The sequence below is a fragment of the Macaca fascicularis genome, chromosome 8 (genome assembly GCF_037993035.2).
Source record: "Macaca fascicularis isolate 582-1 chromosome 8, T2T-MFA8v1.1".
NCBI classification, from domain to species: Eukaryota; Metazoa; Chordata; class Mammalia; order Primates; family Cercopithecidae; genus Macaca; species Macaca fascicularis.
The window spans coordinates 121,560,570-121,632,658 of record NC_088382.1 but is presented as its reverse complement, the minus strand read 5'-3'; positions in this window follow the sequence as shown (position 1 = coordinate 121,632,658).

Genomic DNA, 72,089 nt, shown 5'->3' with positions numbered 1-72,089 from the left:
AAGAAACTAAAAATCTTGACAAAAAAGTGGAAGAATTGATGGCTAGAATAATTAATGCAGAGAAGGTCATAAACAAAATGAAAGAGATGAAAACCATGACACGAGAAATACATGACAAATGCACAAGCTTCAGTAACCGACTCGATCAACTGGAAGAAAGAGTATCAGCGATTGAGGATCAAATGAATGAAATGAAGCGAGAAGAGAAACCAAAAGAAAAAAGAAGAAAAAGAAATGAACAAAGCCTGCAAGAAGTATGGGATTATGCAAAAAGACCAAATCTGCGTCTGATTGGGGTGCCTGAAAGTGAGGGGGAAAATGGAACCAAGTTGGAAAACACTCTTCAGGATATCATCCAGGAGAACTTCCCCAACCTAGTAGGGCAGGCCAACATTCAAATCCAGGAAATACAGAGAACGCCACAAAGATACTCCTCGAGAAGAGCAACTCCAAGACACATAATTGCCAGATTCACCAAAGTTGAAATGAAGGAAAAAATCTTAAGGGCAGCCAGAGAGAAAGGTCGGGTTACCCACAAAGGGAAGCCCATCAGACTAACAGCAGATCTCTCGGCAGAAACTCTCCAAGCCAGAAGAGAGTGGGGGCCAATATTCAACATTCTTAAAGAAAAGAATTTTAAACCCAGAATTTCATATCCAGCCAAACTAAGTTTCATAAGTGAAGGAGAAATAAAATCCTTTACAGATAAGCAAATGCTTAGAGATTTTGTCACCACTAGGCCTGCCTTACAAGAGACCCTGAAGGAAGCACTAAACATGGAAAGGAACAACCAGTACCAGCCACTGCAAAAACATGCCAAAATGTAAAGACCATCGAGGCTAGGAAGGAACTGCATCAACTAACGAGCAAAATAACCAGTTAATATCATAATGGCAGGATCAAGTTCACACATAACAATCTTAACCTTAAATGTAAATGGACTAAATGCTCCAATTAAAAGACACAGACTGGCAAACTGGATCAAGAGTCAAGACCCATCAGTCTGCTGTATTCAGGAGACCCATCTCACACGCAGAGACATACATAGGCTCAAAATAAAGGGATGGAGGAAGATCTACCAAGCAAATGGAGAACAAAAAAAAGCGGGGGTTGCAATACTAGTCTCTGATAAAACAGACTTTAAACCATCAAAGATCAAAAGAGACAAAGAAGGCCATTACATAATGGTTAAGGGATCAATTCAACAGGAAGAGCTAACTATCCTAAATATATATGCACCCAATACAGGAGCACCCAGATTCATAAAGCAAGTCCTTAGAGACTTACAAAGAGACTTAGACTCCCATACAATAATAATGGGAGACTTCAACACTCCACTGTCAACATTAGACAGATCAACGAGACAGAAAGTTAACAAGGATATCCAGGAATTGAACTCATCTCTGCAGCAAGCAGACCTAATAGACATCTATAGAACTCTCCACCCCAAATCAACAGAATATACATTCTTCTCAGCACCACATCGTACTTACTCCAAAATCGACCACGTAATTGGAAGTAAAGCACTCCTCAGCAAATGTACAAGAACAGAAATTATAACAAACTGTCTCTCAGACCACAGTGCAATCAAACTAGAACTCAGGACTAAGAAACTCAATCAAAACCGCTCAACTACATGGAAACTGAACAACCTGCTCCTGAATGACTACTGGGTACATAACAAAATGAAGGCAGAAATAAAGATGTTTTTTGAAACCAATGAGAACAAAGATACAACATACCAGAATCTCTGGGACATATTTAAAGCAGTGTGTAGAGGGAAATTTATAGCACTAAATGCCCACAAGAGAAAGCAGGAAAGATCTAAAATTGACACTCTAACATCGCAATTAAAAGAACTAGAGAAGCAAGAGCAAACACATTCGAAAGCTAGCAGAAGGCAAGAAATAACTAAGATCAGAGCAGAACTGAAGGAGATAGAGACACAAAAAACCCTCCAAAAAATCAATGAATCCAGGAGTTGGTTTTTTGAAAAGATCAACAAAATTGACAGACCACTAGCAAGACTAATAAAGAAGAAAAGAGAGAAGAATCAAATCGACGCAATTAAAAATGATAAAGGGGATATCACCACCGACCCCACAGAAATACAAACTACCATCAGAGAATACTATAAACACCTCTATGCAAATAAACTGGAAAATCTAGAAGAAATGGATAATTTCCTGGACACTTACACTCTTCCAAGACTAAACCAGGAGGAAGTTGAATCCCTGAATAGACCAATAGCAGGCTCTGAAATTGAGGCAATAATTAATAGCCTACCAACCAAAAAAAGTCCAGGACCAGATGGATTCACAGCTGAATTCTACCAGAGGTACAAGGAGGAGTTGGTACCATTCCTTCTGAAACTATTCCAATCAATAGAAAAAGAGGGAATCCTCCCTAACTCATTTTATGAGGCCAACATCATCCTGATACCAAAGCCTGGCAGAGACACAACAAAAAAAGAGAATTTTAGACCAATATCCCTGATGAACATCGATGCAAAAATCCTCAATAAAATACTGGCAAACCGGATTCAGCAACACATCAAAAAGCTCATCCACCATGATCAAGTGGGCTTCATCCCTGGGATGCAAGGCTGGTTCAACATTCGCAAATCAGTAAACATAATCCAGCATATAAACAGAACCAAAGACAAGAACCACATGATTATCTCAATTGATGCAGAAAAGGCTTTTGACAAAATTCAACAGCCCTTCATGCTAAAAACGCTCAATAAATTCGGTATTGATGGAACATACCTCAAAATAATAAGAGCTATTTATGACAAACCCACAGCCAATATCATACTGAATGGGCAAAAACTGGAAAAATTCCCTTTGAAAACTGGCACAAGACAGGGATGCCCTCTCTCACCACTCCTATTCAACATAGTGTTGGAAGTTCTGGCTAGGGCAATTAGGCAAGAGAAAGAAATCAAGGGTATTCAGTTAGGAAAAGAAGAAGTCAAACTGTCCCTGTTTGCAGATGACATGATTGTGTATTTAGAAAACCCCATTGTCTCAGCCCCAAATCTCCTTAAGCTGATAAGCAACTTCAGCAAAGTCTCAGGATACAAAATTAATGTGCAAAAATCACAAGCATTCTTATACACCAGTAACAGACAAACAGAGAGCCAAATCAGGAATGAACTTCCATTCAGAATTGCTTCAAAGAGAATCAAATACCTAGGAATCCAACTTACAAGGGATGTAAAGGACCTCTTCAAGGAGAACTACAAACCACTGCTCAGTGAAATCAAAGAGGACACAAACAAATGGAAGAACATACCATGCTCATGGATAGGAAGAATCAATATCGTGAAAATGGCCATACTGCCCAAGGTAATTTATAGATTCAATGCCATCCCCATCAAGCTCCCACTGAGTTTCTTCACAGAATTGGAAAAAAATGCTTTAAAGTTCATATGGAACCAAAAAAGAGCCCGCATCTCCAAGAAAATCCTAAGTCAAAAGAACAAAGCTGGAGGCATCACGCTACCTGACTTAAAACTATACTACAAGGCTACAGTAACCAAAACAGCATGGTACTGGTACCAAAACAGAGATATAGACCAATGGAACAGAACAGAGTCCTCAGAAATAATACCACACATCTACAGCCATCTGATCTTTGACAAACCTGAGAGAAACAAGAAATGGGGAAAGGATTCCCTATTTAATAAATGGTGCTGGGAAAATTGGCTAGCAATAAGTAGAAAGCTGAAACTGGATCCTTTCCTTACTCCTTATACAAAAATTAATTCAAGATGGATTAGAGACTTAAATGTTAGACCTAATACCATAAAAATCCTAGAGGAAAACCTAGGTAGTACCATTCAGGACATAGGCATGGGCAAAGACTTCATGTCTAAAACACCAAAAGCAACAGCAGCAAAAGCCAAAATTGACAAATGGGATCTCATTAAACTAAAGAGCTTCTGCACAGCAAAAGAAACTACCATCAGAGTGAACAGGCAACCTACAGAATGGGAGAAAATTTTTGCAATCTACTCGTCTGACAAAGGGCTAATATCCAGAACCTACAAAGAACTCAAACAAATTTACAAGAAAAAAACAAACAACCCCATCAAAAAGTGGGCAAAGGATATGAACAGACATTTCTCAAAAGAAGACATTCATACAGCCAACAGACACATGAAAAAATGCTCATCATCACTGGCCATCAGAGAAATGCAAATCAAAACCACAATGAGATACCATCTCACACCAGTTAGAATGGCGATCATTCAAAAGTCAGGAAACAACAGGTGCTGGAGAGGATGTGGAGAAATAGGAACACTTTTACACTGTTGGTGGGATTGTAAACTAGTTCAACCATTATGGAAAACAGTATGGCGATTCCTTAAGGATCTAGAACTAGAAATACCATATGACCCAGCCATCCCATTACTAGGTATATACCCAAAGGATTATAAATTATGCTGCTATAAAGACACATGCACACGTTTGTTTATTGCAGCACTATTCACAATAGCAAAGACTTGGAATCAACCCAAATGTCCATCAGTGACAGACTGGATTAGGAAAATGTGGCACATATACACCATGGAATACTATGCAGCCATAAAAAAGAATGAGTTTGTGTCCTTTGTAGGGACATGGATGCAGCCGGAAACCATCATTCTTAGCAAACTATCACAAGAACAGAAAACCAAACACCGCATGTTCTCACTCATAGGTAGGAACTGAACAATGAGATCACTTGGACTCAGGAAGGGGAACATCACACACGGGGCCTATCATGGGGAGGGGGGAGGGGGGAGGGATTGCATTGGGAGTTATACCTGATGTAAATGACCAGTTGATGGGTGCAGCACACCAACATGGCACAAGTATACATATGTAACAAACCTGCACGTTATGCACATGTACCCTACAACTTAAAGTATAATAATAATAAATAAATTAAAAAAAAATAAAAAAATAAAACATTTTACTTTTACACATGTTATAAACACACAGTACATTGATATTATTTTTGCCTTAACAAATAAACTACTTATAATAATTAAAACAAAACAAATTTATGTTTATATTTACGTTTATTTATTTGATTTGCAGCAATTTTAAGGTTTTTTTTTTTGTATGAGTACAGGCTTTTGTCTTGTATCTTTTTCCTTCTCTGCAAACATTTTTTTAAAAAGTTCTTTCAGAGCAGATCTGCTGGTAATAAATTTTAGATCACTCTTATTTTTGCTGAAAAATTTATCATTTTGCTCTCCTCTATGAACAATCTTTATGTTGATTATACAATTCTTGGTTGACTTTCTTTTGTTTTCTCATTTTTTTCTAGCTTTTACAGTTTCCGAACGGAAATCTGCTATGCTAAGTTTTTTTTTTTTTTTTTTTTTTTTTTTTTCCTATGAGACAGAGCCTTGCTGTGTCCCACTGGCTGCAGTGCAGTGGCACAATCTCAGCTCACCGCAACCTCTGCCTCTCTGGTTCAAGCAATTCTTGTGACTTAGCCTCCTGAGTAGCTGAAATTACAAGCCTGCACCACCATGGCCGGTTAGTTTTTGTATTTTTAGTAGAGACAGGGTTTAGCCATGTTGCTCAGGATGTTCTAGAACTGCTGGCTTCAAGTGATCTGCCTGCCATGACATCCCAAGTGCCGAAATTACAGGCATGAGCCACTGCACCTGGCCTTGCTATGTAATTCTTAGTTTGTTCCTCTGTAATGTCTTTTGTCTCTGACTGCCTTGAAGATACTATTTTCATTTTTGATTTTAGCAGTTTGCATATGATATGTACATGTAGGGGGCCGGGGGAGTGGAAAGGGAACCTGGTATGCTTCCTTTATATCTGTCATTAATTTTGGAAAATTCTTAGTTCTGTAAATGTTTTATTTCTCTTGTTTTCTCTATCTTTTCTTTCAGGAATTCCAAGTACCCCAAAATTAAATCATCTGATGCTTTCTCAATCTCTTGGCTACTGCATTTTTCTTTTTTCACTTTTCTTTCGGTACACTATGTGTGTTAGTTTAGAGAATTTCTATGGAACTGTCTCTAAATTCTCTAATTTTGCCTACATGTTTCAAATCCACTGATGAGCCACCAAAGGCAAAGATATTCATACTTGTTACTGTTTGTTTATTTTTATCCCTATCATTTTCTATTTAATCCATTCTTATACTCTCCATCTCTCTGTTGAAATTACCCTTTCAGTAATGGACGCTGTCCTGTTTTTCTACGGAAGATTTAATCATTGATCATAGTTGGTTTAAGTTTTCTGTTTGAGAGTGCCAAAATACGTGTCATGTTTGGATTTGCTTCTGTTTATTATTTTGTAATACTTTTACAATTACTTTGTAATACTTTTACAATTACTTTGTCTCTTGATAATGAGGTTTTTTTTTAATATTACTTGTTTATATGCCTTTTAATTTTTTAATTGAAACCCAGACATCTTGTGGAGGAAGACAATTTGTATACTTGAAAGTTAACGTGCTTTTCGTTTATTCTGAATTTCATTTTGGGGAGTTGAGTCAATCCATTCAGGAATTGAGCTGTGTTTGCAATTTGGCTTTTCTATGCGTACTCTTTCTGTACTATAGGCCACAAAATTTTAGTATCACCTGTGTTTAGATTGAGATCTGGGTTTTTACAAATGTTTAGTCTACCCCTTTTCCTGTACCACTGGAATTTTTTCACTCTGCTCTTGCCTCTTGTTCAGAAATATGTATTTTTTAAAGTTATTATTTGCACTTTTGTTAGTCTAGTGGTGTGTGAGTGAGAGTAGGATGTTATCTCTGTCTTTATGAATAATCTTCAGTTTTGAGCATGCATAATGTCTGTCCTTGAATCTTCCATTTGGGACCCTCTCAGTTATCCTGCCTCATGCCCAGCAGTAGGTCTGGGCCTTGCATATATTTACATTGCTCCTCCACTGAATTTTCTTTTCCCTTCCTTCAGCTGTAGTGCACCTTCACCAATGAACTAAGTAGTGTGACCAAATGTCCTGGCTTGACTGAGACTGAAGGTTTTCTCAGAAAATAGGACTTTTAGTTTTAAAATCATGACATCCCCAGGCAAACTATATAATTACTCTGGGACTAAAAATGTTTCCAGACATGAGAATTTTAGTGCTAAACAGCGAAAGTTGAAAACAAACCAGGTAAATTGGTGACCCAAGAAGTAAAGGAGATGTGTGTGTGTGTGTGTATATATATGCATATATATACACATACACATACACATGTGTGTGTGTGTGTGTACATACACATATATAATAAACATACATATTTCCTGTGTTTATTTGATGGGAAGAATCAGGTACCTTTAAAATGGTATGTTTCAACTGTCATTCTAAATTAGGTGTCTAATTTAATTTCTTCCTAAATTTTATACTGTAGATTATATTGCATATTTTCTATAACACCATGCTATATTGAGATTATGTATTAGTATTATTCCCAGTCTTCTACATCTCAAAGTTTTTAGGAATTTCTTTTAAATACCTGAAAATATAGAAGAAAACTAAAACTATAATTATAAAATAAGAAACTATTTGCTTTCTTTTACAGTGAAAGATTTCTTATAATTACAGTAAAATTTTTCTTATAATTTTTGAGTTTCATAAAGCATGTTCTACTCAAGGTTAGTAAATTAAAAAAACAAAACAAAAGACAAAGAGAAACTTTGTAGTAGCTATACTATGTATCCATTGGGTAGGGTAATATAAATTTAAAAAGATTCCTCAAACTTTAGCAGCATAAATCCAGCCTGTTTCTTTGTGTGAAATCGTCTGAATTGTAGGCAAAATATTTGAAATATTTCACTTTTCTAAGCATAACAAATTATGGTTAATTTCTGTGTGTTAGACTATCTCCACTCTTGGGAACTTCAAAAATTTGTTGATGCATTGCCTGTTAGAAAATTTTTATTTTCACACAATTAATTTGAGGTCAAAGTAACTCTTATTTTGCATGAAAAAACTGACATGTACTAAGACTGAGTTGCTTGCCCAAAGTCATAGCTACTTAATAAAGAAATGTACTAGCAATTGTTTTTCTACATTCACCCTGAGAATTTATCTGTATATCAAACTGCCTGTCATCTTATATCCTAAGAAGTTAATAAGATTTTTAAAATTTCCTTAACATGAGCAATTTGCATATTTTCTAACCTCAATTTTCTAACCTCTTTTACTTTGTGGAGATAGATCCCATGTTTTCACAAAAGAAAAAAAAAAGAAAGACTGGGAAGAAGTAATTTTAATCTTACTCTTCCTATCTTAATATTCAGTCTTTTGAGGGAATTGTTATATGTAGAACCTAAAAACTATCCTGAGTATTTTTAGGTTAGCTTGCTCTTTTATTTTGACTGAATATTCTTAAATTTCACTCCTAAATATATGTTGTTATTCACAAAGTGATAAAAAAGTTATCAATTTAAATTAAGCAACTTTGGTATAATACAAACCAATGAAATGTTATGATTGCACCATCTGCTAAGTAAATATCCATTTTATTTGATTTTTATGACAAAACAATGGTTGTAAAAGTTTTATTAACAAGCTATATTGCATTCAGAAATAGGTGCTTTGTCAAGACTATTGTATAAACTTATAAAGAAAAGTTAATGGGTCACATGTTTCTGCCTAGACTATAATATCAAGTTCTGGTCATTTCTCAATAACATATTTATTATTCATGTTACGTACAGGCTTTAAATCCAACATGGCATATTTATTAGAAGAATTAAAACAATGTACTATTCCTCATTTTACGCTGCACACAGAAAAGATCAGACAACAGTTACAATTTAATTCTCAGTATCTTGATTTGGGCCACCAATAATACATTTTATGGTTTAAAGGTATCTAATATTTCACCCACAATTGTCATTTATTTATATTAAACACAATTGGCTTCTAAAGACGGAGTTGAAGATACTGAAGGGATGAAAAGTCTCTCACAGGAAGGGGAAATTTTGGAAAAGCTGGCTTGGTCATCTTTTTTTTGGCTGCTTGTTCCCCAGATTTTCTGAGAATTATTGCCATCTCCATCTATATGATTATCATGAAAAGAATACTTTTGTAAAATATAATTGTACCCTTTCATACAAAGTTGACTGGTAAAATGGCAGCAAACTCGTCAAAGTTCTGTCAACCAGTTTTTTATGGGGTGTAGAACTTGAAAGATTGATCAATCTTTGAGCATTTGAATATAGCATGCTGTGTAAATTAGTGTTAAGGTTGACTGTTAATAAAATAAACTCAACTATGGGGACTTAGGTGAGTGAGTTGAAGCTTATAGTCACCTCACATTTTGAAGAAGTCTAGAGTTATGTATTCTACCGTTGGTTTTGTGATTCCATAGTAATCAGGGAACTGAGTTCCTTCTGTCTTTCTACTCTGCTATCCTTAGCGCTGATTTCCACTTTCTTGTTGATGGCATACTTCAAGGTGGCTGCTAGTGCTCCAGCCATCATTTCTGCCTTTCACTTAGTTGGAAGGAGAAATGAAGTAAAATCTCAAATGCTTATGACTTATTCCTGAAGGAATTTTACTATATTTGTTTGGCTACTACTTACAAAAAATAGGAAGCTAGGAAATGTAGTTTTTACTCCGTGAGGCATAATAATCATCTATAAATTGTGATTGTAGTATACATGATTTTGGAGAAAAAAAAAGTATTGGATCAGTAAGTAGAAACCTGTCATGAAAGTGAGAATTAGGAGACTGATCATGGCTGTGTTCTGTCATTGAACTAAAGAACAGAAAAAAAAAATTTCTAAAGAACAAAGAAAGGCAGATATATATATACCAGACATGAGTGAGAGAAAAACAATCCTGCAATGGAGTTCTCATTCTATAAATTGCTGTCTATTATTTTTGTCTTCTTCAATTTTCTACATTTCAAAGCCTGACGATAATATTTGTCAAATAAAGTTGTTTTTAAAATTAAAATATAACTTTTTTTTGAGACAGAGTCTGTCTCTGTTGCTCAGGTTGGAGTGCAGTGGCATGATTGTAGCTCACTGCAGCATCAACTTTCCAGGTTCAAGTGATCCTCCCGCCTCAGCTTCCCAAGTAGCTGGGACCACAGGTGTGCACCACCACACCCATCTAATTTTTTGTATTTTTTGTAGAGATGAAGTTTTGCCATGTTGCCCAGGCCTGGTGTCAAACTTCTGGGCTCAAATGATCTGCCACTTAGGCCTCCCGAAGTGCTAGGATTATAGTCTTGAGCCACCACATTCAGCCTTCACTGTTAAGAATTTGTAAATTATAATGCACTATAAAAAGGAAAGTTTTCACTGTTTTGATGGTAATGTGAGTTGACCCCAGAATGTGACAATGATTTGAGAATTCAAACGGTTTACAGCAAGACTGATTATAAATTATGAAAAAAAATAGTGCTGAGCACTATTTGATGGAATCCAGTGTGATGGAGGAGATAGCAATAAATAAATAAATAACAGAAGGAATAAAGTTCTGGACCCCGCAGGGTTCCAGAACTCTAGCTAATAAAGATTTGTCATCCCCAGTTATTGTTTTAAATCCTTCTCTAGAATCATTTCCAATAAAGTGTAATCCAAATTACTTTTTATGGAAACTGACAAATACAAGTACAGGTTTCTGATGACTTTGGAGATCATACCATTGGACTAGGAAAGAACTTCCAGGACTCTAATTAAAAAGCTGCATGAACATTACTTATGCAACATCGAGTAGAACAGGAGTTGGTTACATGGTTCTGAACTAATAGAGGATTAAAAAAAAATTTCAGTGATGTTTTTGTTTGAAACATTGCTGATTCTCCTTATGTTTTGTTTTCCAGAGTCAAAAAGACCCTCTTTTCTTTTGAGCCATTTCTAACTTGAAACAAATTAGATAAAATATTATTTTGTGAACAAAAAGTTGAAATATTTATCCTACTCTCTATCAGTTCCTCCAGAATTTGGAGGCTATTTGTGAATATTCTTTATTTATGACAATGTCATTATTTGCATACATTCAATAAGAGTCTATTTTCTTTTTAACATGACTCAAGTGGAGACACTGATTGTTTTACCAAGACTTTGGAATGGCATATTTTCAGATATGACTAGATCTTTTTGAGGAATTGGTTGACTTTATAGAGCTGATAAAAAGCCCTTTAAAGTGATTGACCTGCTACCTTCTCTACACAGTTTCTGTACAAAGTTTCTGTCCTTAAGTAAAGAGTGCAATGGGACTCCTTTTTTAATGAATGGTTCTGAGATAACTGGCTAGTCATATGCGGAAGATTGAAACTGGGCCCCTTCCTTATACCATATACAAAAGTCAACTCCAGATGGACTAAAGACTTAAATGTAAAACTTAACACTATGAAAATCCTGGAGGATAACCCACTAAATAACATTCTGGACATAGTTCCTGGCAAAGATTTCATGACAAAGTCATCAAAACCCATTACAGGCCGGGTGCAGTGGCTCATGCCTTTTATCCCAGCACTTTGGGAGGCCAAGGCAGGTGGATCACGAGGTCAAGAGTTTGAAACCAGCCTGACCAAAATGGTGAAACCCCGTCTCTACTAAAAATACAAAAATTACCCGGGCATAGTGGTGAATGCCTGTATTCCCAGCTACTCAGGAGGCTGAGGCAGGAGAATCACTTGAACCTGGGAGGCAGAGGTTGCAGTGAGCCGAGATTGCACCACTGCACACCAGCCTGGGCGACAGAGTGAGACTCCCTGTCAAAAAAAATTAACAATTACAACAAAAACTAAAATTAACAAATACAACCTAATTAACTAAAGAGCTTCTGCACAGAAAAATAAACTGTCAACAGAGTACAGACAACTTACACAACATGAGAAAATACTTGCAAACTGTGCAGCCAACAACAGTTTAATATATAGATTCTATTAAGAACTTAAATCAATAAGCAAAAAACCTCCACATTAAAAAGTGAGCAAAGTACATGAATAGACACTTTGCAAAAGACATACATGCAGCCAACAAGTACCTGAAAGAAATGTTCAACATCACTAATCAATAGAGAAACAAATTAAGACAACAATGATATACCATCTCACACTAGTCAGAATGGCTATTATTTGTCCAAAAATAACAGATGCTGGCAAATTTGCTGATAAAAGGACACTTTAACACTGTTGGTGGTAGTGTAAATTAGTTCAACCATTGTGGAGAGCAGTCTGGCAATTCCTCAGAGAGCTAAAAACAGAACTACCATTTGACCCACCAATCCCATTATTGGGTATATACTCAAAGGAATATAAATTGTTTTACCATAAAGACACATGCACTTGTATGTTCATTGCGGCACTATTCACAATAGCAAAGACAAGAAATCAACCTAAATACCCATCAATGGTAGACTGGATAAAGAAAATGTGGTGTAGATGCATCATGGAATTCTACACAACTGTAAGAAAGAATGAGATCATATCCTTTGTGGGAACATGGATGGAGCTGGAGGCCATTATCTTTAGCAAACAAATGCAGGAGTAGAAAAAATATATATACTGCATGTTCTCACTTTTAAGTGGGGACTAAACATTGATTACACGTGAACACAAAGAGAGGTAACAATAGACACTGGGGTCTACTTGAGTTTGGAGAGTTGGGGGAAAGTGCGGATTGAAAAACTACCTATCAGGTACTGTGCTTATTAGCTGGGTGATGAAGTAGTCTCTACACCAAACCCCTGTGGCATGCAATTTACCTACATAACAAACCTACACATGTATCCCTGAACTTAAAATACAAATTGAAAAAAGTGGCACTTTCTGACAGGCTTGGGAGCCTCAAGATAATTTGGGACCTCAAAAAGAGAGGAATGCACTCATTCATATAGGTATTACAGGCACAATATCATGACAGATCTTTGGTGTAGCTAGCCTGAAAGCATTTAAAGTCCAAGATTGCTTATTAAAAATCTCCAGCAAAGCAATTTCTTTTAAAGAGCCTATAGTGCACTATCCTTGCTGTACTTTATGTAAATAATTAGGTCAGGTATAATAAGACTACAACTTATTTTATACACAAATTGCTTCTATTGTGATTTGCTGTGGTAAAAATGAGAAATTGGAGGAGAAAAAAACTGTATTTCAAAAGAAAACTTAAACACATCTGTTAATAGATTCCAACTCTGACTATTGTTTTAGAGTTTGTATTATTTGCCTATTATCTGGATTAAATCCTAAATCATTTTCTGGTTCCTACATGTCTCTTCTTAAAAATCTGGAAATAATATATTAAAACCCTTGTTTTCATGGATCCCATCAGGAAAAAATGATTTTTGAAATATTAAGCTAAGAATTAAAATTTTGTATGTGTTGAGGTTTCTCTTCCCTTTTGTCAAGTCCTGTATACCTGCTGTTTGCTTCACAGTTTTTCTTTAAATCAACATTTTCTGCACATAAAATGATTACCCAATGTACAAAAGAGTTCTCTGACCCACCTGTCTGACCACAACCTGGGAAACATAAGTGTTTACAATTAAATATTTTAAAATATTATTTGTTAGACCCTCAACTGCAACACTAGTCAGCAAGAAGTAGCTAGAGTTGTCATTGCTCTTAATATTCATAATTGAGGAATGTACATAGGATAGGAAGAACTGAAATGATGCCCCAAAGAATTAAAGGCATCAATGAGTAACAAATTTTTAAATTTTCAGTATGGCAGATTAAAAACAAAAACAACAAATTATATGCAGAAGAGTGAAACTAGGCTCCTATGTTTCACCATATGCAAAAATCAAATCAAAATGGATTAAAGACTTAAACCTATAATCTCAAACTATGAAAGTGCTATAAGGAAATATTGGGGAAAATCTCTAAGACATTGATCTGGGCAAAAATATTGAGCAGTACCCCTTAAGCACAGGCAACCAAAGCAAAAATGGACAAATGGTATCACCTCAAGTTAAAAAGCTTCTGCACAGCAAAGGATACAATTAACAAAATGAAGAGACAACCCACAGAATGGGGGAAAGTATTTGCAAACTACTCACCTGACAAGGGATTAATAACCAGAATATATAAGGAGCTCAAACAACTCTATGGAGAAAAAAAAAAAAAAAAAAAGAAAGAAAAAAAAACCCTAATAATCTGGTTTAAAAATGAGCAAAATATTTGAATGGACATTTTTCAAAAGAAGACACACAAATGACAAACAGGCATATAAAGAGGTGCTCAACATAATTGATTGCCAGTGAAATGCAAATAAAACTACAATGAGATCTCACCCCAGTTAAAATGGCTTAAACCCAAAAGACAGGCAATAACGAATGCTAGTGAGGTATGGAGAAAAGGGAACACTTGTACACTGTTGGTGGGAATGTAAATTGGTATAACCACTATGGAAGACAGTTTGGAGGTTTCTTGAAATCTAAAAATACAGATATCATATAATCCAGCAATCCTACTGCTGAGTATATAACAAAATTAAATGGAATCAGTATATTGAAGAGTTATCTGTACTCCTATGGTTATTGCAGCACTGTTTACAATAGCTAAGATTTGGAAGCAACCCAAGTGTCCATCAATAGAGTGGATAAAGAAAATAAGGTACATATACATAATGGAATACTATTTAGCCATAAAAAATAATGAGATTGTGACATTTGCAACAGCATTAATGGAACTGGTAGTCATTATGTGAAATAAACCAGGCAGAGACAAACTGTGCATGTTCTCACTTATTTGCGGGGTCTAAAAATTAAAACAATTGAATGCATGAACATGGAGAGTAGAAGGATGGTTACCAGAGCCTTGGAAGGGTAGTGAGGTTGAGGAGAGATAAGGATGGTTAATGGGTGCAAAAAATAATTAGAAAGCAAGAATAAGACTTACGATTTGATAGCACAGCAGGGTGACTATAGTCAATAATAATTTAATCATACTTTTAAAAATAACTAAAAGAATGTAATTGGATTTTTTTTTAACTAAAGATGCTTGAGGGGATAGACACTCCATGCTCCATGATGTGATTATTTCACATCGCATGCATGTATCAAAACATCTCATGTACCCCATAAATATATACACCTGCTGTGTAACTACAAAATTAAAAATAAAAAAGAAACCACCTGCTGAAATGCTGAAACTCCCTTAGTTTATGAGGTAAAATAACTGGTTCAGATTCAGTTGGAACCAATATGGCTGCCTGGAGTCTGTGCAGAATAAGCATGCTGACATCACAGCCTGAAATTCTACTGCATGTTTCATATCAGATCCTGCTAAATTTACACATAACACCCCGTGAGGTAGCATGAAGGCATAATTGCCCTTGTCCAAAGACTTTCCTGACTTCCCCTTTCCTTCCACCAATCACTGATAAAAATATTGCCTTAAAGTCAGCATGGAGAGATAGATTTGACCTTTACTTCTGTCTTGTTGTGAGTTGACTGGCAATATTGAGCTTTTCTTTTCTGAAAGAAAAAAAAAAAAGAAAGTAATGTCACACATAGTCTGATTTTGTGTAAGAATATTTGCTCTGTCTCACACCAGGAGCCTCTGAAGACTTTCATCTCTAGATTCTCAGGACATTTCACTTGACCGCATTCCCTAAATGAAACTTTTTATTTGACCGTAAGCTCTAAAGGGCAAGGCAATCTTCCAGGACTCTTCATTCGCTTTTATTACTATATAAATTGGGGAGATTTATACTTAAAATTTAGTTCCACTGGGAAACCATGGTCCTTAGAAAATTTGATCATAATTGCATTCAGAAGTACTGCTATTTTCATTAGAATATTTATCTCGGATTCTCCCTGATTTTTCTGGAAGAGGTTTAGTGCTTTTCCGTAGGGCAAGAGATACGCTTCACCAGAGAGGGAAACACTAATGATTTTACAGAGATAAAAATTCTTAATGGAAAAGGAAAGTATGTTAATAATTTATGCTAATGATTTACAATAGATACATATCGAAGTCATTGAAATTTGGATTATTGAATAATCACAATAACAGTCTAATTAACATAATAAGGTATAAGTAAAACTGGAAAAATATGTATAGATTCCTAATATAAATTGAACTAGTCTTTGCAGTTACATACAGAATAATGGTATCACTGCGTTTATTTATTTATGTCTTATCTATTTATCTATTGTGCCCTTTAACTAAACAGATATTTGATAAATTTTAACTACATATACCATTAGGAACCCAGGAATGTATATGGCATCATCTTCTCTTTTCAAGAAAGTGGCAATCTATGAATCTGTGCTATTTGAGATAGCACAAATATGTGATACATATTAGTGTCATTAGTACTACAAACCACTTATGAAATTGCCTGACTAGGAAGATTGCAAAAAATAATAACAGCTATAAGATAAGATATTGCATTTATAAATGTGTGTAGATATTCTGAATATAAAGGATTAGTTTTCACTATTTCTTTTAACCATAAGATACTGATGGCTGTGAAAAGCATTACTGCCTTCAAAGGGATCCACAAATCCATTTTTTTCATCTCTGATCTCTATCAACTTCCATATTTTCAGTCTCTATTATTTATTTCCTTATGATCTCTTGTGATTCCTTAAGATTATTCAAAATGTTCAATCTAAACATGTCATACTTCACAACAGATACTCCCTCCTGACTTTTCTATGTGATTGTAATAACACCATATTCTCACCTACTTAAGACCCGTGGCCCCGAATCATTAGTAATAATCTCTTTCTTTAGTTCATTATGTATAGTCAGCCACCAGCTCTTGTGTTTTCTCTTTGTTCAATCTCTCATAAGTTATCTTTTCTTTTTCGCATCTACCATCCCTGTCAGTATATGAAACATATTAGTTCATTATTTGGGTTTGGCATCAATGTTAATCAGACTTTATACAATTATTTAGGAAGCTAATATGGCTATTAATTATGGCTTACCTAAATAGGGGATGGGTTGGGATGTTGCAGAGCTAAAAGGGTATAACATGGTAATCTGAAGAACTGCTGTAATTTTCCAGAAATAGTGGTTTCTGCCATACTTCCATCTAGTAAATCATACACAAGTTTATCTCATTTGCAAAGTCAGTCCCAGAGCCATATTACAAAGAGGGAAATTTCCTACATTGTTAATAAGAGTGAATGTTTATGCCACCATTTGGAAGAAAAAAAGTTGGCATTATGTACTAATAAACAGAGTATATTCAAACTTGAAATGTCATACAGCTGTGGAAATAAATACGTTCAACACTGTGCATGACTATAACAAAAATAATATTGGGCAAAAAAGTTACATACTGAGAATAAAAACAGATAAAAACCACAATGATTACCAAAACGGGTTTAGAGAGTACAATTTAAAAGAAAAGTCAAGAGTGATTAGCATAGAAATTAGAGTGACTGTAACATTTAAGGAAGGGAGAGAAGGAACAGCAAGTGAAAGAAGAAATCAGGGTTATTTGGAGTGAGATAAGTGGGGGTTACTGACAATGTTTTATTTCTTGTCCATGGTGGAAATAAAATGGGTATTCATTTTGGAATAAATCATTCTGTATATTTTCCCTTAAGTGTATTATAAATTTTAATAAAGAAATATTTAAAGCTATAATATCTTGAAGTTTTACATGTAAGTTATTTTTCCAAAGTATAAAAATAAAAAAATCATAGGGCAAAAGGAGCGGCAAAGAATAATTCTTCAAGGCAATGACAAAACTTTAAAAAGTTCGGATAATGTGAATTGTAGATGTGCTGTTTGATCTACAAAATTGGTCTGATTGTGTATACATGTTGGGTCCATGTTAAAGTAACCTAATAGGAAAAAATGCTTATGTAAAATGCAAGTCAAAAGTGTCCTATCTTCCTGTGAGTAAGGACTCTATTTAAAAGGAATCGGAGAGAACACAATCAGGGAAGGCTCATAAAACTTGCACCAGTTGTGAGAGTTATCTGGAGAGTTATTTATTACTAAAAATAATAAAGCTGAAACATGATTTTCAAAGTGAAAGTTATATAAGAAAAGAAATGCGAAGAAAGATATTACAAAATTGCCAGGTAATAGGAGGCCAAGCACCATGTCTAAAAGGAGAAGAAAATGCAGTAAACTGTACTTCATACTTTCTACTCCATTAATCTTCTATTCTACAGCTATATAAATCTCTAGTCCTGAAGCAGTTTCTGATATTTTCTTTATTAAGATTAGATTTCATAGTTTCATGTCCATAAAATTTAACTTTAAATTCCAATTTTATGGGATAGTCTATATAGAATAAAACCTGTTTAATGTAAACCTATATGTAGTAAGATAAATGCTTTTCATATAAAAATGATTTCAAATTTTAAACCACACAATTCACAGTAAATATTTTTATGGTAAATGCCAATACCAGTCTACATCAAGGATATAATCAATATAATCTACAGGGCACAGTTGACATTTTGTTAAATATGATACTCACCATAGTGAACATTCTGTCAATTGATGACCAGCACCATTGAAAATTGGATTATACATTTTTTTACAAATACACATAACAAAGAAATTTAGTTGGTTTGTTAGTTAATTAGTTTATGTACCTTTGCATTTCTCAAATCATACTGTGGAGACCCCCTCTGGTCCATAAATAATACATTTATTTCCTTCCCCCTTCTATAATATATGACTACCGATTCCCATTAATAATTACTATATTCCTACCCCCACTCTCCCTGTTGGACAATTTGTCCCTAATTATTTTCAACCATTTCTTTCTCAAGAATATATATTTTAATGATTTTTGTTGTCTCCTTTATGAGCCAGAATCCCAGGAGGAAACAGATGGCCCACTCAAAAATGGGGTCATTAGAGGAGTTTAATAAAGAATCTAATTATAAAGTTGTGGGTGAGGTTAAGGGAACTATCAGAGAGGAATGGTACCCTCGGGCTAGTGAACTTGAATGAGCATGGGTTAGAAGGGTTTCCACAAGTCAAAGAGAACTGTGTATTGAGATTGTGATGTTTCCTGGAGGCAGTGAAAGAACCTCGGCAATAGATACCCTGTCCACACTCTAGCCCACCCTGTGTTCTACCGCCAAAGCCTCCCACCAGCTGAAACTAACCGTAACCAGAGGGCAATGGAGCTTGTTCATCAAATCCATAAAGATGAACCTCCCAGAGGCACTTTGCAAGGCAGACACAGATAAAATGAACAAAGTATGTATCACATATTCACAAAATAACACAGGAAAGACCTCACATTCTTGTTGTGGCACGTTATAATTATTTAGGGGCCCATTATATATTTTCTTTTGAAGTTATTTCTGATGAATTGACTTGTAATCTTAATTGTTGTGCATTATCAACTCTGTATCCTGTACTTTTTAAATGAAAACAAAATGAGTTCAAAAATCCTATTAGCTCAAAATGAGTTCAAAAATCCTATTAGCTCACTGGTTTAGATCTTTCTACCCTGCAGAACAAACATGGATTTTGAATCAGATGAAAATGACTTCAGTTCTGACTCTTTTGTCTTTGTAAGATATGTTAATTAGATGAGCCTTATTTTCTTTTTTTTTTTTTTTAAAGAGATTGTAATAATACCTACTAGAGTTTTTGAAGGAATAAAATAATAATATTTTAAGGTGGTTAAATACAGTTATGTGCTTGTGCTCTCTCTAAGGCAGAGACTGACATAGACTCTTGCATGAAGAAAGCAGAAAAGCAAGTCAGAGGATGTGAAACAAGGAAGACAGCCAATGTAAGTGCATTTTGAGTTCATCGCTGCCATTTGTCACTGATGTTTGATTATACTTGTCCATTATAAAAGTCCTTATTAATGCATCTAAGAAATGACCACCCACGGGAAAAAGTTATAAAGCCCATATCCATAAGTTCTAATTTTCTACTTATAATGGGTGGACCCTTTAGTATTCTCACCCTCACATTATAAGGGTGAACACGCATGACTGCACAGTTTCCTGAGGGCACTGCATCCAAAACCTTCCTGGAACAGGTTGCTACAGTTGTAAATAGAGTATGAGTGTGGAATGAAAGGATTTTGAAGTGGTACATAAGAAATGTCCAGTGCAATTCTTGACACTTGATAAGTATGTTAAGGACTATATATGTAAATATAAACACATTTTTATCAATTAACCACTAAATATTATTAATATAATAATGCAATAAATCAGAGTATGACATTACCAATGTGTGGGATAAAATGTTCTAAGAATTTGAATATAGCACTATACAGGTAAAAAAGAACTCTGACAATAACTGTCAATCTTGGAATTGGAATGCAATGACATAAAATGAAAACTTCCCATTCGACTTCTCAAAGTTATTTCTTACATATGGCTCTCTTTTCCTTTCTTAACTTAGCCTTTATTAAACAATATTTTCCCCAAATAAAATATTTCAAATTCAGCAACATCATTCATTTATTTGTATTGGCTACCTACAATGTGTCAGATATTTTTCCAGAAACTGAAGATACAACAGTGAACAAAAAGTTTCAAGTCACTATGCTGATTGAGCTTACATTACAGTGGTGGAGACAAATAATTGAGGGGGAAAGGGCCCATTGGTGGAAGAGCATTACATGCAGAAAGAACAGCTGTGCAAAGGACTCAAGCATGACTTATATATTTAGAAAAATGTAGGGAGGCCAGTGTTACAAGAATGTGGTGAGTGATGGAAAGAGTTATTAAGAGAAGTTAGAGAGGATACAGGTCCAGATTTTGTAGCTTTCCATGTAATTGTACAAGTTGGACATTTGCTGAATGAGAGAGATAGCCACTGGAGAATTTCAAACTGAAGCATATAAAAGGATCACTTTGACTCCTGTGATGAGAAAACAATATTTTGGGATGCAAAGATAGAAGAACATGCATTATTGCAGGAATGCAAGTAATTTGGTAGTAGTTTAGTACAGCATGGTAGCATTGGAGATGGTAAATAATGATGAGATACCAGATGTATTTTATAAGTATAAACATGAAGTCTTTCTGATGGATTTGACAAAGAGTATGAGGAAGAAAAATGTTAGAAGTGACTGAGTGAGGTTTAAGCACATGGGAGGATAGTGTTGCCATTGACTAAATGGAAAACTTGAGAAAAAAACAAACATATTTTGGAAGGAGATTAAGTGTTTTGTTTTTGGTGTATTACATTTGAAATGCATTTGTTATTGACACTGAGATATTGGATAAGCATTTAGATATATGAGACTGGAGTTGGGATAAGAAGCCTAGAAGGTTAGCTAGGCACAGTGGCTCAAGCCTGTAACCCCCGCACTTTGGGAGGCTGAGGTGTGCAGATCATGAGGTCAGGAGTTCAAGAACAGCCTGGCCAGCATAGTGAAATGCCTTCTCTACTAAAAGTACAAAAATTAGCCGGGCATGGTGGCACGTGCCTGTAGTCCCAGCTACTTGTGAGGCTGAGGTAGGAGAATCACTTGAACCCCGGAGGTGGAGGTTGCCGTTAACCAAGATCGTGCCACTGCACTCTAGCCTGGGCAACAGAGTGAGACTTCATCTCAAAGAAAAAAAAAAGAAAGAAAAAGAAAAAAAGAAAAACAAAAAAAGACTAGAATGCTAATAAAAATTGGGAAGTGGTCAATAAAAGATGTTATTTGAAGTCAGGAAACTGGATGAGAACATCAAGAGATGAGTGTCAAGAAAGAGCAGAATAGGGCAAGTGACTGGGCTCTGGGGAATCCCAACATTAATTTGTTCGTAATATGAGAAATGACCAGCAAAAGAGACTGAGACAGAGTAGCCAAAGCGTTAAGAAGAGAATAAGTATATGGCATCTTGGAAGCCAGGCAGGAAATACAATTTCAGTGAAGCAGGAGTAAGTAACATTATGAAATACTGCTGAGAGTTCAAACAAGATGAGGAGTGAAAGCTGATATCCAGCTTTAGTCAGTGGAGATAACTATTGATTTTAATAGGAGCAGTCTGAGTTGAATTCTAGAGAAAAAAAGACATTGGATATGAAAGAAGAGGAAGTAAGAGAGGAGAGGACAAGAAATGGTGACAGTGTATACAGATAACTTTTCCAGAAATTTGGCTGAAAAAAAGACATGAAATGATAGCTAGAATGAAATATGTAAAAAATCATTTTTATATATGAAAAATATAATTGCATATTTGAATTTTTATAGAATCAATACTTTTAAAGAAAAATTGATGAGTTAAGTATAATGATATGATTGAGGGAAAGTATACAAAGTCCTTCTACTTGATGTTTAGAGACATGTCTGATCAAAAACTGCACCCTAAGGTTTTATTTAGAAACATAGCTTAACTGCCAGACATTTAAGCATTATTCTACCATTTCCTAAAGGCTCTTACGAATAAACCTGGGCAGATTTTCTGCTTCTCTTAAAAACAAACAACAAAATCAAAACAGAAAAACAAAACAGGCCAAACTCAGCTATTTTCAAATTTCATGATATTTGGGTTGCTTTCACTAAACATGTTTTGAGGGTGGCAGGGGGCTGGGTACACATACCATTTAAGGAAAATAATGCATGTTGCAAAAATAGATGATTAAAATTCAGCAAATCTTCCAAAAATGACCTATTTATTTTGATTTTATGATTATATATCTTCTCGTTTATCTGTATATATTCATTATAACCTATAATAAATGACAGAAGTTCAGAAATCACTTTCTTCTTCTCCTTTCTCCCTTTCATTTTTGCCCCACTTTACAAATGCTCCATCAGTATGGAAAATATAACCACTGTGTTATTGTGCCAGTCATCTTTCCAGTCCTGAATCATCTCTCTTAATTATGTCTATGTATTATTTATTTATTATGCGTTTATAAAATATTATGAGGCTGCTGTTTGTCTTTATGCTGTAAATTACTTTGTCAAAGCAAATAAGTGGGGTCAATAGGTATCTTTACAATCCTCTTGGCTCCAGAAACTGAAAAATGAATGACTTCCAGGGGCAAACATTGACCAGTGTTTTCACAAGTGAGAATTTTTTTTTTTTTTTTTTGAGACGGAGTCTTGCTCTGTCGCCCAGGCTGGAGTGCAGTGGCATGATCTCAGCTCACTGCAAGCTCTGCCTCCTGGGTTTACGTCATTCTCCTGCCTCAGCCTCCTGAGTAGCTGGGACTACAGGCGCCCGCCACCTTGACCGGCTAGTTTTTTGTATTTTTTAGTAGAGACGGGGTTTCACCGTGTTAGCCAGGATGATCTTGATCTCCTGACCTCGTGATCCACCCGTCTTGGCCTCCCAAAGTGCTGGGATTACAGGCTTGAGCCACGGTGCCCGGCCCGAGAAATATTTTTTTTAAAACATGTTTTTCAATGAATTTTTACTTCAAATTATTCACTTTTTTAACCATCTTAAGGTTGACATGAGATACTCACAACTGCTTAGTGGCTTTATAAAATTACCGTGTCTCTCTCTCCACACAAACTCCTTTATAGAGGCATTCATTTTCAACAATACCATACCTCATCCTCTGGCTCCCACTGGCAGTAATCCCAGGTTCTGTGTATGTGTTGGGAGTTTTGCTCGCTTACTGACATTTAGAGCCAAAACCCCCTTTGTTTTTACTGGAGGTCAGGGTAAAGTTGTGTAAAGATTAATTGTGTGAAAGTTGTTACCTTTCAGATGAGTATATTTACATCTGCTTAGTACATCTGCCAACCAAGGATAGCCTTTAGAACCTACCTAAAAGTATATACTTTTTTTTCATGAAGTACATGCTGTCTATTATGTCTCAATTCAGTGAATTAAGTTGGAAAAATTCTACCTTGAAGATAATATTGTACTTGTTTTGGCTATTAAAACAATGATCCTACTGCTTAGTCATATGTAATATGCAATATGAACATAAATAAATATACATAACAGATCCGTTTGTACAAAGTTGTAATACAAAATCTAAACTAATACTGCTATAGAGACTCTTAAAGAATATAAGTGTTTTGGAAATAGCTGTCATTACCTTAGAGCAAAATTACCTATTATCAGAAGAGCATTTTAAGAACTCTTTTTAAAAAAAATTATTGTAAGTGTTCTCAATTTATTTATTTTAACACATTGATTTTTTACATTTCCTGGTTAATATAATGACTAATTAGAAAAATAATGATGTTCATTTCTTTCCAACAACTCCCCTTGCTCCTTATTTGATTATTCATGCAGTCTTAATATCTCTCTTGTTTTCTCTCCATTGTTTTTCAATAAAATGGGCAAGTTGGAGTTTTTGAATAGTAGGGATTACTTGCAGTTTTGTTTATCTAAATTGTCTGGCAATGGCTGTAGTTCTGTTTCTCTTCAGCTATGGAGAACTGAGTAGAAACATTACTATACCTGTCAAGAGGAAATAGCAAAGAACATAATTTCACCAGAAATATGCATCAATTCAGAGCATCTATGGATACTTAGGGAATTTGAGGTCCTAAAGTAATATATCAGAGGAACCATGAAGTGTGTGTTAAACTCAAAGGCTCTTTTTCCTATAAAACTAAATAAAGGAGTGGATAAGCAGTATTAGTATTCATTTCATGAAGCTACTTATGTTTCTGTGTGCCTTATTTAAAAAATGAGAATCTTTAAACATTGAAGGCTCAAATTAGAGACTATTGTCATAAGTTATGGTGTATTACATATTTCAAGAGTCAATGCAGCTCCATGATTTGAAAGCCATAAAATGTAATATTAAAGTGAATCTAGCATTTCATTTGATAAAATATTATTGAACAAGTAAAATTTAGTTGCATGAAGAAGAACTGAACCTGTGTCAGAACAGAGATGAATTCATTAGAGGTGCTTACTGATTCTAAAATATTATGTCTTAAAATTCAAACAGTACAATGAAGAAAATATCAAAAAAGTTATACCAACTATCAGCTGGATCATATATTTTAAATAATGAAGTCACAACTGATATGCGTTATTTCCTAAAATATAAAATCATTATGTACTGATAACTGCTTGGAGGTGCAAACAATTAGGGAACAAAAAAGCATCAAAATGCAGAAAGTCTTAGAGATACAGGTAGTTGCAGAAGAATATAAAAGAGGGATTTTTCTGGTGGTTACAAGGAAAAGGAGTCATCAAAGACCTTTCCAGAGTGATCCATGGTTCAGGGGAAGGAATATAATGCGAGACTGTGAGTGTGTGTGTTCTTTGATAGCTGTGGGAGTAGAAGCATAGACTTTGTTCAGTAAATGTTTACTGAGTGTTAAGCACTGTGATGTGTAGCAGAGGGATAATGATAAATGCAATATCACTCAAGTTGGAATCAATTAATTGGCTATTATATCACATAAATACTATATTAGTATATCAATTATATGTTTTAGGGTAAAAGTTGCAATGTATCAAACTAAAATTATTTTTAAATGTAAGCACATTTATTAATCTCAAAATATTGAAGCCTGGGAGTTCCAGGGTAGGATAATATAGCAAGTCAGTGATATTAGGACTCTAGGTTAACTTTGCTGGGATTCATTTGTCTTTTCCTTCTGGAGCATGTTACACTATCAAATATTATATTACATATCTATGTCCAAGACAATAAATGGCTTGGGGAGTGTTATGGGATGAATTTCACTGCCACCACCCCCCACATCAAATGTGAAATATTGAAGCCCTAACACCCCAGCACCTCAGAAACTGGAGATAAGGTCTTTTTAAAAAGGTGAAAGTTAAAACCAGGTCATTAGGATGGGCCCTAATGAATCTGCCTGGTGTACCTCTAGGAGATAAATGTTAGGCACACGGAGACATCGGGGCACCTTTGTGGAAGGACAACCATGTGAAGAGACAGCAAGAAGGCAGACATCTGCAAGCCAACGAGAAAGGCATCAGAGGAAACCAAGCCTGCTGGAAACTTGATCTTGGACTCTCAGCCTCCAGAAATGTTGGAAAATAAATTTCTGCTGTTTAAGGGCACCCCATCTGTGGTATGTTTTTACAGCAGCCCCAGCAAACGAATTCAGGAAACATTCTGAGAGAGTGGGGCTTCCTTATGCTTCTCTCTTTTTAAACTGAGTGTAATCTTTCTCACTCTTAGCAGACTTTCTCTCAGGTCCTGATGGCTAAGACTGGGTCACATGCCCAGTGCCTAACTGCAGCAGAAAAAGCTGCACATGTACATGTTTGGAATTTGAGCACATAAAAACTGATGTGGGGTCTTTCTAACCCAAAAGAAGAAAGAGGCTAGATATTGCAATTGGGTAGGCAACTGATATTTATGTAAGTTAGAAGAATCTGAGGGAGTACAAGAGGGACATTTACTCAAATGCTAAAGTTTACGCAGGACAGTTTGCAAGACTCGGCAAATTTGGAAAAAAAGTCATCTTTCTCAATTATATTTTATGACCATCTGTTATGTTTGTTGTAATAACTAAACAATTCTAACTACAAGTATATAGTAGCTTTTGGAGTTATGGTAGCTAAAGTCTCAGGGAACCATAGATGGAGTGTGGAATGCTTGAACTGAGTCATGATGGATAGGTAGGAATTAGTTCAATGAAAAAAGAGGGAGTACATTGTAGCAGAGGGCACACAATGAGCAAGGTCACAGAGAAATAAAATACCATGGCAACACTGAAGAAATACAAGCTGTTCCATATTTTTGCTGCTTGAAACACATGTTAGGGAACAGTTAGAGCTAAAATGGGGAAATTGACAGAGCCTGGTCATTGTAGTTCTGGAATAATGCCAAATTTTATGGTTTAGTAGATGCAAATGTCATAAGATTAACACATACAGGAAGAGACAGTACAGGAATAGAAGGCAAAAATTATTTGAACATGTTGAGTTTGACACTTGTAGACACAACTGTTGCATAGGGGCTACAACATGGGCTTAGATTTTATAGTATGTATGTTCTAATTCTTTTCTCTGTTCTTTGTTGGTTACAGAACTTTGGGAATATTATTTAATTTCTCTAAGCCTTAGTTTCCTCATACATGACATTTAATATAATAATATGTTTCCTGAATCAAGGAGTTTGTGATATTCAAATATGGTCATACGTGTTTGACTAAATATTAAAGTTATACATATTAATAAAGTTCAGCTATTCTTCCCTATATTTTTTACTCAACCTCTGATCTTTCTATTTATTTAAATAAAGGCATTCACTAAGTTTTTGCAGTAAGCACATTTGAAGTAAGTTCATTTGAGAGATAGATTAAGGAGACATCATCATAAAGCAATGAAATTATGAAAGTAGGTGAAATTATTGTAAAGCCTGTAATGTCCAGAAGAGCAGTGACATTTACAGAGACATGAGAAATGCTAATTTAAAAAGATGACAGAAGAAAGACATTTATTTCCATTAAAGGTTTGAGGATGTTCAGAGAGATGATAGACAACCTAAGAAAGTTTTTAGTTTTATTTTTTTTGAGGCAAGGTCTTAATCTGTTACACAGGCTGGAGTGCAGCATCAAACTACTGGGCTCAAATGATCCTTCCACTTCATCCTCCCAAGTAGCTAGGACTACAGGTGTGGACCACCATGCCTGGATAATTTATTTATGTATTTATTTTGTAGAGATGGATTCTTGCTGTGTTGCCCAGACTAGTCTTGAGCTCCTTGCCTCAAGTGAGCCTCCTTCCTTAGTCTCCCCAAGTTTTGAGATTACAGGTGTGAGCCACTGTGTCTGTCAAAGAAAACTTTTTTTTCTACTAATGCTATCCCTTCCCTAGCCCCATACCCATCGACAGGCCCCAGTGTGTGATGTTCCCCTCCCTGTGTCCATGTGTTCTCATTGTTCAAATCCCACTTATGAGTGAGAACATGCGGTGTTTGGTTTACTGTTTGGTTTGCTGTGTTGGTTTGCTGAGAATTATGGTTTCCGGCTTCATCCATATCTCTGCAAATGACATGAACTCATCCTTTTTATGGCTGCATAGTATTCCATGGTGTATATGTGCCACATTTTCTTTATCCAGTCTATCATTGATGGACATTTGGGTTGGTTCCAAGTCTTTGCTATTGTGAATAGTGCTGCAATACACATACGTGTACATGTGTCTTTATAGTAGAATGCTTTATAATCCTTTGGGTATATACCCAGTAATGGGATTGCTGGGTCAAATGCTATTTCTGGTTCTAGATTCTTGAGGAATTGCCACACTATCTTCCACAATGGTTGAACTAATTTGCACTCCTCCAACAGTGTAAAAGCATTCCTATTTTTCCACATCCTCTCCAGCATCTTATGTTTCCTAACTTTTAAATGATCACCATTCTAACTGGCATAAGATGGTAACTCATTGTGGTTTTGATTTGCATTTCTCTAATGATCAGTGATAATGAGCTTCTTTTCATGTTTGTTGGCTGTATAAATGTCTTCTTTTGAGAAATGTCTATTCATATCCTTCCCGCACTTTTCGATGCAGTTGTTTTTTTCTTGTAAATTTGTTTAAGTTACTTGTAGATTCTGGATATTAGCCCATTGTCAGATGGATAGATTGCAAATATTTTCTCCAATTATGCAGGTTGCCTGTTTGCTCTAATGATAGTTTCTTTTTGCTGTGCAGAAGCCCTTTTGTTTAATTAGATCCCATTTGTCAATTTTGGCTTTTGTTGCCATTCCTTTTGGTGTTTTGGTCATGAAGTCTTTGTCCATGTCTATGTCCTGAATGGTATTGCCTAGGTTTTTTTTGAGAGTTTTTATGGTTTTAGGGCTTATATTTAAGTCTTTAATCCTCTTGAGTTAAATTTTGTGTAAGTTGTAAGGAAAGGGTCCAGTTTCAGTGTTCTGCATATGGCTAGCCAGTTTTCCCAACACAATTTATTAAATAAGGAATCTTTTCCCATTGCTCATTTTTGTCAGGTTTGTCAAAGATGAGATGGTTGTAGATGTGTGGCGTTATTTCTGAGGCCTCTGTTCTGTTCCATAGTCTATATATCTGTTTTGGTACCAGTGCCATGCTATTTTGGTTACTGTAGCCTTGTAGTATAGTTTGAAGTCAGGTAGCATAATGCTTCCAGCTCTGTTCTTTTTGCTTAGGAGTGTCTTGGCTATATGGGCTCTTTTTTGGTTCCATATGAATTTTAAAGTAGTTTTTTCTAATTTGGTGAAGAAAGTCAATGGTAGCTAGATGGGGATAGCATTTAATCTATAAATTATTTTGGGCAGTATGGCCATTTTCACAACATTGATTCTTCCCATCCATGGGTATGGAGTGTTTTTCCATTTGTTTGTGTGCTCTCTTTGTGTTTACAAACCACTTGAGCAGTGGTTTGTAGTTCTCCTTGAAGAGGTCCTTCACATCCCTTGTCAGATTGATTCCTGGGTATTTTATTCTCTTTGTAGTGATTGTGAATGGCTGTTCACTCATGATTTGGCTATTACTGGTTTATAGAAATGCTTGTGATTTTTGCACACTGATTTTGTATCCTGATATGTCCGGAATTGGTGGGTTCTTGGTCTCACTGACTTCAAGAATGCAGCCACAGAACCTCGCGGTGAGTGTTACAGTTCTTAAAGATGGTGTGTCCAGAGTTTGTTCCTTCAGACATTCAGATGTGTCTGAAGTTTCTTCCTTCTGGTGGGTTCGTGGTCTCACTGTCAGGAGTGAAGCTGCAGACCTTCGCCGTGAGTGTTACAGCTCATAATAGCAGCGTGGACCCAAAGAGTGAGCAGCAGCAAGATTTATTGCAAAGAGCGAAAGAACAAAGCTTCCACACTGTGTAAGGGGACCCGGGTGTGTTGTCCCTGACTGGCTCAGACAGCCTGCTTTTATTCCCTTATCTGGCCCCACCCACATCCTGCCGATTGGTCCATTTTACAGAGAGCTGATTGGTCTATTTTACAGAGAGGTGATTGGTCCGTTTTGACAGAGTGCTGATTGGTGCGTTTACAATCCTTGAGTAGACACAGAGTCACAGAGTGCTAGTTAGCTAGATGCAGAGTTAGCTAGATACGGAGTACCAATTAGTGTATTTACAAACCTTGAGCTAGACACAGAGTACTGATTGGTGTATTTATAAACCTTGAGCTAGACACAGACTGATGATTGGTGCATTTACAATCCTTGAGTTAGACAGAGTAACAGAGTGCTAGTCCTCCAAGTCTCCACTAGGTTAGCTAGATACAGAGTGCCAATTGGTGTATTCACAAACCCTGAGCTAGACACAGAGCATTGATTGGTGCACATACGATCCTCTGGCTAGATATAAAAGTTCTCCAAGTCCCCATCCAATTCCGGAGCCCGGCTGGCTTCACCCAGTGGATCCTGCACCAGGGCTGCAGGTGGAGCTGTGCGCCAGTCCTGCGGCGCCTGCACTCCTCAGTCCTTGGGCAGTGAATGTGACCAGGCACCATGGAGCAGGGGCCGGTGCCCTTTGGGGAGGCTCAGGAGGCACGGCAGCCCACCGCCATGGGGGAGCTCAGACATGGTGGACTGCAGGTCCCAAGCCCTGCCCCACGGGAAGCAGCTAAACCCGGCAAGAATTTGAGTGCAGCGCCGGCAGGCCAGCTCTGCTGGGGCACCTGGCGCAACCTCGCAGCTGCGGGCTGGGGTGCTAAGCCCCTCACTGCCCTGGTCCGGCAGCGCTGGCTGGCTGCTCCATGTGCAGGGCCTGTGGAGCCCACATCCCCTAGAACTCACACTGGCCCGTGAGCACAGCGGGCAGCCACGGTTCCACCCATGCCTCTCCCTCCACACCTCCCAGCAAGCATAAGAAGGAGGCTCCGGCCTCAGCCAGCCCAGAGAGGGGCTCCCACGGTGGCCTGGTGGGCTTAAGAGCTCCTCAAGCACCGCCAGAGTGGTCGCAGAGGCTGGAGGCTGAGGAGGTGCTGAGAGTGAGGGCTGCTAGCACGTTGTTACCTCTCACTGAGACTTTGCTGAAGTTGTTTGTCAGCTTAAGGAGATTTTGGGCTGAGATGATGGGGTTTTCTAAATATACAATCACGTTATCTGCAAACAGAGACAATTTGACTTCCTCTCTTCCTATTTGAATACCCTTTATTTCTTTTCCTTGCCTGATTTCCCTGGCCAGAACTTCCAATACTGTGTTGAGTAGGAGTGGTGAGAGAGGGTGTCCTTATCTTGTGCCAGTTTTCCAAGGCACAAGAAATGCTTCCAGCTTTTGCCCACTCAGTATGATACTAGCTGTGGGTTTGTCCTAAATGGCTCTCATTATTTTGAGATATGTTCCATTAACATGTAGTTTATTGAGAGTATTTAACATGAAGGAGTGTAGAATTTTGTCAAAGGCCTTTTCTGCATCAATTGAGATAATCATGTGTTTTTTTGCCGTAGGTTCTGTTTATGTGATGGATTACGTTTATTGATGTGTGTATATTAAACCAGCCTTGCAAGCTAGGGATGTATCCTCCTTGATGATGGTGGATAAGCTTTTTGATGTGCTGCTGGATTCGGTTTGCCAGTATTTTATCGAGGATTTTCACATTGTTGTTCATCAGGGATATTAGCTTGAAATTTCTTTTTTGTGTGTTTCTCTGTCAGATTTTGGTATCAGGATGATGCTGGCCTCGTAAAATGAGTTGGATAAAAGCCCTTCATTTTTATTGTTTGGGATAGTTTCAGAAGGAATGGTACCAGCTCCTCTTTGTACCTCTAGTAGAATTCGGCTGTGAATCCATCTGGTTCTGGGTTTTTTTTTTTTTTTTTTTTTTTTGTATGTTATAAATTACTGCCTCAATTTCAGAACTTGTTATTGGTCTATTCAGGGATTGAACTTCTTCTTGGTTTAGTCTTCGGAGGGTATATGTATCCAGGAATTTATCAATTTCTTCTAGATTTTCTAGTTTATTTGCATAGAGATGCTTATAGTATTCTCTGATGATAGTTTGTATTTATGTGGGATCGATGGTGATATTCCCTTTATCATTTTTATTGTGTCTATTTCATTATTCTCTCTTTTCTTCTTTATTAGTGTGGCTAGAAGTCTATTTTGTTAATCTTTTCAGAAAACCAGCTCTTGGATTCATTGATTTTTGAAGGGTTTTTTGTGTCTCTGTCTACTTCAGTTCTGCTCAGATCTTAGTTATTTCTTGTTTTCTGCCTCTTTGAATCTGTTTCCTCTTGATTCCCTAATTATTTTAATTGTGATGTTAGGGTGTCAATTTTAGATCTTCCAAGCTTTCTCCTGTAGGCATTTAGTTCTATAAATTTCCTTCTAAATACTGCTTTAGCTATGTCCCAGTTATTCTGGTACATTGTGTCTTTCTTCTCATCAGTTTCAAATAACTTATTTATTTCTGCCTTAATTTTGTTATCTACCCAGTAGTCATTCCAGAGCAGGTTGTTCAGTTTCCATGTAGTTGTGTGGTTTTGAGTGAGTTTCTTAATCCTGAGTTCTAATTTGATTTCACGGTTATATGACAGACTGTTTGTTATGATTTCCATTCTTTTGCATTTGCTGAGGAGTGTTTTACTTCCAATTATGTGGTAAATTTTAGAGGAAGTGCTCTATGGTGCTGAGAAAAATCTGTATCCTGTTGATTTGTGGTGGAGAGTTCTGTAGCTATCTATTATGTCCATTTAGTCCAGAGTTGAGTTCAAGTCCTGAATATCCTTGTTAATTTTCTGTGTCTTTGATTGGTCTAATATTGACAGTGGGGTGTTAAAGTCTCCCACTATTATTTTTTGGGAGTCTAAGTCTCTTTGTAGGTTTCGCTTTATGAATCTAGGTGCTCTGTATTGGGTGCATATACATTTAGGATAGTTAGCTCTTCTTGTTGCATTGATCCCTTTACCATTATGTAATGTCCTTCCTTGTCTTTTTTCATTGTTGTTGGTTTAAAATCTGTTTTATCAGAGACTAGAATTGCAACTGCTGCTTTTTTTGCTTTGCATTTGCTTAGTAAATATTCCTCCATCCGTTTATTTTCAGCCTATGCCTGTCTTTACGTGTGAGGTGGGTCTCCTGAATACAACACACTGATGGGTCTTAACTCTTTATCCAGTTTGCCAGTCTGTGTCTTTTAATTGGGGCATTGAGCCTCTTTATATTTAAGGTTAGTATTGTTATGTGTGAATTTGATCCTGTCATTACAATGCTAGCTGGTAATTTTGACCATTAGTTGATGCAGTTTCTTCATAGTGTTGATGGTCTTTACAATTTGGTATGTTTTGCAGTGGCTGGTACTGGTTTTTCCTTTCCACATTTAGTGCTTCCTTCAGGAGCTCTTGTGAGTCAGGACTGGTGGTGACAAAAATCTCTCAGCATTTGCTTGTCTGTAAAGGATTTTATTTCTCCTTCACTTATGAAGCTTAGTTTGGCTGAATATGAAATTCTTGGTTGAAAATTCTTTTCTTTAAGAATATTGAATATTGGAACCCACTCTCTTCTGGCTTGTAGGGTTTCTGCAGAGAGATCTGCTGTTAGTCTGATGAGCTTCCCTTTGTGGGTAACCCAACCTTTCTTTCTGGCTGCCCTTAACAGTTTTTCCTTTATTTTAACTTTGGTGAATCTGATGATTATGTGTCTTAGGGTTGCCCTTCTCAAGGAGTATCTTTGTGGTGTTCTCTGTATTTCCAGAATTTGAATGTTTGTAGGTTGGAGAAGTTCTCCTGGATAATATCCTGAAGAGGTTTCTCCAGCTTGGTTCCATTCTCCCTGTCACTTTCAGGTACACCAATTAAATGTAGGTTTTGTCTTTTTACATAGTTCACATATTTCTTGGAGTCTTTGTTCATTCCTTTTCATTATTTTTCTCTAATCTTGTCTTCACACTTTATTTCATTAAGTTGATACTCAATCTCTGATATTCTTTCTTCTGCTTGATCAATTTGACTACTGATACTTGTGTATGCTTCATGAAGTTCTTGTGCTGTGTTTTTCAGCTCCATCGAGTAATTTATGTTCTTCTCTAAACTGATTATTCTAGATATCAATTTGTTTAACCTCTTTTCAAGGTTCTTAGCTTCCTTGCATTGGATTAGAACATGCTCCTTTAGCTCAGAGGAGTTTGTTATTACCTACCTTCTGAAGCCTACCTCTGTCAATTTGCCAAACTCATTCTCCATCCAGTTTTGTTTCCTTGTTCGTGAGGAATTGTAATCCTCTGAAAGAGAAGAGGTCTTCTGGTTTTTGGAATTTTCAGCGTTTTTGCACTTGTTTTTCCTCATCTTCGTAGATTTATAAGCCTTTGGCCTTTGACATTGGTGACCCTGAAGGTTTCTGTGCGGACATCCTTTTTGTTGATGTTAAGTATATTCCTTTCTGTTTGTTAGTTTTTCCTTCTAATAGGCCTCTTCGCTGTAGGTCTGCTGGAGTTTGCTGGAGGTCCACTCCAGACCCTGTTTGCCTGGGTATCAGCAGCGGAGGCTGCAGAACAGCAAAGTTTGCTGCCTATTTCTTCTTCTGGAAGCTTCATCCCAGAGGGACACCTGCCAGATGCCAGTCGAAGCTCTCTTGTATGTGGTGTCTGTCAACCCCTGCTGGGAGGTGTCTCCCAGTCAGGAGGGATGGGGGTCAGGAACCCACTTGAGGAGACAGTCTGTCCTTTAGCAGAACTCAAGCACTGTGCTGGGAGATCTGCTGCTCTCTTCAGAGCAGGCAAGCAGGAATGTTTAAGACTGCTGAAGCTGTTCCTACAGCCACCCCTTCCCCCAGGCGCTGTGTCCCAGGAAGATGGGAGTTTTAGCTATAAGACACTCAATGTGGCTGCTGCCTCTTTCAGAGATGCCCTGCCCAGAAAGGAGGAATATAGAGAGGTAGCCCGGCTACAGTACCTTTGCAGTGCTGCAGTGGGCTCTGCATAGTTTGAACTTCCTGGAGGCTTTGTTTATGATGTGAGGGGAAAACCGCCTACTCAAGCCTCAGTAATGGCAGATGCCCCTCCCCCCACCAAGCACGAGCATCCCAGCTCAACTTTAGACTGCTGTGCTGGCAGCAAGAATTTCAAGCCAGTGGATCTTAGCTTGCTGGGCTTCGTGGGGGTGAGATTCACTGACCTGGACCACCTGGATCCCTGACTTCAGCCCCCTTTCCAGGGCAGTGAATATTTCTGACTCGTTGACATTCCAGAAGCCACTGGAGTATGAAAAAAAAAGAAAAAATCTCCTGCAGCTAGCTCGGTATGTGTCAAATAGCCGTCTAGTTTTGTGCTTCCAACCAAGGGCCCTCGTGGCGTAGGCCCCAGAGGGAATCTCCTGATCTGTGGGTTGCGAAGACTGTGGAAGAAGCATGGTATTTGGACTGGAGTGCACTGTTCCTCACAGCATGGTTCCTCACGGCTTCCCTTGGCTAGGGGAGGGAGTTCCCTGAGCCCTTGCACTTCGCGGGTGAGATGAAGCTCACCCTCCGTGGACTGCACCCACTGTCTAACCAGTCCCAGTGAGGAGCTGGGTACCTTAGTCGGAAATGCAGAAATCACCTACCTTCTCCATTTATCTCACTGGTGGCTGCAGACCAAAGCTGTTCCTATTTGGCCATCTTGCCTATGAGATCCAAAGACATGAAGAATTTCAGGAAGAAGTGATTAGTATTTAAACACAATAGTTAGATTTGTATAAATCCCATATGTAGCAGAAATTAATGTGCTGTTTCAAATGTTTGAAAAGAACAAGAAAGACAATAATTTAGCATCATGGAACTCATTGCCAGAAAAGTTCTACTTGATAGCTGGGGACAAAAAAGAAGTGGAAACAGTATGTGTGCTTTTAGACTAAAAAGTAAAGTAAAAGCATGATAGTGAAAGGGCCATATTCTATCAATAGGACATATTCTTTCTCTCTCTTTAGGTTTGTATCTTTGAGGGGAATGTTTGATCACATTAATAAGTTGACCAGAAGATAATATAAGCAGGAAAGGAAAAGTTAAAGAACAATGGAGAATCAATGACAGAGTAAGTTTTAGTGGGAAAAAAAAAAAAAAAAAAGAATAGGATGAAGGGCAGTGATATGTTTAGGCTCTGTCTCCTCACCCAAATCGCATGTTGAATTGTGATCCCCAATACTGGGGAGGAACCTGGTGGGAGGTGATTGGATCATGGGAGCGAATTTCCCCTCTGCTCCTCTTGTGATAGTGAGTTCTCATGATACTTGGTTATTTGAAAGTATGTAGAGCTTCCCACTTCACTGTCTCTTTCCCCTGCCACCATCCTACCATCTTACCTTCATTTGTCACATACTTGACTACTTCCAATCATAGGAGAGATCGTAGAATTTACCATGTAAATTGATATAAGAACTGAAAGTTAATCTTAGAGCCTCTATGTTGTCTCTATGTTGTCACTGAAGCAGTAAGTTTGTTTCCAAAATACAAAATTAAATATATGTCCCAAATAAAAATAAAATATATACTTAATGTAGGCTTTCATATATTAACCAGTGAAGTATTTAAAACCATTAATAACTTTAAAAATCTGTGTTTTTTTTTTTTTTTTTTTTGAGATGGAGTCTCCCTCTGTCACCCAGGCTGGAGTGCAGTGGCGCAATCTTGGCTCACTGCAGCCTCTGCCTCCTGGGTTCAAGTGATTCTCCTGGCTCATCCTCCCCAAGTAGCAGGGACTACAGGTGTGTGCCTCCACACCCAACTATTTTTTTTTTTTCTTTATTTTTAGTAGAGACTAGGTTCACCATGTTGGCCAGGCTTGTCTCAAATTCTTGACCTCCGGTGATCCACCCGCCTCAACCTCCCAAAGAGCTGGGATTACAGGCATGAAACGCTGTGCCCGTCCTCAGTATTCTTAATATGAGTTAAATTGTATTCATTATAGGAGACCTAACCTGAATTATCAGTTATGTAAAATCTCTACACGTTCTACGATGTAACACATAATGTTCTTACACATTTTCTATTAACTCAGAAGAAAATAAATACATATATTTTCATGTGGAATAGTGGCATGGCAGGACAGGTCGAAAAGTAATGAGTCAGTAATTTTAAAAGTAGCCTCAATATCTCACATATTGAGAGTGACAGAATCTTAAATTTGAAAGAAGTCTCCAGAGATAACACATATCCTTCTCAGTAGCTTGAATTGAGAGTTTCTTACATCAGAGGAAATTGAAATATCATTAATAGAGAAAAACATCTCCTAGCAGTGCATCAATTCAACACTTCAGTTCCCAATACCTCAGTAAATGCAGACTGCTTCATTTATCACTGATCTTATTATTTAGGGTCTTGCAATCCAAAGGAATGCATGCACTTCTTCTATATTGGTTACCAAAGTAGTTGTTAAAGAATTACTTTGTAAAATCTGAAATCCCATTTCAACTAAGCAGTGGTGTATAATGAGCTTAGGTGGTTAGACATGGAGATCTTAGAGGTTCCAGGTGCCATATTAAATTCTGAAATGGGGCATGACTTTTGCCACTTAGATGAGAAATAAAAAAGTCATACAAACCTTTTTATAGTATTTCAGTGTAAGGGAGATTGACATGAGTAAGAGATGATTAGAATATCCATAATTAGTTTTAATTCCTCTTAATAGTATTACAATATTAGTCATTTTAATGCAACTAAGGTAACTCTTGATAAATAGCAGGATACACTCTTTCCAACATGCTGTGCTTTGCCTATTATTTACATGAAACTCTATAGAAGATGTAGAGCTGAAGAAAATTGAATTGGAGGATATCCCTGAAAAGATAAACCTAAATATAGACTCTCAGGACAATAAAATGAAAAACAAAACATAAACTGGATAACATTTTTGAAAGTTGGGCAGATATTTCCAAGAGAAAAAAAAATCGAATCATGAGTCTAAAAGAGACAGTTTTCCAATTATTGAGATTAAAATAATGATAAAGTTTTGAGGTATGTCAAAATGAATCCACCATTAATAATAATTAAGTATAAAATGTAAAAGTGACTTAATTTTAATCAATAAGGGAAATTTGTGAACATGTATGTATAGTTATATCAATTTTACTCAACTTACTTTATAGCATGCTTCATTCATTGGGAGAGAGAATTATTGAGTTTCTATTGGTACACCGAAAGATTTAAATAATAAACATTCTATCATTTAGTTTTTACTGTTTCCTTCCCAGAACTCAATGGCACATCATAAAGGCATATGTTTCTCATGTGTCTGTAATATGGGAGGGGTCAGGGAAGTGCTGAGTAGAGGATTGCAGGTCTCTGGCTAGGGCTCCACCCTAGGGCCCATGAGAACAGGCACTCTTGCCTTCATGCACAAATGTTGCATTTTCTAAGACCACCCTGGCCCGCCACGCCCCCATCCTGTGCCTATACAAACCCCAAAACCCTAGCAGACAGTCACACAGGCAGCTGGACAGACATCCAGAGGAGCACATCGGTGGAGGAACACACAAGTGGCTGGACATCTAGAGGAGGGATCAGGGTAAGAAGACACAAGTGTCTGGACATCGAGAGGACACTGAAGGGAGCACATGTGGAAGAACACACGACAGGCACCAGCATACAGGCAGGCCATCCACTGGCAGAATGAGGCAGATTTTGGCCAGGGCAGTAGTCAGAGGAGAGCCCGACTCCAGGGGAAGACCATCTCCTTTCTGGCTCCCTCATCTGCTGAGAGTTACTTCTACTCAATAAAACCTTGCACTCATTCTCCAAGCCCGTGTATGATCTGAGTCTTCTGGTACACCAAGTCCAGAACCTGGGATACAGAAAGCCCTCTGTCCTTGAGACAAGGTAGAGAGTCTAATTGAGCTGGTTAACACAAGCTGGCTATAGACAGTAAAACTAAAAGAGCACATGGTAGCACCCATCCACTGGGGCTTCTGGAGCTGTAAACATCCACCCCCAGATGCTGCTGTGGGGTTAGAGCCCCACAACCTGCCCGTCTTTGTGCTCCCCTAGAGGCTTCAGCAGCAGGACACTGAAAAAGTGAGCCACCCCCCCTGTCGCACGCCCTGTGAGAGCAACAAGGGAGCTTTTCCTGTTTCATCTGCAGGATTCAACTGATATAGACAGTATTTTATTGATACTGGTTGGGTTAACTCATTTGTCTGTTTACCTTTTCTGCTATTTTTCCTCTTCTCCCTGGGATCAGTGGACTGGTTTAGATGAATCCCTCTCATTGCAATGGCAGAGGACAAACAAGCAAGTGAAAGCATGAAAGATACCTAGGTCTAGGCTCCGAAGTGTTACAATGTCACTTCCTTCTCATTTTACTGACCAAAGCAAATGAAATGGCTGAGTCTGTATTCAACTGCCTTTATAGCTGGAAGAATTGCAAGTCATATGGCACAAGGCATGCTCTTGGGCAGAGAATGGTAAATAATTCAAGAATTATTTATTTGAAGAATGGAAGAATAGATTGGAATAGAACAGAATAGAATAGAATAGAATAGAGACTAGAATATGAAAGTATTAGGCTCTTAATATTGATTGTGAAATTAATAATCCTAAGTTATCTATGAAGATATTCATAGAATCTAAAATAAACATCAGCTGTCTTGAAAATGAATCAGCAATAATTCATTGAGTTGAACTATAAGGATTATCTATAAATGTAGCTTTACCAATAAATATATTGATTTATTTTGCATAACAAGTGCTGATATAAGGGGATTAGCTCAGTAGGTTTTTTTACTTTCTTTCCGCTCCATTATCTGCAGTGTTGTCAATACCATCTTCAAAGATGGTTACTAGGGATCCAAGCACTAATTCCTTCTGTGGAAATGTCCCAATCAAAAAGGAAGAGGTGGGAGTCAAAGGCCACTCTGTTTACAACTGGAAAGTTTTTTTCTCAGAAGCCCCCAGCAAGGTTTACTTTATATTAGGACAGTTATCTTAAAGGGGAGGGGAACTTCCTTCCAATGATTAACTTAGTCTTGATTGAGTTGCTATGTGTAAAACTGATCCAATAGTTCCATAGATAGTTCTTTTGGATAAACGTGGAAATTGACTCTTCTGGTGTTAAGGCTTGAAACTTGCATTTGTTTTATCTGAGTTTCTTCCTCAGGAAAGGACCTCCAGGCCTCTCAAAAAGTATCAAAGAACTGACTCACCAAATCAGGCATCCAGACTATCAGATGCCAGACCACTCATTTTTTTTCTTACCCCTTCTTAGTTCTTGTTTTTCAACACATTGTTACATTTTTTTCCCGTAATATGTAAACCCCTAACTTTAGTCCATCAGGGATATGGATTTGAGAGTGGTCTCCTATCTCCTCAGCTGCAACACCTGATTAAAGCCTTCTTTCTTGGCAATCCTCTTTGTCTCAGTCATTGGCTTTCTGTGCAGTAAGCAGTAGGTCCAAGACCGAACTCTTACTGTTTCAGTAATATACGGAAACTTTATATTGGAATTCTCTTACAAAGAAAGACTACAGGGAAATGTTTGTTGGGTGTGCAACCAGTAATGCCATAGCAGAGTAAAGGCTGATAATAACTGTACTTGTAACATAACTTAAGTATTAATTTAAAACTATATATAAAAGGAATTTTAATATTTTTGTTTTGAGATGCTATAAGTTAAGTGCATGCCATTGTCAATGGCAAATAAGCTATAGTTGATTACAATGACTTCATTCTCTCTGAAGTGTTCCTATCATCCAAGAAGAACCTAATGAATGTTTTTTGTATGTAAAATTCTATTTTTTCATTTACATTGATGAATTGGAAATAATTATACCTCTAATAGTTATTTTAAGAATATAGATTTTTACTTATATGAAGAGGAAAAATCCTGAAATGCTATTCTTAATTTTCACATGAACTATATCCACAAATAGAAATTTCCCATTATGTTCCTCAAAATTTCCTCAGATATCACAACAATGATGTAGCCATATTTGAAATGTTTTAGTGTTATTTTCATCAGTAAAGAAGGCAGGAAATTGATATGATGGTAAGGTAGCTGAACAATATCCATTTTCAAAATAAGAACAAATTCACTGAGGAACTATAAGAAGTGCTCTTATTTATGTTCTTCATGGTTCTCTAACCTAAATATTTATTAACTACATACGTGATGAAATACATCAAGCAGATATCTAGAGGAAGTGCTTAACAAACTTTCTGACCCATCATAGGTCAAATCATAATCTGCCACTGTGAACAGAATATATATCAATAAGCTTTTAAAAAATTCTGTGTTTTAAAATTTTAATTGAGCCTCTTGTTTTTGCAGAAAACATTTTAAATTGAATTACTATTCCCTCATGAAGCTTGGTATTTTAAAAATGTAATCCCCAAAAATAAATCCCACAAAACTTTATTTAATTGATATAAACTTGGCTCAGATGTGCACATTTTTCTCAAATGTTTGTAAGTACCAGAAGTGATAAGGGAATATAAAAAGATCTAATAACTGGGATAGCTAGGCAAGTTTCTTTATTTTTAATTCCTCTATTTTTTCTTCATTTATAATCATAGCATGCATCTAACAACCATATTTGGAAATGTATATGTATAGTTTAAAGAACAATAGTAAAATAAGCTCATATATATATACCCATATATATGTGTCCATTACCCACATGAAAAATTAAATATTCATGGTATTCCAGAAGCCCCCAAAGTGTTTCTTCCTAAATGCATTTCCTTCTTTCTCCTAAAAAGAAAATCCTAATTTTAAATTCTCCTAAAGAGGAAAAACTTTGTTTTTTTAAAAATTTCTGTAACTGGAATAAACAATATTGCATTTGTTTGGTTGTAAACCTGTTTTTTTGTTCAATATCATATTTGAGATTCATTTATGTTAATATATGTAGTAGTGGTACTTTCACTTTCATTACTGTATAGTCTTTTATGACATGATTATTCTACAATTTATTCCTTGTTAAACTGATATTATTTTCAGTGTTTTCCCTCATTGTGAACAAGATGTGTTAATATTATATGTTAATTTCTCTTGATTTATTTGTATTCAAAAATATAAAGAATATATATATTGTATATATACATATTTGTACAATGTTATAAATTATGTGCAATGTCAATATCTTTAAATAATGCTAAGTTGTTTTCCAAAGGAGTTGTATAAATTTATCCTTCCTCTCAGAGAGAGGAACATCTCTAATTGGTTTGCTTTTCTAAGGAATTTTGGTATTATTTACTTTTTAAATGTTTACTAAACTATGATTTGTAAAATACTACTTCATAATGAGTATGCTTTTAATTTAACTGCTTAGAAATCAGGGTGAATATCATCTTCATATGTGCACGAGTGTAGTGTTTATACAATGTATCATCCACACTGGTACATGTTTATGTGTGAAACAGGATGATAAAAAAAAATTCAAATATTTATTTGTAAACAAATCAATTTATGAAATTGTACCATTTAAAAACATTTTCAAAAAAATTTGCTGGGAAAAATATTACACATTCATTTAAATAGCTACACAAATTTCCACTTTTGTATCGATGATACAGACATCAACAATAGCATAAGATGAACAAGTTGGTACATATCTACTTGAATTTGAGTTTTCCATGTAATTCTCTCATTTACAAAACTTGTTGTGCTAGGATAGTGGCACTAGGAAGAAAATTATTTCCAACTCTATAACAAATCATTTCCACATGTGATTGGCTACTTAACGTGTTCTCTATCCCATAGGTCAGTATACCCTCACTTAAGATAAAAATCAGGCTTTAATGAAGTTAGCTTTATATTAATTCTTGATGATGCTTGAGGCAAGTTAGCATGTGCTATTTTATATATCGTGGTCAAGAAAGGTTTACAATGATAACTGATATTTTAAAAATATCTTGATTTCTGATTCAGATATTGCTAGAAGCTTTTATTGGATTAACCTTTTTTTTTTTTTTTTTTTTTTTTTTTTTTGAGGTGGAGTCTTCACTCTGTCGCTCAGGCTGGAGTGCAGTGGCACCATCTCAGCTCACTGCAAGCTCTGCCTCCCGGGTTCGCGCCATTCTCCTGCCTCAGCCTCCCGAGTAGCTGGGACTACAGGCGCCCACCACCGCGCCCGGCTAATTTTTTGTATTTTAGTAGAGACGGGGTTTCACTGTGTTAGCCAGGATGGTCTCGATCTCCTGACCTCGTGATCCGCCCGCCTCGGCCTCCCAAAGTGCAGGGATTAAGGCGTGAGCCACCGCGCCCGGCTGGATTAACTTTCAAAAGACTGTAAATAATTTATAAAACAATGACAGGAGAATATTGGAAATCCAGGAAAAAAAAAAAAAAAAAAAAAAGGTATGCAGATATGGGAGGGGAGTGGATACTAGGAACAAGGGAATGGTGCTGCATGAGGTTTTTTTGCTTTTAGATCTTTTAGTTTGAGAGCTTTTCCAGGTAGGACCATGGGATAGGGATAGATAAAACTATAGTAGAGAATCTGCAGCTCTTTCAGCCTAAGAACCAAATAACTGAGTTTTGGGCAATCACGGCCTCTGACAAGTTGGTTTGGGGATGGAGAATCCTGGAAAAATGAAAGCCAGAAAGACGACCTCAAAATTCCCGTGAATATACTCTGCCTAAATCTCTAACAGACCCCTGAACCATGCAAGCATAGAGAAAAAAATCAAGGATAACAGCTGAAACTAAAATAAGTGAATAGAAATTCAGCTGAAACAGATATAAAGATGTTGTAGTTTGAGTTTGTTAAATTTCTGCTAAATGAACAGCAAAACCCACAAAATCTGCACTTCTCAAAAGCAATAACAAAACTGAAAGTCTCTAAGACATATCACAATGTTCAAGACACCATGTACAATTACTCATTATATAAAGAAACAGGAAAATTATTCATAAGATAAAATAAAATCAACAGGCAGAAATTGAGATGAATAATCCAGTTGTTGGGATTAACAGGCTTGAATTTAAAAGTAGTAATCAAAACAATGTGCAAAGATATAAATAAAAATATACTTGTAATAAATAAGCAAATAGAAAACTTTCCGCTAAGAAATTAAAACTATAAAATGATCCACCTAATATTCTAAGATTGCAAATCATAGTAATTGACATTCAAAATTCCTAGATGTTCTTATTAAGAGCAGAATGGTGACAAAAGGTAAAAGAAAGAGTGAATATGAGAACAGACCAATGAGAATTATCTAATTTGAAAGAAACTAAAGAAGAGATTTTTAAGAATTAAGAGCCTCAGGTACCTGTGCAACAATAAGAAAAGTTTTAACATACAAGTACAGGTATTTGTCATACTATCAGATTTGGGCAGCCACTTCACAAATGAAAATAAACAAATGACTGATAAGGGCATGAAAATGAGACGAATGTAATTAGCCTTTGTGGAAATAGATATCATTATCTCAGTGAGGATCACTTTATACCCACAAAATGGCTAAAATTAACAAGACAGACAACATCATATATTTGAGAATATGAAGCAACTGAAGCTCATAATCATTGATCTGCATGTAAAGTTGTACAATCAAAATGGTTCAACTGATGAGAATTAATATTCACAACATATTTGTTCAAAAAAGAAATGTTTGTAGTCACTTTATTTACAGTTGCTAAAATTAGAAATATTCCAGTTGCTCATTAGTAGAAAAATAGAAAAATTGACCGGGCGCGGTGGCTCAAGCCTGTAATCCCGGCACTTTGGGAGGCCGAGACGGGCGGATCACGAGGTCAGGAGATCGAGACCATCCTGGCGAACATGGTGAAACCCCGTCTCTACTAAAAAAAATACAAAAAACCAGCCGGGCGAGGTGGCGGGCGCTTGTAGTCCCAGCTACTCGGGAGGCTGAGGCAGGAGAATGGCGTAAACCCGGGAGGCGGAGCTTGCAGTGAGCGGAGATCCGGCCACTGCACTCCAGCCTGGGCGATAGAGCGAGACTCCGTCTCAAAAAAAAAAAAAAAAGAAAAAGAAAAATAGAAAAATTGTGGCATAGTCATACAATGGAATACTATTCAAGAATAAAAAAGATAAAAACTACTGATATATGCAACAAAGTAGATGATTCTTAAAAATATTCTGAGAGAAAAATAATACACAAAGAAAATATACTATGATTCAAAGTGTATAAAGCTCTAAAGAGGCACAACAAATCTATGTCTAAAAAACAATGTTTTCTTTGTTTCTAAGAAGGTTGCATAGGCAGTATTGACTGGGTAGCTTTTTGTGGGAACTTTCTGGAGTGATGGCAATGTTCGGTACTTCAATAGATTTTTTGTTTACATAAAGATTATAAGTGATTGTCTGTCAAACTCCTGACATGATCCACTTATCATTTGAATGTCTCATTTCATGAAAACTTATCTGAAAAGAAAAAAAAAAAAAAACGAAAACAATATTAATCTCTAGCTAACTATACACTTGCTAAAATATTTAGAAAGGAGTGTATTGATATCTGCAACTTAATTTTAAATGTATCAAAAATAAGATAAATTGATGAATGGATAGATGAGAATATAGACAGATATATATAAAACAAGACAAATGAAATATTCGTTTAGATTCTAGATAGTGCATATATGGATTTTCAATTAACTATTAATCATTCTGTATGCTTGAAAATTTTCAGAATATAATGTAAAAAAAGAGAAGACTGAATAAATGGAGAGTGATGCCATGTGGCTATTTGTACACAAAAAACAAAGCCATCTAGCTAAAGAGAACAGAAGTGAAAGTTCTTAAGGCTGAAACATGCATATAGGCATGAAAGCACAGACTGTAAATTTTGAAGCTATTGAACTGTTTGAAAGCAATTTATGTTAAATATGCTTGACATAGAGAAAAAATCAGAATTAGTTCATGTGAAACAAAATCTACCATGTAGGCTTAAAGTTATGCTATGTAATAACTCTAGATGCGTCCATTTACTCTGCAAATTATCAAGGTGATACTATTTGTTGGGTTCCTAGATGCTTAGGATAAAATAGTGAGAAGGATATTTTTTTAGCCAGTGTTTTCATGAAATTTGCATTCTCACGTAGCAAAAGTATCAATGACATTTGATGCTTATTGTTAGTCACATGGTGTAATATGCTTCTCAAAATGTGGTCCAATTCTTACTGAAAATTAATATTTATGTCCCCTACCCAGACTATAAATTAGAACCTCTGAGTGACCAAGGTAATCTCCATTTTAACAAGTTCCCTCGGTGATTCTAGTGCACATCAACATTTGAGAGCAAGTACTCTATTATAAACAACATTTGGAGTCAGAGATTATGTTGAGAGACCAGTGGTTCCATTATTGATTATGTGACCACAGATAAAAATTTACCCTTGAATCTCTATTTAGCATCTAAAAGTTGAGAAAAAATACTTCCTCTAATGATCTCACAGTCATTGTGAACACAGGGTCATTGTGAATATGAATTATAAATAATATTCATAAAAGTGCTTCTAAAGTTTAAAGAAGTATAAAAATTAATGACATTATTTACAATACATTTTTTAAGTTTTGTTTATGGCTATATGAATTTGCAAGTATATCCTCCAGATATCAAGAAGCCTACACATATAAGCATATAAATAGAGAAAGTCTTTGAACAACAGGTGCAGTTAATATTTGAGTCCTAATCTAGTATAAATCTATCACTGAAATTTACACTATTACAAACTATTTTGAAAGAGGACTATTCTTTTGTTTGGCTCATGTAATGTCTCCAGGAATGTGCATAGATTTAAACTTCCTATTCACCTATGTTAAAAGAAAAGGAAAACATCTGGATTTTGTTAACATGTCATATAGCACAGTCTTTAGTGAATACACTTAATAATGAGTGCAGTTTTGTCACACAAAAACACTTGAGGACATTTGAAATAGGCAAATTAGAAATTCTCATAACCCACTTTGAAATAATCACAAATTAATGATGCTACTCATCGCTGGACCAGATCTGGCTTTATTTTTTGTTTTATTTTTAATTAGCACATAGTAATTGTACATATTTATGGGATACAGTGCAATGTTTCAGTAAATATGTACATTGTGTTGTGATCAAATTGGAGTAATCAGCATATTCCTCACCTCAAACACTTATAATTTCTTTGTGATGAGAACATTAAAAATCCACTTTTCTAGCAATTTTAAAGAAGACAATTATTGTTGACTCTATAGTCACCCTAATGTGCAGTAGAACATCAGAACTTATTCTTCCTGTCTAACTTTAAGTTTGTAGCCGTTGACCAATCTCTCTTCATACCCCCTTCTTTACTTTCCCCCAGCCTCTTGTAACCCACATTTCCCTCTCATTCTAAAGTTCAATTTTTTTACGTTCCAAATGTAAGTGAGATCATGCGGTGTTTGTCCTGCTGTTTTTGGCTTATTTCACTTAACATAATGTTCTCTGGGTCCACTCATGTTGTCGCAAATGACAGAACTTTGTTCTTTTTATGGCTGAAGAGTATTGTATTGTGTGTGTATACCACATTTTATTTATCAATCCAAATCTTAGGTTGACTCCATGTCTTGGCTATTGTGAATAGTGCTGCAGTAAACATAGGAGTGCAGATATCCCCTTAACATGCTGATTTCATTTTTGTTTTGGATAGATGTGCGATAGGGGGGTTGTTGGATCACTTGTAGTCCTATTTTTTTTTTTTAATTTTTAAGGAACCTCCATTCTATTTTCCACAATGTTCATACTAAATTACATCCCCACCAACAATGTATGAGTTCCCCCTTTCCCACATCTTCACCAGCATTTATTATTTTTTGTCTTTTTGATACTAACTATTCTAACTGGGGTGAGGTGATGCCTCATTGTGATTTTGATTTGTACTCACCTGATGATTAGTAATATTAGTAATATTTAACATTTTTTCATATATCTGTTGCTCACTTGTATGTTTTCTTCTGAGAAAATTCTATTCAGATCTATTGTCCATGTTTAATTGTTATTTTTCCCACCATTGAGTTGCTTGTGCTTTTTATATATTCTGGGTATTAAAGCCTTGTCAGATGCAAAGTGTATTAGTCAGGGTTCTCTAGAAGGACAGGACTAATAGATGTATATATGAGATATTTGAAAAGTTTATACAGACCCATATAGAGCATCTCAAAAGATCTTATCAACTAAGTGGCAAGAAAGTAGCAGTCATCCAGAAGATTTGAAGGGGTGGTGTGTATAGGGATTACTAAAGCCTCAAGGAAATGTTTCAAGTGAAAGATTGGTTGGAGATTGTATTACTACTTCACCATCCCCACTCCACCATTTCCAAGTAATGTTTAAAATTGGGTACAACTCTACAAGGGAGTGGATGGGATAGTCCAGAAAATACTTAGTGTAAATTGTTATGAATTTAAAAAATGATTCCTCTTGTCCAGAAGAACGGGAGCTCAGAAGTACACATTTTGAGTTAAATACAAATAAAAAGTTCTACTTATTCACAATTGATTATATAAATAGCACCATGTCTGCAGCATTTGTTCAATAGACTGGCTCAGAGTGTGGAATATAGGACACACTGAAAATGATAATATTAAATTCTATATTGCTGATGGTAGACTAGCTCAGAATGAGATACCGTGAAAATTTGTATCTTCCAATATATAAAAGACAGCAGTTCCAACCAACCTTGTTTTCATTGAATATATATTTATTTTATAATACTTTATTGTAAGTGATTTTTTCTTTTTCCTTTCAAAGAGGTCCCAAATTGCTAATCCATCCACCATAGTTCTGATGAAAAAGGAAATTCTTCATACTTTGTATCATTTTCTTCCTGACAATTTGCAATTTAAAGTATCTCAAAGTCTTATTCTAAAAGGTACTGAGTGGATGTTCTCTGGCTTATATGAGTAGAGAGAAAAATCATAGGTCATGCAAGGAGACTAAATAATATGAAAAGAGACTAAGCTAAACAAAAAGCACATTCAATGAAATAAATGTAAAGCAAATTACATGTAAAGAAGTACAAAAGCACCAGTCAGTTCTTGACCTTTTAAAATCAGACCAGCATTTGTCAATTGGTTATGATAAAGAAGACCTGATGTAAGATTCTTTTTTTGTATGGAAGCTTTAATATTAAAGTTTTTAAAAATATCAAATATAATAACAAAATATCAGTTAAAAGAAGTCTTAAAATGGAAGCTAGTATTTCTAAAACATGTTCTGATATATGCTTCATTGTAAAAAATACAAACTGGGTCCTAAAATGGAAATGGAGTTTACTAATTAGTTAAACAGTGTGTCTCATATGCTGTTTTTGAACAGTTATGAAAGCAATCTCAACTTGTTGACAAAATGGCATTAATACCATTGTGGTAAAATAAGAAAAAAAAATAACAAGCGAAATGGTAACAAAGACTAAAGCATTTTATTTTAGAATTCAGACAAAAATTTCTATTTTAATTTAATTTTTTTTTTTTTTTTTTGAAACGGAGTCTCACTGTTGTCGCCCAGGCTGTAGTGCAATGGTTCAAACTTGGTTCACTGCAACCTCTGGCTCCCAGGTTCCAACAATCCTCCTTCCTCAGTCTCCTGAGTAGCTGTGATGACAGGTGACTGCCACTACGCTTGGCTAATTGTATTTTTAGTAGAGATGGAGTTTCACCATTTTGATTAGGCTAGTCTCAAACTCCTGACTTCAGGTGATCCACCCATCTTGGCCTCCCAAAGTGCTGGGATTACAGGTGTGAGCCACCGTGCCTGGCCTATTTTAATTACTTTAAAAAATGTATTTAAACTTAGAGGAAGAAGCATGTCATCATATAAAGCTTTATTTTAATTTTTTTCCTCGTATCTGGGGGTGGTCTATGATTATTTTTAATTGACATATAAAAGTTGTATATATTTATGGTATAAAACCTGATGTTTTGATATATGTAAACGTTGTAGAATAACTAAGTCAACGTAATTACCATATGTATTACCTCACATCATTATTTTTAAAAAATATTTTTTATTTATTTTTAGTTTATTTTTTACTTTTTTAAGAGATGGAGTCTCACTTTGTCACCCAGGCTAGAGTGCAGTGGTGCAATCATAGCTCACTGCAGCCCCAAACTTCTGGGCTCAAAGGTTCCTCTCCCCTCAGCCTCCCAAGTAATTGGGACTACAGGGGCACAAACCATGCCTAGCTAGTTGAAAACATTACACATTTTGAGTTAAATAAATAAACATATAACATATTTTGAGTTAATTTTTTTTTTGTAAAGTTGGTGTAATGGGTAGGCTGTGTGACCCCACCTAAACCTCATGTCAAATTGTAATCTCCAGTTTTGGAGAAGGGGACCTGGTGGGAGGTAATTGGATCATCGGGGTGGACTTCTCCCTTGCTGTTCTTGTGATAGTAAGTTCTCATCAGATGAGATCTGGTTGTTTAAACGTGTGTAGCAACTCCTCCTTCTTTCTCTTCCTCCTACTTTGGCCGTGTGAGATGTGCTTGCTTCCCCTTCACCCTTCACCATTATTGTAAGTTTCCTGAGGCCTCCCAGTCATACTCCTGTGTAGCTTGTGGAACTGTGAGCCAATTAAATATATATATATATATATATATTTTATACTTAAGTTCTAGGGTACATATGTGCAACGTGCAGGTTACATATGTATACGTGTGCCATGTTGGTGTGCTACACCCATTAACTAGTCATTTACATTAGGTATATATCCTAATGCTATCCCTCCCCCCCCAACCCCATAACAGGCCCAGGTGTGTGATGTTCCCCTTCCTGTGTCCAAGTGTTCTCATTGTTCAATTCCCACCTATGAGTGAGAACAAGCAGCGTTTGATTTTTTGTCCCTGCGATAGTTTGTTGCAAAGAATTATAAATCATGCTGCTATAAAGACACATGCACACGTATGTTTATTGTGGCACTATTCACAATAGCAAAGATTTGGAACCAACCCAAATGTCCATCAATGATAGACTGGATTAAGAAAATGTGGCACATATATACCATGGAATACCATGCAGCCATAAAAAAGGATGAGTTCATGTCCTTTGTAGGGAGATGAATGAAGCTGGAAATTTTTGCTCTATAAATCAACCTGTCTCAGGTAGTTCTTTATAGCAATGTGAAAACACTACTTACAAATGGAATCTTGCTGTCTTTCTCAGGCTGGTCTTGAACTCCCTTGCCCAAATGATAACCTCTTGCATCAGCCTCCCAAGGTGATGGGATTACAGGTGTGAGCCGCTGTGCCTAACCACTGTTTTTTTTTTTTTTTTTTTTTTTTTTTTTTTTTGTGGTGAGAACATTCAAAATCTACTGTTGGAGCAATTTTCGAGTATATAATATGTTGTTATTAATGACAGTCACCATGTTGTATTGCAGTTCTCCTGAACATATTTCTCCTGTTGAACCGATATTTTGTATTATTTGAGCAGTATCTCTTATCCCTTTAATCTTCCCACACCTCGGACTCTAGGAACCACTATCGTAGTACTCTCTGTTTCTAGGAGTTTGACTTTCTTAGATTCCACATATTAGTGAGATCACCTGGTCTTTATCTTTTCTGTGCCTGGCTTATTTCACTTAACCTAATGTTCTCCAGGTGTACCCATGTTGTTGAACATTACAGGATTTCCTTTTTTATAAAGGCTGAATTCCATTGTATCTACATATACCACATTTTCTTTATTCATCTGTTGATGGACACTTGGGTTGACTACATATGTTGGAATATGTGAATAATGCTACTGTAAATAGTGCTTCAAGGAACACGAGAAAAATACAAATATCTCTTCAATCTACTGATTCCATTTCCTTTGGTTGTATACCCAATAGCAGCTTTGCTGGATGATAGGGTAATCCTATTTTTAATTTTTTGAGAAACCTCTACTTTTATGCAATCCTTATGCTAATTTGCTTTCCCACCAACATTGAAAAAGGGTTCCAATTTCTCCATATCTTTGCCAACACTTGTTATAACTTGTGTTTTGATAATAACCGTTTAAACAGGTGTGAAGTGATATCTCATTTTGATTTTAATTTGTATTTTCTTGATAATTTGTGATGCCAAGCAATTTATCATATACTTGTCTATTTGTATAACTTCTTTTGAGAAATGTCTTTTTAGGTTCTTTACCAATTTTTTATTTGGCTTATTTGTCTTATTGCTGTGACTTCTTTGAATTATTTACGTATTTTGAGTGTTAACCTCTTACCAGATGTATGGTTTTCAAATATTTTTCTCCCATTCCGTAGGTTGTCTTTGCACTCTGTTGATTGTTTCCTTTGCTGTGCAGAAGCCTTTTAACTCAATACAATCTCATTTGTCTATCTTTGCTTTTGTTGCTTGTGTTTTGTGGGTCATATCCAAATATCAAGAAGCTTTTCTACTAAGCTTTCTTCTAGTAGTTTTATAGTTTCAGAAAGTACATTGAAGTCTTTAATTTATTTTGGGATTTTTTTTTTTTTGTGGGATAAGATAATTTTATTTTTCTGCCTGTGGATATTCGGTTTTCCCCATGCTGTTTTTTGAAGATGCTGTCCTTTCTTCATTCTCTGCCCTTGACACCTTTGTTGAACGTCAGTTGGCTGTAAGTGCATGGATATATTTCTGTGCTGTCTATTCCATTCCATTGGTCTGTGTTTTTTTAAAATCAGTACCATGCTATTTTGATTACTACAGCTTTAGAGTATATTTTGAAATTAGGTAATGTAATATCTGGATCTTTGTTCTTTCTGCTCAAGATTTCTGTAACTATTCAGGGCCTTTTGTGGTTCCACATATATTTTAGAATTGTTTTATTCTATTCCTGTAAAAATTGTCCTTAGAATTTTGTTAGAGATTGTGTTTTACTTGTTATGAACTATAAAAATCTGTTGACCTTTGGAAAGGATTTATTTGTACTTTCTCTTTTATTTACTAATTTCACGGAAGAAATGCACAGAACTAAAATTTTTATTTACTGATTTCAAGGAAAATACACACAGAACTATAAGTATTAATTTCTCATTACACTTCTTCTTTGGGCTTCTTTTTATGTATTAAACTTGCATGATCATCTTCCTTACTATTCAGGTACTATGCATATAAGATCATCTGTTGATCTGAATGTTCTCTATTAAGAAACTCTTTGTGAGATTCATTTTTACTTTACCTTCAAAGATAACTTAAAGGTTGTCTCTTTGTGAACACTTTCCCTTACTTCTCTAAATAGGATACTGATTTTACATGCCCTTTTGGCTCCCAATACCTGTTTTACACAACACTTAATTACTACTGAGTTAAATTACTCTATGTATTATTAATTTTGCAATTTCTCCTTTCCCAACTAAAGTAAATCCTCAGGAACACTGCTGTGTCCCCAGTAACTATTTGCTTTCTAAGAAATGGTTTTATAATGAATAAATGAATAATTGAAACTGAATTTCAAATAAATTAAATCTTTTTTTCTAAAAGAATACAACTAGCATATGACAATATCAGGATGAAGTACTGATATATATTTTTTTCTTCCTGTACCATACCACTTTTGATGACTTGGAGGAGGGAAAAGCAAGTAATGTTATGTTCATTTGCTGGCTTTACAAAGTGGGTGTTTTTTGTTTGTTCATTTGTTTGTTTGGTCACTTCTGTAAGTTATAGATTTAATGTAGGTAGAGTAAGACTTTTCAATAAATAAATCAATCTCTATTCATGGTTTGGGTTCTTTGCCTATTTCCTTTTTATTTTTTTTTTAATTAGAAAAATGGAATACTTCTTGCTCAGAGACCGAGAAAGAGTTCCACCCCTTGTCTAAGTACTTAAACTAAGCACAAATCTACTACTTCCAAATTTTAAACAGGTTTTCAGCTTTTCAAAAGCACTTATTTGAAGGCACTTTAGCAATATTTTACCTGAACATTTTCAGATTTATTTCTCCTGAAACTTATCTTTTAAACTCCCAAACATAGACTGATATAAATCAATCAATGAATCAGTCAAACAAACAAACAAACAAAAAAACTTAACACATAAAGCATGGTGTATAATATGGGATATGAGATGGAAGAAAGAAATGTGTTTAAAAATGTATATGTCATAAGTAATCTTAAGTAGAAATAAGCATGCTCTATAAATCAAGTTAAGAATATATTAAATATGGCAATATTTTCCAGAAATAAAAAACATTGTTTATTGAAAATGTTTAAATAAAAACCATACCTATAATAGAAAACATTTAGTGGCATAAACATAATTGTGTTAATGTGCTAATTTTTATTTTTTATTTCTTACTTAGGCAATTAAAATTTTAATACAAACGAATATGAAATTAAAATGATATAATAATAAATGTTAATAATAGCAAATATATGCAGATATCATTGATAAAAACTTGTTGGTCTACATATAAGAATATAGTAACATAATTTGAACAACTGTGATATGTCTTTATTGGTATGTCAGTTCTATAACAGCTTTGGTATTTTTAAGTTCACTGTAAAATAACTTTTATCCATCTGTATGATCTGTGTTTCTCAGCTCACCGGGTGAAGTCTGGGTCACCGATATTCCTAAGTGGTAATTTACAGTTGAGCAGATGCCATTACTATACACTGTGCTGTACAGCACAGAATTCTTAAATTGTTTTTACACCATTTTTTGTTGTTGTTTGTGTTAAATGGATGATTACAGAAAGCCATCACAGATGAACTATGTTATTGGGATGATTCTGGTGTTCTGATTCCTGAACAATCTTCTGTTGTGTATGATGCAATAATGGTTCTATTTTTTTCCTTTGTAATCTCAAAAGGGGATTATTTGAATTTAGAGGGAAGTTGGAGATAAACAAAAAATAGTTCTGAATGGCAATGAAAAGTAATAATTCCACTGTGAGAAATCTGACCTTGATAATTATGAGGTTTAAATATGTCTCAGTTGGTAAAAATGCTTATTTTTCTCCTTGTGGTTTATACTGCACTCTTAGAGAAATCATGATTTACTTGTGTGTAGATGTGCATATATGTGTGTAACAATGTGTTTGTGTGTGTTTATGTGTGATGGATGCTACAGTTAACCTGTCTACCAATTGATAAATATGGAAGTATACCTGGGTGGAGAGACCTTCAAGTAGTTACTAGTTAAAGTGCCTTCATGCCCCATGCACATTTCTACTGCAAGCTTCTGTGTGTTATTTAAGGAATATTAGTGAGAAACATACTTGTGGGAAGAAGGATGAATATTTTGAGGAGCATAATCCTGTAAGTACAAGGAGTGTGGTTTGAAAATAACATATTCTTAGATATAAAATTGAAATTGTAGATTTGATATTAGAAGCTGGGGACATTGACAAAAGGGAAACTGTGAAGGAGTTCACCTAAGGCTTCATTGAGGACTTGGAAACCATCATATTTACATATAATTTTATTGTTCTATTCTGTGTTATAGTATTCTTAATTTCTCTAACACAACAACAGGACTAATAAATTTCACATTACTGTCTCTAAAATCTAAAGAATGCCTTCTATTTGTTCCTTCTGATTTAGTCTCTACTCTCTACCCTTCTTCACACTATTCTGGATCTCCATGAGCTGACCTATGGGAGCTACATAAAGAGATTCCCTTTGTATCTGCCTTCAGATTTGATCTGTTTTCTAGAGAGTCCCAGGGAGAGAATGGTAAAAAAGAGAAGAGTAAGGTTGAAATATTAAATCACCCAACTCCTTACCTGTGTGGCTGCCTTGGTTGGGCTAAATCCCTTGACATAAGAATCTGACTGTATAACCCCTTTTCATGTGACTATATCCTTCTGTGATCTATAAACTGCTCTCTTCCCTTGCCTCTTCAGACCTAGAGGTATGTATTTTTATAATTACACACTACTTGAATGGTTATAAAAATTAATATAATACTCTGCCTACAATTTAGTAAATAATCTCTTAATAAGCTTTTCTCAACCCAACACATGCAGCATCTGTCTTCTGCCAGGACTCATATTGATGTAAATAGCTAAGGAAAATGTGTCTTTGCTGGGGCTCACAAAGTGGTAACAAGATCATTTTGAAAATAATGAATTAGTGTTCCTTTCAATCACATGGGAAAATGAGCAGGGATTTTTAATAGAACTAGATGAAGCACACAAGAAAAGACAGACTGAGGAACAAATTGCAGGTGGAAAATGAAAGAGCACATTAAGTTTCATGCTCTAAAAATATACACTGAAATAAGTTGATCCTTGAAATTTGGGGGTGGAGTGATACGTGAGTCACAACTTGGGATCTTGAGTAATTCTTAGGGTCTAAGAAACATTATGTTTGTATCCTGATTTATCAAAATATGGCAATATTCATTGTAATCCTTTGTTAATCCAACTTCCGTTTTTTTTCTGTATCTTTACAAATGAGTTTATTCCCTTGTTCTCTACGGATGGTACATGAGGGCTTTCATGGATATCTTCACTGCTTAATGTGCTAATTACTTGTTATACCTTTACTTTTCTTAGTGTGAACTTAGCATCCAATTCCATTTGAAAGTGGGAGCTGATGTAAGCTCCTTTTGTTTAGTTTTATTTATCAGGAGTTCTGCCACATTCCTGTGTTATATTCATTTGGAAAAGACTCCAGGCAACATTTTTTTTTTCCCAGATAAATTTTGTCTACCTTCATAAATTGTCAACATAATTCTCTGGCAGTTGGCCATTACTTTTTAATCAAATAAATGCTCTTCATTATTATTGAAACTGAAGAGGAAACCCATAATCTATCAAGAATCTCTGTATTTTTTTGAAATAATAAAAGTAAAATTTGGCTGTAAGCTAGGGATAATAAGTCCTTAGTTGTTACTTTAGCTGAATAAATATGAGCAGGTCTTGAACAACTTTTACCCTCCTGTGTAAATAGAAAATATAATTTAAATATCAATGTGACTAAATATTTGAAATATCGATCATGTATAAAATGATTTTTCTCTTTTTTCTAACATGCAAAAGAATCTGTATATTTTTTACATTGCATCAAGAATGCATACAATATTAGAATTCAAAAAAGACATATAATTGGACAGTATCAGATGGCATAGAGCTTAGGATATTTTTTGATGGGCAGCTCAGGCAGAGAGAGGCCATAGATGCACATTCCCCAGAGCTCCCTATCCCACTCTGTGAGGGGCTTTTTCCAGCTGACCTCCAAACCAGTAGACAATGGGGCTAGCTTCCCTGTGGGACTAGGGTATGTCTGTTCTGCAAGCCTGCCAGCCCATCCCAGGGACCATGCCTAGCCACCCTGGGTGAATGTGTACATAGCACAGCCTCTGAAACTCAAACTAAGTGCATTGTTTCACCTGAATACTTTTCTGGTAACCCAAGAGCAAATTGGATCCCCCAGTGTAGTCAAAACCTGACCCCAAGTTGTAAGATGCCACAGTGCCTCTAGGTTGCAGTTCATATCTCAGGAATATGAAATTTGTGGCAGGCATTTGAGAAAGAGGGAGGAGCCTTCACTGTCATAGAACTGAGAGGGGACAAGATGCATGGATCCTTAGGCCAGATCTAGAGCAGGGTTTGTCTCCCTCCAAAGGGCTAGTCCAGAAAGGTGTGGCATACTTACCCACCATAGCCGCTGCCTAAGTGGGTCCCATTAGCCACAACACCTAACAACATAAATGAATTTGCAGCAACAGAGATCAGAGGAGGCTCCACCAAGGCCCAGGAGTGTACCTGAGGGGACTATCTTTCTCTGCCTCCACAGAAGAGCACACATGTGAATGCCAGGAAGTACAAAAGAGCTATACTAATGGGTATTAGTCTAGCTACCAGACATTACTCTTAAGTGCCATCTCCTGGATTGCAGCCCAAACTACAATATCAAAAATTATCTTGCAAATATATACTCATATGAAAACAAGTTCAACTATTTACCTACACATAAAGATACTATACAGAGCTGTGACCATCTGAAAACATCTAAAATGAAGCCAACTTATGATACTCAACTGATACCTCAGTAAAGAAACACCAACTTTCCCAGATGAGCAAGAATCAGCACAAGAACTCTGGCAACTGGAAAAGCTAGAGTGTCCTCTTACCTCCAAATGAGTTCACTGGCAATAACTCTTAACCAGTCTGAAATGACTGAAATGACAGACACAAAATTCAGAATCTGGATAGCAAGAAAGCACACTGAGATTCAGGGGAAAGTTGAAACCCAATCCAATGAATCCAGTAAAATGATCCAAGAGGTGAAAGATGAAACAGCCAAGAAAGAACCAAACTGAACTTCTAAAGCTGAAAAATTTAATGCAAGAAGTTAGTAATACAAAAGCAGTATTAACTACAGAATAGACCAAGCTAATAAAAGGATCTCAGAGCTCAAAGACCAGTTCTTCAAATCAACTCAGACAAAAATAAAGAAAAATTATTTTTAAAATTTAATTAATACTTTGAAAAATATAAAATTATGTAAAGAGATCAAATCTATAATTCATTGGCATTTCTGAGAGAGGAGAGAGAGTAAGCAACTTGGAAAATATATAATAATATAGTTAATGAAAATTTTCTTAACTTACTACAGAGGTTGACATTCAAAATGCAATAAATACAAAGAACCCTAGTTAGATACTATACAAGATGACCATCCTTCAGAAACATAATCATCAGATTTCCAAAGTCAATGCAAAAGAAAAAAAAACTCTTAGAGGCAGCTACGGAGAAGAGTCAAATCACATACAGAGGGAATTCCATCCGGCCAGCAGCAGATCTGTCAGCAGAAAACTTACAAGCCAGAAGAGATTGGAGGCTTATTTTCAGCATATTTCAAGAAAAAAAAATCAACCAAGAATTTCATATTCCACCAAACTAAGCTTCATAAGGGAAGGAGAAAATATCCTTCTCAAACAAGCAAATCCTGAGGGGATTTGTTTCAACTAGACCAGCATTACAAGAGGTCCTTGAGGGAGTGCTAACCATAAAACCAAAAGAGTGACACCTGCTACCACAAAAGCACAGTTAAGCAAACACATAGTTCACAGGCACTATAATGTAAGTACACAATCAAGTCTACATAACAACCAGCTAACAACACAATGACAAGAATGAAAATCACACAGGTTAATAATAATCTTAAATGTAATTGGGTTAATCACCTCACTTAAAAGACAGAGTGGCCAGACAGATAAAAAACAAAATCCAACATCTTTTGCCTTCAAGAGATCCATCTCACATATAACGGTATCCACATGCTCAGAGTAAAGAGATACAGAAAATTATACCATGCAAACAGAAAAGTAAAAGAGCAGGAGTTCCTTATCTCATGCCAGGAAAAACAGACTTTAAACCAACAAATATTAAGAAAGATAACAAACGACATTATGTAATGATAAAGAGTACAATCCAACAAGAAGACTTAACTATCCTAAATATATATATACACCCAACATTGGAGCATGCAGGTTCATAAAATAAGCTCTTCTTGACTTATAAAAAGATGTAGACAACCCCACAATAATAGTAGAAATCTCCAACACCCCAATGATGTGACAGTGCAAGACAGATTGCCAAAGCAGAAAACTTACAAAGAGTTGCTAGACTTTAACTTGATGCTTGACCAATTGAACCTAATAGATATCTATAGAACAGTCCACCCAACAACCATAGAATATACATTCTTCTCATCTACACATGACACATATTCTAAGATTGACCACATGATCCATTATAAAGCAAGCTCAATACATTCAAGAAATTGAAATCATACCAAGCACACTCTTTTACCACAGTGCAATAAAACTAGAAATCAATATTGAGAAGGTCTCTCAAAACCACATAAAAAAATAAAAATTGAACATCTTCTCCTGAATAACTTCTGGATGAACATCAAAATTCATGCAAATATGAAAAAATTGAAATTAAGAAAAATGGAAACAACATACCAAAATCTCTGGGATGCAGCTAAAGCAATGATAAGAGGAAAGTTTATAGCCCTACACTTCTTCATCAAGAAGTTAGAAATATCGTATATTAATGATGTAACTTTGTACCTAAAGGAACTAGGAGAAAAAAATGACAAACCAACTGCAGAGCTAGCAGAAGAAAAGAAATAATTAAAGTTAGAGAAGAATTTAATAAAATCAACATGTGAAAATCCATACAAAAGATCGATTAAACCAAGGATTGGCTCTTTGAAAAATAAACAAGATAGATAGACTCCTAGCTAGATTAACAAAGAAAAACAATGAGTATATCCAAATAAGTACAATGAGAAATGGCAAATGTGACATTACAAATGATACCACAGAAACATAAAAGAGCCTCAGAGAATGCTATGAACAACACTACACACACAAATTAGAAAATCTAGAAAATGCGGACAAATATCTAGAAACACACAATCTCCCAAGATTGAATCAGGAAGAAACTGAAACCCTGAATAGACCAGTATAGAGCTCTGAAGTTGGATCGGTAATAAAAAAAACCTACCAACAAATAAAAGCCCTGGACCAGATGGATTCATAGCCTTATTCTACCAGAAATATGAAGAACTCGTACCAATCCTACTTAAACTACTCCAAAAATAGAAGAGGAAGGATTTCTCCCTAACACATTCAATGAAGCCAATATCAGTCTAATACCAAAACTTAGCAAGAGACAATGAAGAAATAGAACCTCAGAGCAATATCCTTGATGAACACAGATGCAAACATCTTCAACAAAACGCCAGCAAGCCAAATACAGCAGACATCAAAAAGTTAATTATCCACGGTCAAGTAGGCTTTATTTCTGAGATGCGAGGTTGGTTCAACAAATCAATAAATGTGATTCACTATATAAACAGAATTAAAAGCAAAACCTATATGATCATCTGAATAGAGGCGGAAAAAGCATTTAATCATATCCAACATGTCTTCCTGATAAAAATTCTCAAAAGACTAGACATCAAAGGAACATACCTTAAAATAATCAGAGCCATCCATGACAAAACCACAGCCAACATCATACTGAATGGACAAAACATGTAACGATTCTCCCTGAGAACTGGAACAAGGGAAAGACACCCTTACCACTCCTATTTAGCGTAGTACTGGAAGTCCTAACCAGAGCAATCAGGCAGGAAAAAGAAAGAGAAAGCACTTCCTAAAAAGTCAACCTATATCTTTTTGCTGATGATATGTTTCTATAGTTAGAAAATCCAAAGACTGTGCCAAAAGGCTGCTAGACCTGATCAACAATTTTAATAAGTTTTCAGGATACAAAGTCAATGCACAAAAATCAGTACCATTTCTATATATCAATAATGCCTGAGCTGAAAGTCAAATGAAGAACACAATCACATTTAAAATAGCAACAAAGAAAATGAAACATATAGGAATACACCTAACCAAGAAGGTGAAACATCTTTACAAGAAGAACTAACTAACACTGATGAAAGAAATCAGAGACAACACAAATAAATGAATAAAAACATCCCATGCAATGTCATTAAATGGACATAATGTCCAAAGTAATTTATAAATTCAATGCTATTCCTATCAAACTATCAATGTCATTTTTCATAGAATTAGAAAAAACTATGCTAAAACTCATATGGAATCTAAAAGAGCCAAAACTATCCTACATAAAAACAGCATAGCCAGAGGCATCACATTATCTTACTTCAAACTCTGCTATAAGGCTACATAACCAAAACAGCATCATGCTGGTACAAAGACAGACACATAGACCAATGGAATGGGTTATACAGCCCAGAAATAAAATGTCATACTATAATGATCTGATCTTCAACAAGGCTGACAAACAAGCAATGTGGAAAGGATTCCCTATTTAATAAATTGTTCTGGATAACTGGCCAGATACATGCAGAAGAATGAAATTAGACACTTACCTTTTACCATATACAAAAATTAACTCAAGACAGTTTGAGGTTGAAATATAAGACTCAAAATATAAAAATCCTACAGGAAAACCTAGGAAATACCCTTCTTGACATTAGCTTGGCACAGAATTTTTGGCTAACTCCCCAAAAAAGTTTGAAAAAAAAATTGACAAGTGGGACCTAATTAAACAAAAGAGCTTCTTTGCTGGTAAAGAAACTATCAACCTAGAAAACATACAACCTACAGAATGGGAGAAAATATTCACAAATTATGCTTCTGACACAGGTCTGATATCCAGAATCTATAAGGAACTTAAACAAATCAATAAGCAAAACCAAATAACCTCATTTAAAAAAATGGGCGAAGGACATAAACAGACACTGATCAAAAGAAGGCATATAAGTGGCCAACAAACACGAAAAAATGCTCAGCATCACTAATCATCAGAGAAATGCAAATCAGAGCTACAGTCAGGTACTATCTCATACCAGACAGAAAGGCTATTATGAAATGTCAAAAAACAACAGATCCTGGTGAGGCTGTGGAGGAAAGGAACACTCATACACTGTTGGTAGGTTTATAAATTAGTTCATCTATTGTGGAAAGCACTTTGGAGATTTCTCAAAGGACTTAGAGCTACCATTTGACCCTACAATTCCATTACTGTGTATAACTCTCCCCCCCCAAAAAAATATGCCAAAAAGACATGTGCACGTGTATGTTCTTTGACAACTTATTAACGATAGCAAAAACATGGGATCAATCTAGGTACTCATGAATGGTGAACTGGATGAAGAAAATGTGGTACATATACACTGTGCAATATTATACAGCCATGAAAAAGCATAAAATTATATCCTGTGCAAAAACATAGATGGAGCTGGAATCTGTAATCCTAAGTGAATTAATACAGGAAGAGAAAACCAAATACTGCAAGTTCTCATATATAAGTGGGAGCTAAATATTGAGCACACATAGATATAACTGTGGGAACAAGACACTATGGACCACTAGATGGGGGAGGAAGGCAGGGGGACATGGGTCAAAAAACTACCTATTTGGTACTATGCTCACTACTTTGGTGCAATATACCCATTAACAAACCTGCACATGTATCCCTTTCTTTAAAGTAAAATTTGAAATTAAAAAGTGTATTTTTCAGCACATCCTTTAAAGTATAATATTATAAACATGTTTTTAAAAATTTTTTTTAACATGTTGATTCATTGTTTCAAAAGTTCTTGAAGACTTGTGTCAGATTCCTTAACTGAAAGATTGTTAATATTAAAGTTTTGAGTTGAAAACACAGGAAAATTTGAAACTATTAAAAACTTTTACTCCATTTTCTTAATATAAGACTGTATCTTTTTAAATTATGTAATTCTTGACAAAAGTTTAAGTTTAATCTTTCCTTGTATCTCAATTTTCTTTTAAAAAAAGACACACAATTTTTTTTTTCAAAAATTTTATCAAAATTTCCAGGTGTACATATTCTGATTTTAGATTATATTTTCACTCTACAATGACTCAGAGTAGTATAATTACATTGGTTATCTTTGAAAAAATTGAGTGCATAAAAAGAGTGCCCTGTCATCATTTTCTGGTTTTTTTGAAACCGTATTTGAAGAGAATGAGTTGTCCTTTTTATACCCTGTGGTATAAAGGACAATAATGGTAGGAAGCAGGAAACACTTTTTGTGCATAATTGATAAGAGTATTTAAATTTCATTGATGATAATTTCAAAAATACTTTTTAAATTTTTGTTGAACCCATTTTTTCCTTCTTTTTTGAGGTCGGTTTTATTGAGTTATAATTTATATGTAGTAAATCTATGTATATTTTGTATATATTTCTAAGAGTTTGAAAAACATACATTCATGCAACCACTAATACAGTCAAGATTAAAAATATTTCCATCACAACCAAAAAGTTCCTTAGTACTCCTTTTTGTGCAATCTCTTCCCCAACATCTACTTGGCAATCATTATTCTGATTTTGCCTATAAGTTTTTTTTTTTTAGAATGTTATAAAAATGAAATTATAGAGCAGGTGGCATTGGTGTCTGGCGTCTTCTCTTTAGTCCAAAATGTTAACAAGAGTTATTTGTATCTAGTGTGGTTTATGCAACACAAAAGAGGCTGGGAACTCCATCTTACACTGTTTAAGGAGCAGTCCTGAGGAGAGTACAGTAAAATGACAAATAAAGTCTGAATCCTTGATGGTGATGTTGCTAAAACGGTTTTGGGTCTCTTCTCTGTTAGACTCCTTATTATGTGAAATAAACGTTCATTATATAGACTATTTTACGTGGATGTTATATCACTTGCTCAAATGCAGAATGAACTACAAACAAAAGAAGTACGCGAACAATTAGTATGACGAAATACAAGCTATTTTTTTTTCAAGTATTATGTTGTTTAGTTGGCAGTGAGCAACATTTGAAGACTTTTGAAAACTATTTAAAACTAAATTGTATACAAAACATAGTATGTACATCATCTTCACCTTTACAATTTGTTTTCCTCCACCCATATATTTTTTTTCCTACTCCCCTCATTTTCTCAATCCTCTGGACACTTTATGGAATCACAAGAATTTAATCTTGGAATGATTGGATTATCAATGATGATAAAAAATAGTTTTCTTGGATAGATATCTCCTAGAAATATGTCCAGTGATCTTTCTGTGTAGTTAGTCTATTTGTTTCTGTGAAGGAAAAATTGTGCCATGCTGCTTAGGAAAACTCATGCCAAACAAATTTTATCAGTGTTTTGATTAAAGTTTATAGATCTAGGGAGTTCCTTAGAAATACGTATTCATCCAGGCTACTCTCAAAAGATAAAAATAACAAGCGTTGCTGGGGGTGTGGAGAAAAGGGAACCCTTGCATAGTGTTTGTGGGAGTGTAAATTAGTACAGCCATTATGGAAAATCATATGGAGTTTGCTCACAAAATTAAAAATGGAGCTATCATATGATCCCACTACTGGATATATCATAATAAAATTAAATTAGTACTTTGAAGAGATACCTGTGCTCCCACATTTATTACAGCCTTACTTGAAGTAGCCAATATGTAGAATCAACCTAAATGCTCATTAAAGGTTTAATGAATAAAGTAAAAGAGGAATATATAAACAATGCATACTATTAAGCCTTTAAAATGAAGGAGATTTTATGATATGTGACAACATGGGTGAACTTGGAGAACATTATGTTAAGTTAAATCAGCCAGGCATAGAAATACAAATATTCCATGATTTCACTTATTTGTGGAATCTAAAAATTTTACAAATCATAGAAGCAGAAAACAGAATGTTAATTACCAGGGATTGGTGGTAGGAAAGATTGGAGCGATGTCATTCAAAGGGTACAAAACTTTAATTAGCAAGAGTAACTTTGGAATATCTGTTGTATATCATGGTGACTGTAAATTATAACAGTATGTTGTATGCTTGAAAATCACTAATAGAATAGATTGTAAGTGTTCTCACCACAAAATAACCACAAGTATGTGAGGTAATGCATATGTTACGTAGCTTGACTTAGGCGTTCTGCAATGTACACATATGTCAAAACACTATGTTGTACACCGTGAATTTATAAAAATTTTAGTTGTCAATTAAAAAATACATATTCATCCAACAGAGCATTTGGCAACATTTCTCATGTTTCACTTGAGAATAAGGTGGTAAAGCTTATTTTCCATTTATTGTATAATTATAAGAATAGTATGAAATGTTATGATTCCCTTGCCCACATGGAGGGAAGTTTCTAAGAGCTTTATTTAGTACTTTTCTTAACCATTTCTTTTTTTGTGAAAACTGTTAACGTTTCTTCTAAAGAATAAATTGAACTTAAGCTTATACAATTCACAACTGACAAAATAAACACACAAAGAAGCATAAAAACTTGGTAAAACATTAAAGATTGTTTTTAGAGATAAAGTATTTTTAAAGGATTTAGCATACAGGCCCAAAAGTCACACACACAAATAGAAGTTATTAGCAAGTAATTCAATTTTTTGTACTTAATTTCTAAAGCAGCTACTTGAATATGAATGTAAAAAATATAGTTTAAGGGAGTTTCTGGAAAATAAATTTAAGGATTTTGTTTACCCTTCCCCTATGTTATGGCATAATCTCTTAAATTATATAAAAGTTGAATATATATCTAGAAATACAATTTCCATATTGTAAGAAATTGACCAAAGAGACTGAAAATGTTACTCATTAGTAAATGTTTCAATTTTTTTAGACTGAGTGCCACACTCTAAAAAAAAAAATGAGAAATTATTGTGCATTAAAAAATGATTAATTTAGTTATATTTTTATAATTCTCACTTGGACTCTCCAAAAGTCTCTTTATTAATTATATTGAATCTGCTTAGTCTGACAATGTTTTGTACATCTTTGAAGGTCTGCAGGTCAGAGACAAAAGAAGAAAGAGTCCATTTTTTTTTTTTTTTTTCACTTTTAAAAATTATCCTTTAAGTTCTGGGGTACATGTGCAGAATATGCAATTTTGTTACATAGGTATACACGTGCCATGGTGGTTTGCTGCACCCATCAACACGTCATCTACATTAGGTATTTCTCCTATTGCTATCCTTCCCCTAGTCTCCCACCCCCTGACAGGCCCTGGTGTGTGATGCTCCCCTCCCTGTGTCCATGTGTTCTCATTGTTCAACTCCCACTTATGAGTGAGAACGTGCAGTGTTTGTTTTTCTGTTCCTGTGTTACTTGGATGAGAATGATGCTTTCCAGCTTCATCCGTGTCCCTGCAAAGGACATGAACTTATCCTTTTTTATGGCTGCATAGTATTCCATGGTGTATATGTACCACATTTTCTTTATCCAGTCTATCATTGATGGACATTTGGGTTGATTGCAAGTCTTTGCTATTGTTACCAGTGTTGCAGTAAACATATGTGTGCATGTGTCTTTATAGTAGAATGATTTGTAATCCTTTGGGTATATACCCAGTAATGGGATTGCCAGGTCAAATGGTATTTCTGGCTCTAGATCCTTGAGGAATTGCCATACTGTCTTCCACAATGGTTGAACTAATTTACACTCCCACCAACAGTGTAACAGTGTTCCTATTGAAAGAGACACTTTTCTATTTGCCTTCAAGAAACAAATTGCCATACTGTAAGAGGGTCCTATGATAACGAATGGTAGGCAGCCTCTGAAAGCTACAAAATACAAGGAACTAGATATTGCCAAAAATCATTGACCCTGTAAGAGGACTCCAAACCTCAGATAAGATCACAGTCCTGGCTCTGAGACCAGAATCCTGGAAAAGGGGAACTGTCAGATTTAATTGCTGCCAAATTTCAAGGTGATAGTTGTTTTAGCTGCAATCCAGCTTAGCCATCCCTGGACTTCTGTCCCATAGAAAATGAGATTATAAGCATCTGGTATTATGTTTCTAATTTTGTGGTATTTTTTTTGTAGTGACAGAAATTAATACAGCCACAGTGTGGTGAAAAAGCAGAACCAATACTAATACTGCCAATTCATTCATTAACTCATTTAGTATTTGCTAATTATTATGTACCAGTCATTTTACTAAAAATAATGATGAGCAAAAATATTATACACTCCAGTCCCTACTTTCAAGAGACATGGAATAAAACAGAAAAGAAGTGTAAATTACATAGTCACAATTATTAAAAGCTGATATATGGGCTCTAATGTGAGAGTATGGATTTTCTTGTTGCCCATATATAACAAAGAACCTCTTCTAAGTTCAAGATTCAGGCAGTAATGTTTAACCCGAGATTGGAAGGATTGGTTGGAAGGAACCTTCTACAAAGAAAGGTATGGTTACATGGCTAGTTCATTAGATCAAGGTTCTTCTTGCATTGTAGCCTGTTCCCATTAGACAACAAATTTCCTTGAATGCAGAAATTGTATCTTGTTTTATTTTATTTACAGAGTCTAGTATGTAAGATGCTCACTATACACTGGACAAATAAACAGGTGAATGAATCACTGATATCACAAGGAAGGAGGATGTGGCTGTGTGTATAGGAAAGATGCCTCCCATCATAGAACTGGCCAATGATGAAGCAGACTGCCCTTCGTAGAATAGCTGGATCTCAATTATATGAAGTCTAATCAGACATGGTATGATCATCACTCAAGAGCATTGAGAATATAGTGAGAAGCCTATTACATAAATTCTAGTTCTCAGCATCTGCTTACTCCTTGGAATGATAAATAGAAACTATGATAGACAGGATGGGGTGTCTTTATGCAAATCAGAAACAGCAACTGGAGAAGGGGAACTCTCACAGGATGAGACCGGGGCCAGAATAAAATGTATTACCAAATAGTGATAGCATATAAATATAAAAGAACACTTTTGACACCGAAAAGAAAATCAGATTATTTTACCTTAACAGAGTTTGAATAAAGAAATGCATGTAAAGGAATGATGAATTACCTGGATATAAGGATTACCAATTGCAAAGGATTGTCAAACTCTATGAGTCCCTTTCTCAAAAGAGAAAAGCTTCCAAGACGTATAAACAGTTTTTACATGCATGCTTCCTTTAGGATGGTCAAATAGTCCTCAGGATTCAAAGAATCTGAGGACATGACCTTTTTTTGTGTGTCATAACTCAAATTTAAAACTGGAGTAGAGAGATTGGACACAAGCTATGCAACCAGAAGCAATGGTGTGTCAGTCTTTGTGGTTAAAACTTTTAGCAGACTTTTTCTGTCTTAATCCCCAGTGCAGGTAGTACTATGCAGGTATTAAAAGATTCAAGTAGACCAAAATGGTTTGTTTGTCTACATGTATGATCAAAAGAGCAATCTTATTTTGGATTTGTTCTGAATGTTTGGTTGAGGTGGTAGACAATATTAATAAGATAAATACAGGTTCTAAGTATTGCTTAGGTACTGTATTTTATCATGGATGGCTCATATTACAATTCGGGGTAACAATTATGTAAATATAAAAGACACTATGAACATTACAGTAAAACAATATTGACACATAAAATCTAATTAACAATATCTCATGAAAAGTCTAATTTAGTAATAAGAATTGAACTCCTTGAATGGCGTGAACCCAGGAGGCGGAAATTGCAATGAGCTGAGATCGTGTTACTGCACTCCAGTCTGGGCGACAGAGCGAGACTCTGTCTCAAAAAAAAAAAAAAAAAAAAGAGCTCAGAGGAAAAGTTCATGATGCTTAGTCAAGTTCAATCAGAATATAACTTAAAGTAGTCACTCGAGGATACCATACTGATTTTGTCTGTGGCTCACTTCTATAGGTTTCTAGACTTGATTTTTCAGTGTATTCTGTGTTTAGTAGGCTAGGAATATGTACTGCCACTATATAAACTCAAAGGGTATCAATCTCAAGAACAAATAATTGTAAATATATCTGCCTAGAATTAAAACTACATAAACAAAATTTAGGAGTTATATATTTATTGATATTTTCTATTGATTCATTTTTTTCCTTATGGGAACATACACCTAAGAAATCAAATAAAATCTATTAATAATGTTGCAAATAATATTTTTAACAGTTTCTGTTTTTTTCGAGTGCCAGATACATGCCAGGAACAGTAGGGTGACAGGATCCTTACACCAAGCTTGTAGGTTAAATATCTGTGACCTTGCTTTGTGAACAGAGAAACTAGCTGAAGGAGGGTAAGTAAATTTCTAGTGATTACAGGCTAGCAGGTAGCAGAAATACTATTTGTGCTCAGGGCTATTTTCTAGGCCATAACACTTTCACCAAACTCCTCTGTATGTACAGATGGTCACAATAAAATACATAATGTGTACTAATTCACAAACCTTCAAAAAAATAGTCTTAGTCATGCATACACCTAATTTATATAACCAAGTAACTCCCAATGTCCTAATGAAAATATCTGCATTCAGGATTTTTCCTTCTGTTCAGTTTTCTCCAAGAATTTTAAGTTTTCTTGAATTATATTTGCATTATAAATATACAGTGTTGTGCTTTCCATAACACAGTGACAATGAGGATACATTTTTTATAAGAAAACAATCGTCAACTTTTAAAGTTTTAAATGTGTTCAAAAGATCTTATTGTTTACCTTCACTTACAGTCACACTTTGTAGATGATGCAGCTTTTTCTTGATTCGTCCTAGGTAGGCATTAAGTGTGAGGCAGGAATAAAATGTTCTTATTTTGACTGGGCATGGATATGATTCCCTAGAGGTATTTCTATGTAAATTTTAGCCAGAAGAAGTTAGCTATAACTTGAAGTTCAGAGAAGTCTGAATGGAAGATTCTGAATTAGGAATCACCAAAACGTTGGTGGCAACTGAAGCTGCATTCCTGGACAGGGTCAGGAGTTGTGGACCGAGAAGGTAAATTACCATAAGTTGAAACACACAAACATTTAAAGAACTGATGGGGAAAGGTAGACAAAAAAGTCCTGGAAAGGAATCACTTAGGGTAAAAAAATAAATAAAGAGAAAGGGTGAGACATTCTAAGAAAAGAGTATTTTTAAAAGAAGGTTAAAAGCTGCTGGGATGTCTACTGATTTTATAAACAAGGAGGCTAAGGGTGAGCTATAGAGGAATATTTTGATGGCAAGATGGGAAAGAAAACAATTTTAGTGTGATAAGGAGTGAGTGATGGATGAATAAGTTAGCGTGAAAAGCTTAGGAAATGAAGTCAACGATGATAACTATTAATGTTGGTAAGAACTAGAAACATGACTGGTGGAGGAAGCGAATAAGGGAAGATTGTCCATAATTACTTTAATTTACTTTTTAAATTATTTTTTATATAAAAGAGATGTTGCAAACTCATAATTCAAGGGTAAAACTTTTTAGTGAAGATATTAAAATTACAGTTGAAAGAAGCACTAAAAATGGGGTCATTTTGGATGTTATGGGAGGCAAATATTAAGTAGAGAAACATTTAAAGTATATCTATAAACTGTAATTATCCCTTCTCATTTCCTTTATCCACACCCAAATGAAAAGTAAGTATAATACAATTTCTTCTTGTCTTTATTAGAATGAACAAACCAGGGCCCTTTTCTGTAATAAGCAAGAAGTAAGCTACTAGTAGGGCATCTATTACACTTGCTTATTCATCAAGGCAATTGATAGGTATAAAAACAAACAAGTAGTATTTTACATGGAAATGAGAATTACTATTTTCATAGGAAATGATAGACAACTTGCAAAATGAGGAAGTGTATCCTTCTTCCATATGGATTTAGATTCGCCCATATCTGCACCTTAGTTTCTGGCTTTGGATGATATATCTGTGTTTGAGCTAATGATTTCACAACCTAGAGAAGTGAACATATTCTCAGCTCTTACATGTGAAAATAACCATGAAGATGGGTTCATGGCCATCTTTAATTTAGGAGTTTCTGAATTCATTCTACCACCACCACCTCAACCTTCTGCTCCATACCACCCGAGGTCCCTCACTCCACCTGACACTCATAAATCTACAGGACTTTGGTAACAATGAGCATCGCCATTTGCAAAGTCGAGGCAAAAATATTCCAGACTCTAATTGTGGGAAATGAGTAAAGAAAATGGATTCAGGCAATATGATTTGCTCCTATGCTATGTGGTTGGGTTTTCTTCAGTAGTGAGTAAGGCCCAAGAATCGCTTGAACCCTGGAGACACAAGTTGCAATGAGCTGAGATGGAGCCACTGCACTCCAGCCTGGGCGACAGAGTGAGACTAGGTCTCAAAAAAAAAAAAAAAAAATGGTAGGGGGGAATAAAGATTTATACAGTGAGATTTAATGAAAGATTCACTTTGGATATAGGAGCACAACCTAAGAGTGAAGAAGCAAGTGGAGTCCTAAGAGAGAGAATGGTGGCATGCACCATGGGAATAAAGATCAAAGGTGTTTCCTTTGAACTCTAAGGGAACATTATTTTGTCAAGAGTTTATCATTTTCCTTCCTTTGCTGCAATAGCCTTTTACAGTGCAACAATTAGTGATTAAACCAGATCCTTTCCTGGCTGTAGTCTTGAGGAATCTAAAGAAGATACAATAATAATTGGAAATATGTTCTCTTAATTCTGTCTGGCTCCCTGGAACTTGATCAAAAGCAAACAGAAAAGAAGCAAAAAATAAGTGGCCAATATATTTGCAGCCCAATTGAGGTTGACATGCACAACTGAAGATGAGGCCATGGAAATCGGAGGAAGGAGGGAGGAAAATTATTGTAGGTGACTAAGTCTAAGAACAAAAAGACAAAAATTACTATGTGAAATAGAAATGTTACTTTCTTATGGTAAGAAATTTGTAAGAATAGGTACTTTGAAATAAGTAATAATGGTTGGGATTTAAAGGTGTAAAACCAAGATAAAACAGATCCAATTTCTGGTTATTTTGGAAGAAAGGAAGCAGAAGAATGATTAGTTTTACTTGTAAAAAAGGTGAAAATAAATGCCTTCAGCAAGAATCTAGGTTTCACTTTAAGCCAGAGGCATAAGAAGTTGGTCACTGAAAAATGGATGATATAGAGGTAGCTGGCAGAATAATGGCCCTGAATCTGTGAATGTCTCCTTACATGGCAAAGGAGACTTTGAAGATATGATTAAGATTAAAGATCTAGAGACGAGATTATCCTGGATTATCCAGGTTGACCCAGTC